We start from the raw sequence: 72,089 nt of genomic DNA, 5'->3' as shown, positions 1-72,089 counted from the left end.
CCCCAACTTCTCAGATTTTTCTCCTGAGATAAAGACCTTGTAATCTCATTAGTGTCTCATTCTGAAGATATAGATTTTACCACTGGAGTCTTATGGATTACTTTTATGCTGCCTGACTTTGTGCTTTTAAGAGTTTCAAAATTTTGGTCACAATTCACTTGCATTGTGAGGATCTACAGAGCTGAAATATTCTTCTAAAATCTGAAGAAAGTAATAACAGACATTACAGCTGATTTTCTGTAAAGCTGCTTTAATTAAAAGGCATAAACAAAGAACTATACATATAAAAAATATTCGACTTCAATTTCACTTTTATGTTACTATGTTTTTTCTACTTCAGCAATAAAATCTCAATGTTTTCTCTTTGCACTCTCAAACAAAGATATTATGAAGCATATAAACAATTAGAAATTAACATAAATAATTCTGATTAAAAGTAATGGCCAGCATCATCCAAACACTGCCAACCATGTTAAAATTTAGCATAATACATTCTGAATCTATGTACTGGTTACCATTGTCCCATGTCTGCCAAACATGCTGAGTGGTACAAACAGCATCTGCAGCTAGAAACTGAACTTTTGATCGGATGTTAGGAGTGAATGCACTTGGCTGCATAGGAAAGCTATAGAATGTTCCCTTGCTCCCTAATTAGTGAAAGACTTAACCTCCAGTGTGCTGTCTGTCTGCACTGGTCTCAGAACAGTTTGAAATGGACCTTATTTTCATCCTAACTCTTTATACAGCCTCTAAAAAGCACAAATTTTCAGATTTTGGATGTAAATAAACAACCTGGATAATTTCCACTGCATCTGACTGCACTTTTATTCATTAGTGTAAATGTGTATGTTTTTGTACGTGAATGTGTTTGTCAATGGGGTCTTGCTGACTTCATACTGCGAGTGGGGCTTTGTGAATTTGTGAGTCATAATTCTGATGATGAGAGTCTTTCCACTGGAACAAATGATGGAGGAACAAAAAGAATAACGCAGCCGCCCTTTCTTCTATTCCTGCTGTTCATACTAACACACACACACACGCACACATGCACACACTTAAGAGCAGGCTCATCTTTTTACAATTAGGCTACAGTATGTAATTGACTATGAAAACCAACTCAGTGAATGTCGCTGCATAGACCTCAGTTTTTTGTACCGTTGTAACATTTTATAATATTTCTTTAAAAAAAAATCAGTTGTAAAAGCATCTTTGTATGGTGACAAGTGGCCAGAAATGTTTTGGTCAAAGTGTGTAGTTCTTTTAGCATACTGTAAATAAGAGCTCTAAATAATCCAGACACTAACACAACTGAGACTGTCAGGACCTGTGGGTCTGTTATTCTGAATCTCTTAGGTAGCACAGTACTGTATGTCTACAAGCGTGCTTGCATGCGAAAGTCATAGTACTGTTCTAGGATATTCTTTTTGACAAATGTATTAAACATTTATTGCATCATCATCATCGTTCATGCACATATATGCCAGGCCAAATAGTGGGACTTGCCATTAACATATACTAACAGCACATCTAGGTCAGGTTAACACCATAGCACGAGAATATTTTAACTGTAACCACTGACATATGTGTGTTTGTATATACGTGTATGTTTGTGGTTGTGTGTTGGGGTGGTGAAGGTTGCCCTAAATAATTTAATTTCATCTCATTTATATGGGGAAGTAAAACACATGCATGGTGGTTCGATCTTCAGGTTTCCTAATAATCCTAAAGTCTGTGAAGTCTACACTGGAAAATTTGGTAATCGGCAATTGTTACCTCAAAGGTCCATTTCTACTTGATCTAAACGACTTTCTTTGTTATTTGTCATGTTGATTTAGTCATAATACATTACATTTTTGAACCAGCAAAAGGGATAGTTCAATGAAAAAAATTCTGTCATCATTTACACACCTTCATGTTGTTCAAACCCATTTGACTTTCTTTCTTGCATTGAACACAAAAAGGGACGTTTAGCAGAATGTTATCCTCAGTCACTGTTCACTTTCATTGGATCTTTTATCTTCACAATAAAGGTGAATGGTGACTGAGGCTCACATTCTGCCCAATCAATCAAACAATCAGTATATACATATATACATAAAGATTCCAGTATACAAAACAAATATTGACCAGTACACAATAACGATATGATGCACCGTATTGATGTAGGCCATGTCCACACTAATACATCTTTGAGTTAGCGCATTGAGTTTGCTACGTTTATACCTTTTACCCACACTGGACTTACATTTTCCTTCACTGAAAATGGAGACTATCGAAAACACTCTCCATAACCACATAATTGGGAAAACTATGACGTTAGAAATTTTTAAAAAACTTTTCAAACAAAAGAAGATAGAAAGCCTTTTAGAACAACATGAGTGTGAGAAAATTATGACAGAATTTTCATTTTGGTTAACTATCCCGTTAATATAAATGTTACCACATGAAGCAAATTTTTTAGGTTATCTGAAAAAATATTTTCTACAGTGTAGCCTGGACCAATTATCTTTGTGTTTTCATTCTGTAAACCTGCACAGTCAAGTGTGTGAGGGGAGAAAGTGAAATATTTTTTGGGTAGATGCAGATCTCTCTGTGGTTTTCTCACAGACAAGTAGTGGAACACATATCCCTTTACTGATACACTCACAAACGCACGTCACTAGGAACACGGTGCCTTGTTACACAAGCCCCCACTGGAAACAGGATGCTGCCTTATCACACACATAGACTCAGTGAGTGAACGTATTCAACAACACAACACATTTTGAAGTCAGGATCCAAACCCTGTCAGTGCGAGCATGTTTCAGAGTGTGTGTTATCAAATGTGTTAACAGTTAACACAGAGAAGTCTTATTCACAGAATGAATCAGCAGAGGAAAAAGAGAAGGAAACAGTTGCGGTTGAGCACACACATACACGTTTAATGCACTCACATATATAGATATACGCGAACGCACACTCACACTCGCAAACAAAAATAGCTCAGTCAGCGTAAACAACACATTTCATTCATAAAAAGCAGCTCAGTCTCCGCCCATACATGGTCTGTCATCATCAAGTCATGTGACCATGAACCACACAGAGCAGAGAGAGACAGAAAGAGAGAAAGATACACCCTGAAACAGAAAGGTGTAAGCAAAACTGAGAATTAAAGAAGGAAAGAGAAACAGAGAGAGAAAATGAGAGAAAAATAGATGAGGATGTTAACAGCTCTTTCGTCATCACTGGTTCCAGTTCCTTGGTTGGTGAAAGTAGGAAACACCACAAACGTCACGTGGACCAGAGTTCACTTTCCATTGTGCGCAACCCGCCCCCTCACACAGACTCATACACACACACATATACACATTTGGCAACTGTACAGTAGAGTCACCAGCTGCCATTCTCTCCACCCACGAATTTCACCATTGCAACAAACAACTTTCCATGTTTCACACAAATACACACAGACAATTACAGCATGACAGCTGCATCCATGATGGGCTGCACATCACAAAAGATAAGGAGCCTGCGTTCGTGTATTTGCGTGTGAGCAGTTTGCATTTTGTGTCAGAGAGTATTGTTTCTTTGGGATACTGACAGTATATTGAGTTCTAAGTTTATTTCTGATAAGGGAACTGAAGACATTTGTACTTGCACATCAGTTTCTCTATATATAATTTTACCTGATGTCTGAAAAAGTGACAAGCCACGAGAGGCCGTGTTACAGTGATTTTACCAGGTGTATGGGGTGTTTGAGTATCTAAAACACTGTAGTGCACAGCCTAGAATGGCTAGTACCTTTTATAAATCTTTGGTAACAGCAATATGATAAAAAGACACCAGTGATTAACAGTCCAAATTCGAATGAATAATAATCAGAATAACAAATCTTTCTGGCAAGTAATATAGCTCATTATCCTAACTGTAGGATGTTCTGCTTGGACCAATAAATGTAGCAACCTGGAACATTAATATAATATAGATATTAATATAGAATGCACGGTCATAGGTGTGCTTTTATTGGCATTTTACAATGGCTTAGAAAATGGCTCATCTAACCAGAATTTAGAATTTAGAGTGGAAGAACTGTCTGTTTTTTTGTTTTTGTTTGTAGAGTTGGAACTATTTCTTTTTGTTGTTTGTGATGCAAAACAGCAGATTATTGGATTATTCCATTAAGTGAATAATTGTATTAAGGGTATTTCTGTAGAGTAGAAACTGTCCTACACAACTCCCCAGACTGTGTCTGTCTAGGTTTGAGTGAGACTGAGCTATTTCAGTTCCATTCTAACTTGTGACAGAGACTGAAAATGCGTAGGTAAACTGCAGGTGCGTGGGTGTGTCACCAGAGACTCATGACCGGCCACTTCCCTTTTTCAGCAGGTATAAAGCGACTGGTCACATGGGGGTTGGGGGAGGTGGGTCAGGCGGTCAACCAGACTTATGTATGTGACATCCATAAAAGGACACATGAATGGCAGTAAAATAAGAACACATTCAATAGCACACACATGAAAATAATTTATTTATTTGTCAGTCAACATCTAGTCTTGGCCTCAGACAGCATACTAACAGACTGCCCACAGGTCCATTAACTAAGCCTGTTTTCATGCATGATCTTTCACTGATTACAATGTGTGAGGTCTAGGAAACGCCTTTAACAGCTTTCCTTTATCATGGTAAGGTCATAAACAGTTTAAGCTAAACTTGATCGGCATATGACGATTTTTGACCATTACTCCGATTTAACGTTGCATGTCAACACATTTACTGGCATTCTTACCAGCTTGTCCAATGTGCTCAAGTGTCGTGCACATGCCTGTTTTTTATGTTTAGACTTCAAAAGCAGACAATAATCAGATGATTTCAAATCTCATGTAAATGTGGTTTTCTTGCGTTGTCGAATATTTTGAGGAAGCAAATTTTGGATAATTATCAGCGTATTAGTGTACATGTAAAAACACTCACTGACTGTCTGATGCATATTGCCCACAAAAAAGCTCAGAGCTGGCTGAAATCAGTAGATCTAATATGACTGGCTAGCTTTTTGCAGTGTCCAGGAGTAAGGGCAAATTTATTTATTTTTTTTCAGTCCGCCTGGAAACAAAGTCTGGTTAACAGGGTACCGAGATGATTCTCTGAGAACTTTTGAGGAAAAACATTACAGTTTTGGTCACTTTACATGCAAAATCAGACAGTCTCTTCCTGTCTAAGTGGGTGGCTCTTGTTAAAGAATAAGCTGCAATGAAGAACAGACTTTATGCAGCAAGTCAGATGTATAATATCAGTTCTGACAACATCTAATTAAGCAATATCACACAAGTAAGAGTGCTGTTTTTCTGTATATATCAGCATGGCCGTGATATGGCCGCAGGTAATCGAACAAATTTGAACACATTTTTTAACTAATCTTTTAAGTGAATGAATCATACTTGTACACTTGCTTTTACTTTGTTTCGGTGGTGAACGACTCAAGTCAATGATTGAATATCTCACTCATAGCATAAAGTACGTTAATTTGGCGTCATCTACTGGAGTAAATATGCAATTTCCAGAAATGTTTACTAAATGAATCAGTGAATGAAATCAAAATTAATGATCAATCAAAAACCCCACCACTATTTGGAGGCAACGAACATGGAAAAGCAGAGTGATACAAATAGTGAAGCATTCCAGTGCTGTTGGATGGTATATTTTAGGACTCTTGCAACGCCGCCTGTCCAATTACATTCAAGGACCGCAACTAAATGTTAAAAAATTATAATTATGAAACTGAACGGTTTTGGACTCAATATTATAGCCAGTCAGGGAGCAAGACATAAAGCAAGGTAGTTGTGTGGTGTAGTGGTCAAAGAATTGGTTTGGCAAACAAAAGGTTGTAGGTTCAAACCCTATAATGGGAGATCCATGAGTTATCACCATGGTACAAGGCACTCAGCCCAGATTACTCCAGTGAGATTCTGCCTATATAATCTATGATAAGTGTACTGTAAAATTCTTTGGATTAAAGTGTCTGCTAAATGAATACTTAATGGTCAGTCTGTGCCCCTTACAAAAGTGCAAAAATAACCCTTGGATGATGCCTCTACCACAACATAAAACTCAAAACAGCTGAATTAGGAAATAAAGTAATTATGGAGTATGCAAAAAGGTATAAAAATAGTATCATGACAAATTTAAACAAATATGCAACACTTTGTAAACAAGGCCATGCTATTGCATAAATCACACTTCTGTAATTAGCTGTTTCTCTAGCAGCCCTTGTGTTTTACCAACACACACACACATATGCACACACGCAAACATTAACACAAACAGAGCAGTGTTTTGGCCAGCTGTGCGTAGGAGACCATTGCGTGTTTGGTGTGGAACCAGGCTGTTGAAGGCTTGAGTTGTCATGACGATGATAGTTTGATTCACCATGGCGACTAATGAGTAAAAGAGAAAGGAAGAGACAGACATGAGCATGTGAGATTACATCCTAGGGAGAAAGAGAGAGAGAAAGAGATTGGGAAAGATCCAACTTAAGCATTAGCATCCAACAGATTCGTGAAACCTGCCAATACAGTGAAAAACTGTAAATATCAAGATGACTCAATTGGGGTGAAAGCAGGGAGAAAATCTAAACTGGAAGAAAGTGCTTGATTGCTCATATTCTTTTATTCACAATAGAATTCAGCAGTGCACAGACGAGCAAATTAAATCTGAAGTTCAACATTTTTAAAATAATTTCTCCTGTCCCATTTTAATATGAAGAGTCAACTTGACGACATTGGTAGACTAATTTCCCTAAAAAGTGTAAACACTGTGGCTCTGTGCCACTACCAATGTATGTTTGTTTGAGCATCTCGACCAGCCAACACAGCAACTTTGGCTCGACCAATGGCATGATTTGGGAGAGGGACTGTCTGTTTTATGACCAATGGAAAACAGAGGGACTGTTCGGGAAACCTGTTAGAAAACAGTGATTTTTATTTTATTTTTATTTTGCTATTCCATTTGGTTATGTTAATAGCACAGAAATTACATAGCTTTAATCAAATGTTCCTGAGTATTCAAGTGAAAAAACTACAGTAAGTTCTGCCATTATCTCCTCTTTCGGACCCATACTTATCAAGTAGTAAATCAAAATCTGACACCACCCACATTTGGCCATTCAAAACACATCAATTTAATCCATATATCACCAACAGTGACATGATAAACAGGTCTTCCAGACATAACAATTACACCTACTGCAGATTTCCTTGTGTGAGTCATTTACAGTTAAAACTCATGTATCCTTTGATATTTGTCTATATGTACTTTAAAATCATAAAAGACAGTGGGTGGATTCAGTTCATATCCTTCTTAACTGACTGTAACTAGACCTCACAAGGGTCTAATGTGTACCGTTGTTATAATACCATCTACTTGTTGTGTGCTTATGGACACTCATTGTTATCCAACTAAATATTGAACATCCTTAGTGATCCTATATGGTTAAAGCTGAAGTGTGTCATTTTTTTGATGTGATTTCCCTGTAAAGTGTAAACAATGTGTCTCTGTGGCTCTATGAATTCTTGCTCTGTTTCTTTGAGCATCCCCACCAGCCCGACACAGCAACATTTACTCAATCAATGGCATGAGTTTGGAGCGGGACTGTTTAGTTGTCTAACCAATTGGAGACGGGGGGCCGTGTTTAGGAAAGCAGTTTGAAAACACTCATCATTTTTTCAATTCCATTTGGAGATGTTAGTGGCAGAGAAACTTCAGCTTTAAGTCAATAATGAGTGTGCAACAGAGTGTGTAATAATTTATTCTAGAAGCACAGGGTCGGTTCAAGACAGGCAGAACCCTGAATACATTCCACACATTTTCAATTGATGAAACAGCACTTAAATACCATTCTCTCCAATGCCCCCTTTCTCCAAGCCACACAACACCTCTCTTTCTCTCTCTCTCTCTCTCTCTCTCTCTCTCTCTTTCTAAATTTACCATTCGCTCTCTAGCAAATATAAACATGCTTGCTCCATTTATTCAACTTGTAACAAACATTAATCCCTAATATGTGTCCAGTGGGGAAGGAACAGAGCATGGCTAAATTGGTCAGAATATAAACAGTGAGTAGCCAATATTTAGAGAGAGCCTGATCCATCACAGTTGGTGATAGTTAGTTAGTGTTGTGTGTCAGAGAAACAGAGGTGACCTCATCCCTCAGTGGCAGTCCAAGTAGAATGCTTTCGAAATCAGAAATTTGAATAAAATACCATTCAAGTGGTTATTAATGATGGTGCAGTTGCTATAACCTAAGGGCTGCTGGACATTCCTATTGCTGGGTGATTTGAATACTGTTTCTGTTAATAGTCCAAATAGGGCTCTGTTACGTAGGCTGTGGTGTAATTACAGTAAAGTAATGTTGATCGCCTTTGGGCATTTTACCTGGTTATTGAACAATAAACAGCCAGCCGAATTTAGTTTTTGACAAATACAGACTCAGTGGTTAACAGGCAGCTTTGCTTAATGAAGGACATTTAAATAGGAATAATGCAGAAGATGAACTGATAAATGCTTGTGTGGCATTTGGCGGTTGGGCAACTCGTTTGAATTTTCCAGAACAGGTTACTGGAATGTACCTGTTCACTAGCTCCTGTCAAATGGATTAAAGGGATAGTTCATCCGAAATAAAAATTATGTCGTTATTTACTCGTCCCCATGTTGCTTCTAACTCGTATGACAACTGTGGAACAGAAAAGGAGATGTTAGGCAGAAAGTTAACCTCAATCACCATTCACTTTCATTGCATCTTTTTCTATAGAATAAAAGTGAATGGTGATATAAGCTGTCATTCTGCCTAACATTCTCTTTTGTGTTCTTTTTCTCCCTGTTATCATTACATATTATAAGTGCTAGGTACTGCATTGACCTAGAATGTCAACACTCTGTGTCTCCTTTCCTTTCCTTTCCTTTCCTTTCCTTTCCTTTCCTTTCCCCTCATCTGAACTCTCAACGGCATATGTTAGAAAGAGAGAGAGTGAGAGTAACTAAATATCCTTTTGGCTGCTTAGACTCTTCTTAATTTAGGAACTTCCATGACCATCAAAGCACTCCACTTGGAAAAAAAGGACAATTTATCCTTCCTTTTCCATTCACACACACACTCAAAACGCACCTTTCAACTATTTATTTATATCCACCCATCATGGGCATGTCTAGGACTTTTTTGCCAGGGGTGGCAAAGGGGTGGCAAGAGTCAAGTACTGGGTTTGTTATGGACAGTGCGTGACACAGACGTGTTAAGCCGATGCGCATCAATGTTAAATATTAATTAACATCACTAAATCAACCTGAATACATTAGATTATACAAACAAAACTAATGTTAAGGGCTATATCAGATAAAAATAGTTCCTTCAGATAACAATTGCTGGTAACCAAAATATCTAAAATCTCCAATTCTTCATCTTTCTTTAACCAGTCACGCTGTGTGTGTGCTTGTGTTTGACCCTGGTTAACCTTGTATCTTTGTGTGCACTTGTTAAAAGGGAACATTTTTGAATGGCATGTTTCATTCTAGCCTCACCAGTAAAGTTTAGGAAGTATTGAGGTTGCGCTGTGAAAGTGTGACTTTGTCCTCCTTCCACAGACATTTCTGTTACCATTTAACCCAGCCGGCACTCAATGAGACGCTACTACCTGTAACTTAAAACTGCCCATGGGCTGCACACTCGACTGGCCCACTCTGCCATGAATTCATTCATCAGCCGCCAATCAAACCTAAGCCTGACCACAGCTACCAGCCAACACTGACTACAGTAACAAAGCAGTCTGCCAGTATATCTCTCTTCTCCTTTACTTTGTTCTTTTAAATATATTGATGAAACTGCATTGTGTCCAAAAAATCAGTTTAAAGGAGTAGTCATCAATTTAGTAACCCTCATGTCCTTCCAAACTCGTATTACATTTTTCATCCATGCAACACAAAAGGACACTTTCTGAAGAATGCTCACTCTTTCCGTGCATTTACAATAAATGGGGACAGAAACTTTCAAATGTCTAAAAGGACACCAAAGCATCAGTTTCACAGCATCATAACCAGTGCTGGGTAGTAACAGATTACATGTAATCTGGATTACATAATCAGATTACAAAAATCAAGTACTTATAATTGGATTAAATTACATATTTAAATACTCACAATCTGACTACAGTTACTTTTTTTAATAGATTACATGATTACATATTAACAAGACAAGTGCAGTAAATTGTTTAAGAGGCCTTTTTATGCTTTTGGGGATTTTACCTTTCCTTTAGTGTGTAATATAGCTTTTTGCGCATGTAAAAGGTTTGCAAAATTACAAAGCACAAAGTCCACGCAAAAGGGAGTTCCCTATCTGTCACTCACTCGACGTTGGTGTCGATGTAGTGACACTAGGGGTCACTCTTGGGAGCCCGAGACACCTCTGGTCTTTGATAAAAGGCCAATGAAAATTGGCAAGTGGTATTTGCATGCCACTCCCCCGAACATACGGGTATAAAAGGAGCTGGTATGCAACCACTCATTCAGATTTTCTCTTCGGAGCCGATCGGTCATGCTCATTGAGCTGAATACTACTGTTCATTCACCTCTGCTGGATCTGATGGCGCATTTCAGCGGCTTCTCCCCCCCTCTGCACTGGTGCACTGCAGAGAACGACCCTGGGCGCTTCGGCAGAAAAACTAGAGAGTATATTTTCTAAAAGAGCATTTTTCCCCTCTAAAAGAGTATATATTTCTCTAAAAGAGCGCACACACGTTAAAGACACGTCTTTTTAAAGATGCTTTTCCGATTGTGTGTTATTCCTGGTTATGCTCGTTATCTCTCGCCTTCTAACGGTCACGATCACTGTCGTTCGTCTCTGGCCACCCCAGAGGCTCCCGCCTCGGTCCTTTTACCCACGGGTTTGAGGCCAGCGTGGCTAGCACTGGGGGCGATTTGGGGACCCCAATGGGACCGCCTCTGCCGGGTATCCCCCCGCGGACCTCCCATTCCCCAGCACGCTCGTCTGCCCCGATCGGGCTTCCGGGTGAGTCCGCCAGCTCATCTCACGGCGAGTTTGACCTCTTATTCGGAGCCCGCGAAAGTGATGAGCTCTCGAGCGCAGCATCGGAGAGCGGGCTCGTCCAGTCGGAAGCCTCAGCTGGGCTCCTCTCTTCGGGGTCGATCGCCCAGTCACAGGCTGACTCAGAGATGACGACATGCTTTCCCGGGCAGCTGTGAGCATCAGTTTGAGTGGATTCACCGCTCTTCCCTGAACCCTCACGGCTCGGTGATTGGTTCCTGGGCTCGCGGCGCTGCTCAAAGCCACGCCCCGCCCCCGTTCCTTTCTTCCCGGAAGTGCATGAAGAGCTGACAAGGTCGCGGGAGGCACTTTTTACTGCCCGGTCCCAATCTTTTCAGCTTCCCCGCCATCACTACCCTCGATGGTGGGGCGGCCAAAGGTTATTCGGCAATCCCCCGGTGGATAAAGGCGCTCGCGGTGCACCTATGCCCGCAGAGCGCTGCCACCTGGCACGGGTGCCCAAAGCCCCCGTCCAAGGCCTGTAGGTTTACGTCGTCTCTGACGGCCAAGGCCTATGGTGCCGCTGGACAAGCTGCCTCCGCCCTGCACGCCATGGCTCCCCTGCAAGTCCGCCAAGGCGCTAAAGGAACTGCACGAGGGTAGTTCCGCCCCGGGATTGATGCAGGAACTGCGCTCGGTGACCGACCTCGCTCTCCGAGCGACGGAGGTCACGGCGCGGTCTCTCGGGCGGACGATGGCCACACTAGTGGTCCAGGAGCGCCAACTTTGGCTCAACCTGGTCGAGATGGGTGAGGCCGACAAGACACGATTCCTTGCTGCCCCCATTTCCCAGGTGGGCCTATTCGGCGACACCATCGAGGACTTTGCCCAGCAGTTCTCGATGGTAGAGCAGTAGATGGAAGCTAGCCGGCATATCAAGATCCCGCACCCTGTCTACTCACCGCCAAGGGCGTCCCCCTGCGGTGACTGCACCGGCTCCGCCGCAGCCCGCCCCTTCGGCCCGGCCCCGGCGTGGAGCCCACTGCAGGAAGCAGACGCCACCCGTCTCACGACCGCCCAGAACCCGTGAAAGGCTTCAAAGCACCCTTGAGACGGGCGACCCAGGGACAACGAAACCCGCTGCTCTGGAGCTGGTGAGCAGATCTTCATCTTTTTGTTACCTTTTGCATGTCCAAGTGGCTGCAGTACTCAAGAGCTCAGCAAGAGTGGTTTCCTTGTTCCCTGGGTCACGTATCCGGTGTGTATGGCTGGCATCACGACCACCGTCCACCACTCTATTTGGCAGGTTGGCGCTCCAGCGGCGGTCTCCCGCCCCTGAGCGCCCAGCTGTGGCACAAATCCGCCCCCGATGTGACAGTCTCCACGGGTCACGAGGACAGGCCTCTTCCTCCCCCGTCCCAGGCTGTTCCGGAGGTGGTCACAAGGACCCAGGTAAGTGCTTCGATGTCCTTGGACTCAGCACGGCCACGACATGGTGTGGCACCTCGAGCTCTGCCCCACCACGAGGCCCCACCTGCCGGTACATCCGATGACGTTGTCCCTTTGGTCCCCCTTGCGCGGAACTTGGACGCATGGGTTGCACCTTCCAATCCGTCACGAGGGCTGGTCCGGACCGTCCGACTCGGCTGTGCGATTCACTTCGCCAGGCATCCGCCCAGGTTCAGCGGTGTCCACTTCACCTTGGTGAAAGACGAAAACGCTGCTACCTTGCGCGGAGATCGCTACCCTCCTACAGAAGGACGTGACAGAACCTGTCCCTCCAGCCGAGATGAAGAAAGGGTTTTACAGCCCCTACTTCATCGTACCGAAAAAAGGCGGTGGGTTGCGGCCAATCTTGGACCTGCGAGTACTGAACCGGGCTTTACACAGACTCCTGTTCAAGATGCTGACGCAAAGAAGCATTCTAGCGAGCGTCCGGCATCAAGATTGATTTGCGGCGGTAGACCTGAAGGATGCGTACTTTTCACGTCTCGATCCTTTTCGACACAGACCCTTCCTGCAGTTCGCGTTCGTGGGTCAGGCGTATCAGTACAAAGTCCTCCCTTTCGGCCTGTCCCTGTCTCCTCACGTCTTTACGAAGATCGCAGAGGCTCCCCTTGCCCCGTTAAGGGAGGTGGGCATTCGCATTCTCAACTATCTCGACGACTGGCAAATCTTAGCTCACTCTCGAGATATGTTATGCGCACACAGGGACCTGGTGCTCTCACACCTCAGCCGACTAGGGCTTCGGGTCAACTGGGAAAAGAGCAAGCTCCTCCCGGTTCAGAGCATCTCTTTTCTCGGTTTGGAGTTGGACTCAGTCTCCTTGACAGCACGCCTTACGAACGAGCGTGCCCAGTCGGTGCTGGCCTGTTTGAAGGCGTTCAAACAGAAAACAGCGGTTCCACTGAAACTTTTTCAGAGGCTCCTGGGGCATATGGCATCCTCGGCGGTGGCCACCCCGCTCGGGTTGATGCATATGAGGCCGCTTCAGCACTGGCTCCAGACTCGAGTCCCGAGACGGGCATGGCGCCATGGGACACACCGTGTGGCCATTACGTCGGTCTGTCACCGTCTTTTCAGCCCTTGGACCGACCTCTCGTTTCTACGAGCAGGTGTTACCCTAGAACTGGTCCCCAGGTGCGTCGTGGTCATGACAGATGCCTCAAACGGGCTGGGGCACTGTTTGCAATGGGCACGCAGCCGCCGGCCTCTGGACGGGTTCCGCGACTGCATTGGCACATCAACTGCCTCAAGTTACTGGCAATTCTGCTCACCCTGCGGAGGTTTCGGCCATTGATCCAGGGCAAGCACATGTTAGTTCAGACAGACAGCACGACAACGGTAGCATATGGTCAACCGCCAAGGTGGGTTGCGCTCTCGTTGTATGTCACAACTCACCCGCCGTCTCCTCCTCTGGAGTCAGCAGCACCTCAAGTCGCTGCAAGCCACTCACATCCCGGGCAACCTCAACACTACGGCGGACACGCCGTCACAACAGGTTACCCTCAAGGGAGAGTGGAGACTCCACCTTCAGGTGGTCCAGCTGATTTGGAGTCGATTCGACAGGCACAGGTGCACCTGTTTGCCTCCCAAGAATCCTCCCCACTGCCCGCTCTTGTACGCCCTGACCGAGGCCTTCCTCGGCATAGACACGCTGGCACACAGCTGGTCCCCTGGCATTCGCAAATATGTGTTTTCCCCTTGTGAGCCTGCTTGCACAGACCCTGTGCAAGGTCAGGGAGGACGAGGAGAAGGTCATCCTGGTAAGCACCCTACTGGCCCGCCCAGATGTGGTGCTCGGACCTTACGCTCCTCGCGACAGCTCCCCCCGGGCAAATTCCCCTGAGGAAGGACCTTCTTTCTCAGGGAAGGGGCACCATCCGGCACCCGCGCCCAGACCTCTGGAATCTCCATGTCTGGCCCCTGGATGGGACACAGAAGACCTAAGCTGTCTCCCACCTGCGATGGTAGACACGTTCACTCAGGCTAGGGCTCCCTCTACGAGGCACCTGTATGCCTTTTAAGTGGCGTCTGTTCGCTAAGTGGTGTTCTTCCCGTCGGGAAGACCCCCAGAGATGCGCAGTCAGACCAGTGCTTTCCTTCCTGCAAGAGAGGTTGGAAGGGAGGCTGTCCCCTTCCACCTTGAAGGTGTACATTGCTGCCATAGCAGCACACCACGACGCAGTCGACGGTAAGTCCTTAGGGAAGCATGATCTGATCATCAGGTTACTAAGAGGCGCCAGGAGGCTGAATCCCTCCAGGCCGTGGCTTGTTCCCTCATCGGACCTCTGTAGTTCTTCAGGGTCTACAGAGAGCCCCCTTTGAGCTTTGCAGTCAGCCGAGCTTAAGGCACTCTCCTTGAAGACTGCCCTCCTGACTGCGCTCACTTCCATCAAGAGGGTAGGTGACCTGCAAGTGTTCTCTGTCAGAGAAATGTGCCTGGAGTTCGGTCCAGGTTACTCTCACGTGATCCTGAGACCCTGACCGGGCTATGTGCCCAAGGTTCCCACCACCCCTTTGGGGACTAGGTGGTGAACCGGCAAGTGCTGCCCCAGGAGGAGGCAGACCCAGCCCTGTCATTGCTGTGTCCAGTGTGTGCTTTACGCATCTATTTGGATCGCACGCAGAGCTTTAGAATCTCTGAGCAGCTCTTTGTCTGCTTTTGGTGCACAGCAGAAAGGAAGCGCTGTCTCCAAGCAGAAGATCGCCCACTGGCTCGTTGACGCCATAACTATGGCATATCTCATCCAAAACATGCCGCCCCCGGTAGGGCTACGAGCCCATTCTACCCGTGGTGTAGCGGCTTCTTGGGCCTTGGCCAGAGGTGCCTCTCTAACAGACATTTGCAGAGCAGTGGGCTGGGCAACATCCAACACCTTTGCAAGGTTCTACAACCTCCGGGTGGAACTGGTTTCGTCCCATGTAGTGGCATGCAACAAGCGGATAAGCCCGGGATAGCTGGCCGGGTGTAGTGCTTGCACATAGCGCCTTCCACCTCCTTTTGAGCTGAAGACGTGCGCTGTTAATTCCCAGTAGTGTTCACAAAATTTGTTCCCTGGTTGACTTCCTCCGAGCCCTGTGGCAGTCGAGTTTTTGGAGAGACTTGCTGCCGGCCCAGTACATGCACTAACTAAGAGCCCGGTTCTGGGGTAGGTGCTCCACATGTGGCGGTTCCCTGTAAGGCTAACCCCATACGATCTATATCTTCCGCTAATTCGTTTCCCTGCTGGCAAACTGCATCTTCCTTGGGCAGAGCCCCTCTGCCCCAGTCTCCATGTTGTAGTAACTCCTCCCCCATTGGGCAGGATTTACCTTGAAGGCTCTCCACATGGTTGGAAAGACCATGTGACGTATTCTTCCACTTAAATATCCCCCCCTCTCTTGGGGCGAGGTGTGGTCTCCGCGGTGTCCTCCCCTTGGGAGGGACACCCCCCGACTAGACCTGGTGGCCCAGTCGGATAATCCCCCTTCTTTTTTAGGGAGTGGAAAAAGAGAAGGGGAAAAGAGGCCACGACTGGGTTAAGCCTGTCTCTATCTTTGGGTAGTCGACTTGTCCCCAGAAAGGGCTGTTCGACACTCATAACTGTGTTGGGCGAGGTTACATGTCGACCTGGTGTGCTGGCTATGAGGCACACAGCAAGTCTGCCCACCACACCGCCAGTTCACGTAACACAGTTCAGTTTTGTATAGGGACCCCTAGTGTCACTACATCGACACCAACGTCTAGTGAGTGACAGATAGGGAACGTCATGGTTACTGGTGTAACCTCCGTTCCCTGATGGAGGGAACGAGACGTTGGTCCCTCCTGCCACAACGCTGAACTACCCGCTGAAATGGCCAGACCTTATATCGGCTCCTCAGCGTAAAACCTGAATGAGTGGTTGCATACCAGCTCCTTTTATACCCGTATGTTCGGGGGAGTGGCATGCAAATACCACTCGCCAATTTTCATTGGCCTTTTATCAAAGACCAGAGGTGTCTCGGGCTCCCAAGAGTGACCCCTAGTGTCACTACATCGACACCAATGTCTCGTTCCCTCCATCAGGGAACGGAGGTTACACCAGTAACCATGACGTTATTCTATCCCACAGACAACACTGCTCAAGAACTACAAGAAACGGCTGGATTGTAGTCCAGCCATTTCTTCCGTAAAGTATCTACGTCACTATGTAACACTTTTGCATAATGCCCACATAAGGGCTACTTTGGCCCTCCCTCAAACAAACGTAGTTACAGCAGAGGCCAGGATGAGTTGGGTTAGTGTTGTCACTATGTCGAAAAGATGCTGTTTTCTTCACTGCGAAAGCAAAACCTCTTTGTTTGGACTTCCAAAGGCAGACAAATTGAAGAATCAGTGGTTAAAATGTATTTTGACCACTGTTCCTCAGCAGTACAACCACAACCAATGGTGGACTTTCAAGAGGGTTACTCCTGAACGATGGTGCAGTTCCCACTTTGTTGGGACAATCTGGTGCTTCAGAATCACAACCTGTATGTATGCTTGATTATTTGTGGATTTATCTGCTACCGAGAGTTCAAAAGCGGAGTTTTGTGTTGTAGCTACGGTGTGCACCCTGTGCACTGCTGTAGGCACCTGCTAACCTGCTAGATAATGTTATTGTGTTGAAATAGTTTTGCTAATCAGCTGCTGGCCCACTTTTACCTACAATTGTGTAGAATTATGCAGATTGTTTGTCCTTCTTACTATCATGAATAGTGATCAAGTTTGGAGATAGATTTATTTTTACAAACGGTAATTTTATGTCTGCAATCCACGGTAGTGCTCGGCTAACTTGCTATGTAATGTTATAGTTTTGTGAAGGGTTTACTATTCAGCTGTGGGCCGGCTTTTACCTAAAACTGTGTAACAAAATGGTCGATCTCAAGAGTCTTATATAATTCTATAATTACAAGCTGTAATGTTACGGCCGCTCTCCACGGTTGTCCATGGCTAACTTGCTTACTAACCGGGAGTAAGCCTCTGTTCTCCGTTCATATCTTGGGCAAAAAAAGTTCGGCTACACCCATTCCAGCAAAAGATGACTAATTTAGATGCACTACGTGTCTTTTACTTGAAGATTTGTTAGGTTCATAATAATCAACAAAGTAAGAAAGCTATAAAATTAAAACTTGCTTGAAAAAAGTTGTGCTTGCGAAGGTGGTTTGGGTCGATCAGCTTGTTTTCCAAACTTTCATTATCAGACTCAAACTGGTATGGCAAAAACCAACTCCATTGTTACCATAGTTACAATAATGTTTACAGCTGTTAAGGAAGCCTGAAACTCAGTTATGGTTAGGGGCGTTACATTTCCGACACGCTCTACGCGGTTGACCAGTCACAACAGACTAGGCCAGCTGACCAATCAGAGCAGACTGGGCTTTTCGGAAAGTGGGGCTTTAAAGAGATAGGACCTAAATCAGAGCATCTGAGCCAGAAGATGAAAATAGGTTTAGCAGAAATGTACAGTATGAGAAAAATAATGTGGTTTTTTAACATTAAAGCATGTAAACCTATTCTAGTAGACCCCCAAAATAAAATCATGCACCTGTAAATTAGCATAATATGGCTCTTTAATAATTATTGATCATCCTAATCATTAACTTTTTTCAATCTTCGATCTTGAGTGTTTTCGTAAGAGAGGGGGAGGATTGTGTGTATTGCACTTAGAACTGATACTCGCTACTAGCCAGCCAGGTGAAGATGGTGATTTAACTCAACATTTAACCACTGGATCTATAGAAATAATTTCTTTTTTAAGGAGACATAGGGCAAAAACATCACTATGCAATGTAAACTCTGCCTTCCAAAAGTTAATATCCTGTCAAAAGCAAAGGATTCTGTCAAATCTAAAGAAGCATTCGGAGGTATGTTTGCGGTTTTATTTATTTACATCACAAATCTAACCAACTCAAACACATTTTTTCAATTATTATTTGAATTATCACTCTGTATGTAATACAACCATGTCACAATGTCTTTGAAAGGGTTTTGTCCAAAATGCACAAATACGTGTCATTTCACATTCAATTGGATTAGCACCGTAAAGTTACTTTTAGTTTCTTAAATTGCTTTTGTAGTTGGCTTCAAAAAAGTATCTGAATGCACTTTTGGTGTAGTGATAACATTTTGTGATGCTGATTCACAAATATAACTGGTCTGATATCTTACTACACGTGGATGGGGTTTGTAAAATGGCAAAACTGCATGATCACATTTGTGCTAACGTGCCCCGGGAACCTGTCCAACATTTTAGAAACTACAATAATAAATGCCTGTTAATCTCAAACATATTTGAGTCTGTCATTGATGGAGGGCCTAGACCTCTATCAGCATCATGGGGGGAAACATGAAAATATTAAATCTTCCTTCATATTTTTACATTTGCAATCATTTATCTGAATTTGTGGACATAAGGACCACTCAAATGATTAAACCATACAGAATTTGCTTAAAATTTATTTTTAAAAAAATCCCAAAAAGTAATCAGATTAGATTACCACAAAAATGTAATCTACGAGATTACATTACTGATTGCATTTTTTTGTCATGTAATTTGTAATCAGTACCTGATTACAATTCACAAGTAATCCACCCAGAATTTATCATAACAGTAGTAGTCTATACGAATTGTGCACTATAATCCTGGTCTTTCAGTTCTCATTTTCAGTTTTCATTTTTGGGTGAACTATTGTTTTAAAATGATAAAAATGATAAGCAAGAGTGAGAAATAAAAACAATGTTTATGAGTTAAAAGTAAGCAATAGTGTGTTGGTTAACTGTAGTAAGATTGTAGGCGGTTCATTAGAAGGCTGTCTGTTTTCAAAGAAAATCAGATAAAGTCAGTCTAGGAATACAAGAAAATCAAGGAGTAAAAATGGAGTGAAAGTGAAGGAGTGTTGATAAAGGTGCTCATGCGAGATAGAGCAGCTCTTAGCTCTCTTCTACCATGTTCTAAACCACTGGAGCCAAATCATAGACAAAAGCCCCACTGTGTCAAGCTTCCTGTGTGTACGTGTATCAGAGTGCACAGGTTTGTGTATCCATGAGTGTGTTATTGAGTTACTCCAAATTAAAAGACTGCAAGAACATGGACAAAGTACAGCTGATGTAAGTATCCAAACCCAGCCACTATGTCTAATATAGAAATGTGGCCATTAGTATTACATAAAATGATAGCACCATAGTCACCATCTAAAATGAGAGAAACTGGGTTATACACAAAGTTATAGTATAATTATTCATAAAATACTACCACTGACACACGAACCACAGGACAGATAATATGACTTGTCCTTTCTGTCAATCAGGCCTGAGGGTTGTGTGAAGAGGGTCCTATCAGGCAGAAGGCTGCTGAATCTGAAGGCAATAAGAGATGAGATTGACCCTGCGTCTGCCCTCAAACACCTCCAAGGACTAAATAGCCATTCAGATCTAAGGGTATGACCCGATGTAAAAAAGAGTTTGTGGTGATGTGGGCATGGCCAAGAGACATCTGTGGAGAGCAAGGCCAGGAGAGGAAGAGCGGTAAGGATTGACACCTGTGGGAAATCACGTCTAACAGCTGTTTTGTGTTGCAGTGAGAGCTGGAGGGGGTTAAAAGGGCAGTCCAGGCTGCCGGAGGAGGGAGAAAGAAAGAGAGGCACGCAGCCGAGTTCATGTGTGTGCGCATTCATTTACATTGTGCTGAAGTTTGTTATGCTGAAAAGTGTGTAATAAAAAGACTTATGTTGGACATTTACCTGCCCCTCACTTCCTCCTTGAGAAGAGAACTTGAGATTTATCAGTGGTGCCGAAACCCAGGAATTTGGAGGAAGTTACGCCGTCATGGAGTCCTTGCCCTTGCCGATCTGATCAAGAGCCTCACCGGCGTCCACCAAACGCAACATCAAGCTCTGCTTCTGCTGCGCCAAGCACAGCTGTAGCGATTCCAGGTCATCCTTCAAGCTCAAGCAGAGGACTGGCAGGTGCTATGGAGCTTGATACCCCAGGGGGCTTCCTCTGGCACGACCTCGGCCACCACCCCACCATGACCCATTTCACGCTCGCCAAGTTGGGGCTAAAGGACGACCCGGAGGCAGTAGTGGAGCTGTTTGAGCATGCGGCGGAAGCAGCGGAATGGCCAGAGTCCCAGTGGACAGTCTGCCTGCTGCCGCTGCTGTTGAGAGAAGCACAACTGGCAGCCCAACAACTACCCGTCACCAACCTCCTGGGGTATCAGGACTTGAAACTTGCCATCTTGAAATGGGTCGGCCGCAGCGCAGAGCAGCACCACCTGCGCTTCTGCTCGCTGATGCTTGGTGAGATCGGCCGCCCGTTTTCCTTTGCCCAACAGCTCTGTGACTCCTGCCGGTGATGGCTGCTGGCAGCAGAAAGCGATGCCACGGCCGTAGTCGACTTGGTGGTGCTGGAGCAGCTGATCAATTGACTACCAAAAGGGACGCCAGAACAGATCCAGTGCCACTGCCCAGCATCGCTGGATGAGGCAATCCAGCTGACAGAGGACCATATGGCAGCGCATTCGGTGGGCGGCGAACCCTCTTCTTCTCTCTCTCTCTACCTCTCCTCCCTCCCCCTTTCCTTTCCCTCATCCTGTTCCTATTCCCCAGAAACGGGGAATTCCTACCTCAAAACCAGTTCCCCTAACCCTATCCGCTGTCCCCCACAGACTGGTGAATCCGTTGCCGCAGATGTGGGCGTTAAGTCTGGGCTGGTCTGCTGAAACTGCGGGGAACCTGGGCATTTCTAGGATCGATGACCCACAATGGAGGTGGAGACATTGGTAGGCCATCCCCGATCGAGCAGGAGCATACCGGATACCTGTGAGTATTAAAGGAGGTACATATCAAGCCTTGGTGGATTCAGGTTGTGATCAAACCTCCATTCACCAAAGCTTGGTTCAATCCGAGGCTTTGGATACAAGCCGGCGGGTGAAGGTAAAGTGTGTCCATGGGGATATTCAAAATTACCCTGTAATGACGGTCATTATTCAATTTTGGGGACAAAAGCATAGTGTTGAGGCTGCGGTTAGTCCCCGCCTCTCCCATCCACTAATCTTGGGTATGAATTGGCCGGCATTTACAACTTTATTTAGGGGAATGTGTGTGGATGGGACCTACAACGTGATTTGCTGGCTGGAGAGGTGGTGCCAGGGCCGTCTACGTCAGCTCCATATCAGGAGGATGTAAGGCAGCCTTTAGAGGATTCCCGGCAGAGGATTTCCCTCTGGAGCAGACGCGAGACGAGACCCTTCGGCATGCCTTTGATCAAGTGAAAGTGATTGATGGTCAACACCTCCGGACAGACATTGCACTCGCATATCCGTATTTTTCAATGATCAAGGATCGGTTGTATCGAGTGACGCAGGACACTCAGACAAAGGAGGATACAACCCAATTGTTAACCGCCGAGCCATCGGGAAGCATTTACCACCCCCAAATGGACGGCTTGGTCGAACGATTAATCAGACCCTAAAGAACATGATTCATAAGTTTGTGCACAAAGACGCTTGAAATTGGGACAAGTGGCTCGAGTCCCTATTATTTGCAGTACGAGATGTCCCACAAGGCTCTATGGGGTTCTCCCCATTTGAATTATTGTATGGGCATCGACCACGTGGTGTGCTCGACGTCCTATGGGAAAAATGGGAGGAGGGACCTTCAAACAGCAAAAACGAAATTCAATACGTTCTTGACCTGAGAGCAAAACTCCACACACTGGGGCAATTAACACAGGAGAATTTGCTCCAGGCTCAAGAATGTCAAAGCCGGCTGTATAATAGGGGTACTCGGCTACAGGAATTTACACCGGGAGATAAAGTCCCTGTATTGCTCTCCATATCAAGCTCTAAATTACTCGCCAAGTGGCAACGACTCTTTAAGGTCACACAGCGAGTTGGAGAAATTGATTATGAGGTGAAACGAACGGATAGAAGAAGAGCACGTCAGATTTACCACCTCAACCTTCTAAACCCGTGGAGAAAGGCAGTCCCCGTGACTTTGGCGATGGTGGTTCCGGAAAGGGAGGAGCTCAGACCGGAGGTGAACTTAAAAGTCACCGAAACGAGTCACCCCAGTCACTTGTGGAGACCACCTCTCACCATCCCAAATCACGGAGGTTGCCAGGTTGCAAGGAGAATTCTCTGACGTGTTCTCGCTTCTTCCCGGTTGTACGAATCTCATTGAGCACCATATCGAGATGACCCCAGGGGTAGTGGTACGTAGTCGTCCCTACTGATTACCCAAGTACAAAAAAAAGTGGTTCGGGAATAATTAAAAGCCATGCTGGATATGGGGGTAATAGAAGAATCCCACAGTGACTGAGCCAGCCCAGTGGTTTTGGTTCGGTTCTGTTTGGATTATAGAAAAGTCAATGCGGTGTCTAAATTTAATGTGTACCCGATGCCTCGGATTGATGAGCTGCTCGATCGGTTAAGTGCAGCTTGCTTTTATTCGACACTGGATTTAATGAAGGGATATTGGCAGATCCCCTTATCTCCAATGTTCTGTGAAAAGACAGCATTTTCCACTCCGTCTGGATTACATCAATTCGTGACGCTTCCGTTTGGTTTGTTCGGGGCCCCGGCTATGTTTCAGCGGCTCATGGACAGAATCCTGAGACCGCACGCTGCTTATGCCGCTGCCTATCTCGACAACATCATTATTTACAGTAATGATTGGCAGCGGCACTTGCAGCATCTTAGGGCTGTCCTGAGGTCGTTGAGATGGACGGGACTCACGGCAAACCCAAAGAAGTGCGCAATTGGGTGGGTGGAAGTATGGTATCTGGGCTTCCACTTGGGTCATGGGCAGGTGCGGCCCCACATTGATAAGACCGCAGCGATTGCAGGCTGCTCAAGACCTAAGACCAAAAAAGAGATGACAGGGCTGGCTGGCTGGCTATTATCGTAGGTTTGTTCCTAACTATTCATCCGTCACCAGCTCACTGACTGATGTTACTAAAAAGGGGGCACCAGATCTGGTCCAGTGGATGGAGCCATGTCAACAGGCGTTCATGCAGGTGAAAGCTGCACTCTCCTGACTTCTCTCTCCTTTTTATATTGCAGACAGACTCATCAGACAGGGGTTGAGAGCGGTACTGTCCCAGATGGTGGAGCGCCCCGTGCTGTATATTAGTCGCAAACTCTCACTGAGGGAGACTAAGTACAGCACGATAGAGAAGGAGTGTTGGCCATCAAGTGAGCGGTCCTCACTATCTGGTACTATCTGTTGGGGCGTGCTTGCACCCTCTGTTTGGAACACACTCTGCTCCAGTGGCTCCATCGTATGAAGGATGCCAACGTGCGGATCACCCATTGGTATCTGGTTCTCCAGCCTTTAAGTTCAAGGTGGTCCACAGGCCGGGAGCGCAGATGGCTGTTGCGGATTTCCTCTCCAGAAATTGGGGAGTAAGTGGCAGGCCGGATGGCTCCCCGGCCTGAGTCGGGCGATGGGGGTATATGGACCTCCGTGAAGTTGGCACCATATATAATTCAATCATTACCAAATCTATACCAAACCAGTGCTGTTCGTTTGTTCTCGGTTTGTGCTGATTTGTGCTGTTAAAAGAAACACTGTAACTATTTATCTTCCTTAGAAATAGCATGAAACTTTTCGGGAGCAGTGACGTCATTCCAAATCGCTCTGAACCGGTGTCGTTCGTTTGTGCTCGATTTGTGCTGTTAAAAGAAACATCATAACATATTCCTTTCTTTGCATTTAACATTCACCTGTCAGCATCGTTTGTGCCGTGTTTGGTATCGTTGAAGCATACATTTTTGGCAAAGATTTAATCTTTCACCACATCAAACTCAAACACATCTCTCTTTCTCTGTCAAGAAATATCAGATTTGGTCTGATATTTAAACCAGAGATGCATACTCACCTTTCAGCTAAAGTCACTTTTCTGAAGCTAATTTGACCGAATTGTTTGGTCAATTTTCAAAATTGTCCTTATTAAAATCACTTTAAATGGTTACTTTAAGTTTAAAAATGTAAACTAAAAACTTGAACGTCTCGGTTACGTACGTAACCTCAGTTCCCTGAGACGAAGGGAACAAGACATTGTGTTTGCTAATGCATATGGGGAGTGACCTTCCACATAACATAGTTGAAACCTCTCTACAATAACGGCAATATTCTAATATTGGCTATGGTGTTTGAGTCCCGCCCTTTTAGGCGCAAAGCTGTTCGCTATAAAAGCAGGTGCACAAAAACCATTCCTCAGAATTTTCTGACTGAGGGACAAGGAGCGCATTGCTCGCACCTCAAAAGAACTCTGAGTCTTGTAGAGCGGCCAGTGTTCACAATGTCTCGCTCCCTTTGTCTCAGGGAACCAAGGTTACATACGTAATCGAGATGTTCCCTTACGACTCAGTACACTTGACCTTGCATTTGCTAACGCATATGGGGAACAGAATCACACCGCACTAAAAGACATAACCTTCCAGAGAGAAAACATGACGCTGCAGTTCTGCTGGATGGCGACTGACATGAGTATGCCACAAGTGAGTGACCCTCATGTTGGGCCAGGAGGGGAGCACTCAGAATGAATATATGAACTATAGTCAAATAGTATGAATTAACCCCTTCACGAACCCAGTCGGGAAAGGAGTTTATTTATAATGAAAGTGCTTGTGACTTTATGGTAAATTACAACGGCCTGAATGTAGGCAGTTGTGTAAAATGAAGGGGAGCCCATACTTAAAGGGAGGGGCATAAGTATATGTTTGGCAAATGAAATAGCAAGCGCTCTAAACAGAGAGGACTTGTGAAGAGAGAGACGTTACGTCTAGGTTGTAAAACCTTGCGAATGTGTTTTGAGAATACCATCCTGCTGCAAAACATATGTCTTGTAAAGACACACCGTTCGTCCATGCCAATGAGGAGGCCATGCCTCTAGTTGAGCAAGCTTTGACACCAATTGGGAAAATCTTACCCTGTGACTCATAAGACAGGGCAATCGCATCAACGATCCAGTGATAAAGTCTTTACTTGGAGATGGACATTCCTTTCATGCATCCTCAATAGCACAGAAAGAGCTGATCAGACAGTCTGAACTGGCAGGTGCAAGGATTGTTCCTCATCCAAATTAAATGGAGGAGAGAAGAAGGTTTGAAAGTGAACCACCTGCACTCTGAAGGGCATGGTTTGAACCTTAGGCACATAGCCTTTTCTGGGTTTGACAGTGGCTTTGAAAGACCGGCGCCAAACTCCAGACATGAGTTGTCAATTGATAGTGCATGTAAGTCACTGACCTGTTTTACTGAGGCCAGAGCCAGCAGTAGTGCGGTCTTAATGGAGAGTATGCACAAATCAACAGAGTCCAAAGGCTCGAAGTGGGGCCCTGCGAGCACTTTTAGGACCAAAGTTAATCGTCTTGCTCCTCTAAGGAACTTAATGATTAAATCACGTTTGCCTATAGTGGCGCCGGCTTTAGGTGCGTGATATGCAGATATAGTCACCACATAAACTTTGAGCATTGACGGAGTGATTCCTGTGTCTAATCATTCTTGAAGAAATATGAGAATTTCATGTATGAGGCAGTTTACTGGGTCTTTGCCATGTGAAAGACACCAATCAGTGAACACATTCCATTTTAACTGATTGGGCCATTTTGGCGCAATTAACAGAACTGTTTCCATGTCCAATTCGACTTTGCTGATGACAGAATGAAGGAGGCGCACAGGGGGAAGCGCATACTTGCGTTTCGCCGGCCATACATGGGCCGGTGTAACATAGCGACATGTATACACCACTAATGTTGTGTTGTCCGAACCAATCAGAATGTGTTGATTCACAATATCGGAATGAAAAGCTCTCAAAGCTAGAAAGACAGCCAGTAGCTCTAGGCAGTTGACATATCACGGCCGTTTTCGCACCTGTTTCCAGGTGTCTAAAGTCGGGCGTCCATTACACACCGTGCCCCAACCTGTGTTGGATGCATCTGTGGTCAGCACTTTCTTTCTGAAACTTGACCCGGCATAACACCCTGTTGGTAGAAAGGGTGCTAGAGCAGCCAGGCAGTGGCGAGTTACCACAATGCACATAAAAATGAAATGAATTCAGTGGTAATGCTTATTTAGTTTGAACTGAAACAGACACCGAAGAATGGTCTGTACATGCTCGTTCATGAGGTTCATGCATTAACTCCTAAAAAGGAGATTTACTGGCTGGGGAAAAGAGTGCTTTTCGCCCAGTTGACATTAGACCATTAGACATTAGACAAGTCTCTGTGTTCACTCAGTAGTGCCTCTGATTGGCTAGTAATAACCATTCTCTGAGGTAATTTAAAAAAAAACACACACCGTTCATTTTCAATGGGGCGAGCGCCACTTTGATACATTTTGTGAACATGCAGGGAGCCAGAGACAGACTGAAATTAAGGACTTTAAATTGATACACAGTTCCCTCGAACACGGGTGTCAGTGCAGGGCTTGCGCTGAGGCAGCTGCCTTTGTTTGGGCCACGGCTTGCTTGGCTATACCAGCGTGGACCAAGACAGAGTGGGAGTGAGCTGGTTGTGATGAAGTACTGCTCCATTTTGGCATAAAATGCTGAGTTGTGATGTAGCGCTCAGCAATTCTATTCACAGAGCCTCCAAAAAGGCTGGCTGGAGACACCGGAGCATCAAATAGAGTGGCTTTTCCCACATCACACATTTCCGTGAGGGTCAGCCAGATGTGACGATCCAAAAACACCAGGTTGCTCATTGACATGCCAATGGCCTGTGCAGTGACTTTCGTGGCTTGCAGCACTAAGTCCGTAGCGGTGTGGAGCTCTTTGAAAGTCTCTGGATCATAGCCTTGCTCATCCATTTGTTTGAGGAGCTTAGCTTGGAAAACTTGGAGCACTGTCATCGCGTGGAGTGCTGAACCAGTCTAGCCCGCCGCTGAGTGAGTTCCATGCCCTGCTACTTGCCGGGCAGAGATGTGCCGCTACCGCCTCTTTTGGGGGGGGGGGGAGTAGTTGGGCATACCCTTCTTCTCCATGATCCACATTAGAGAGGATGTAATCGCTGCGCTGGCGAGCTGAATAGGACGTGCACCAGGATTTTGACAGTTCGTTATGAACTTCAGGGAAGAACGGGGCAGATTTACAGGACGCGGTCGCTTAACAGCGTCCGGACTGCAGGAACCATTCATCAAGGTGAGATTGTGTAGGTTCCACTTGAGGAGTCCACTCGATATATCGAGCTGACTGCCTTCGAAAGGATGCGAAGCATCTCCTTGTCAGTGGTGCGTACATGCTCCTCGCCCTCGCTGGGGGAAGGGGCGGTAGCGTCATCCACTGACCACTTGCCTGATGCAGCGAGAAACATTACACGTCATCATCCCCAGTGTCAGAACTACCGAACGAGATAAAGCCATGCTCGAATTCATCCAGAATTCATCCTGCTCGACCTCGCAGCCCCGCCATGCCTCCTTGTGTGATCCCTCCCTGTGTGATCCCTCGGGTGTCACAGAAGAGGTGGGTGGGAGGGCGCGGGAGGCTGAATCGCGAGCAAAGCATCTTGAGACTCATGCCCTCACAGTGAGGGCAGTCTGTCTCCATGAGAACTGACTCTGCACAGGCACGGCCAGTGAATGCAGCTGTCATGCTGATCTGACGGCGGGATGTACCTCTCGCACAAGGAACACATACGATGACATCTTTAAAAAGACGCGAACACGTAAGCGACTCTCAAGCAGCGAGGCGGAGTGATGTTCGCAGGAACAATGCAAGGGAGCGGAGAGTCTTCTCGCTGCCATGAAGATCCTGCCCACTGGCTTGTGTAGTCGACAGCGAAGCAGTAGAGGGCTTCTAGATGAGAGATGAATCGCTGTCTTGAAGGAAGAAAATTCTGAGGAATGGTGTTTGCACACCTTTTTTTTATAGCGAAAAGCTTCATGCCTAAAAGGGAGGGACTCAAACACCACAGCCAATATTACAATATTGGTGTTATTGTAGAGAGGTTTCAACTAGGTCATGTGGAAGGACACTCCCCATTTGCATTAGCAAACGCAATGTCAAGTGTACCGAGTTGTAAGGGAAACTCAGTTATCCTAAATTTATCTACAGCAATAGCAGAACATAGCAAGATACAATACAAATAAAATAAAAAATATTAAAAGTTAGTAAATAAAATTTATATCAAGAACTTATAAATATAAAATAATTATAGCCTACACAACCAGTCCAAAGGACACTGACTAAGTTTGTTTCTCATAATCTTAAAACCTTTTGATTAAAGGTTTATGGTCAAATGTTTGGGATTATTTCTGTACTCAAAAATAAATTGTGCCTAATTTTATATGTCTATACAAACCTTTTTTGTTTTATTTATTTATTTAATATTATTTTTTAAATAAATGGAGCCAACAAGTGTCCAGCATATGAAATCATTCAATACTGTTTAAAGGCATCCCATGATGCACCTGAAGTTGATTGAGAAAATGAACAAGAGTGCGCAGAGCTGGAATAGACAAAACGCTACACTGAAGAAGTTCAAATATAAGATGTTTCTGATTTAATTTGTTTTGGTCACTGCATCATTTCCATACTTTTGTGTTACTTCTTAGTTTTGATGACTTTATACTCTAAAATCTAAAATGTACAGTAACAAATAATAAAGAATAGGCAAGTGTGATCAAACTTTTCTAAAGAGTTGTAGTCTTACACTGCGGGGCCTTTCACATTGAGCGAGTTTTTGTGTCCTTCTACGCTGTTTTACAATTAATTTCAATGTAAACGTGCGCTAAATGAATGTCTTTGATGGTTTATTTGCATTCTCAGATGCCATATCAAGTTAAAAAGAACCTAAATTGTTAAACATACATCTCGAGTTGAGACACCTATGTTTTGCTCTTTTGTGGCGCTCTGTGTAATTTTTGTGCAACAGCCACGCATTCCAGCATGTGAACGGCACCTAACATGTTTTCAAACATTGCGCTGAAATTTCAAACAAATATTTTGAATATTAGCTAACATATAGGACTGTGCAATTACACAAACACTGTCAACACAAATCACGCCAGCTTCTAGCAAAATTAAAAGGAATAAAAGCAAATTCAGAGCTGAATGTGGCTGTTTACTTGCGGAAAAACTCAGAATAATTAGCCTATATAAACATTATGTACAGCTTTGTTCAGCAATGTCATATATAGTCTATAAACAAATCATAATTTGCAGCAAAAACACAGATTTTCTTTTTTTCTTTTTTTACATTTGGAGTTTGATGTGGTGAAAGATTCAATCTTTGCCAAAAATTAATGCTTCAACGATACCAAGCATGGCACAAACCAGAAGCGAGCACAAACAATGAAGACAGGTGAGAGTGAAATACAAAGAAAGGAATATGTTATGATGTTTTAACGGCACAAATTGAGCACAAACAAACGACACCGGTTCGGAGTGATTTGGAGTGACATCACTGCTCCCGAAAAGTTTCATGCTATTTCTAAGGAAGATAAATAGTTACAGTGTTTCTTTTAATGGCACAAACCAGCAGAAAGTTTTCACTCGATGATCATGTGCTACACAGACGGGTTTAGCCATTGTGCACACTCTCTGTGTTTACATCAGCACCCTCCCAAGAATATCAATGGGAAAATACCGCAACTGGACCCCCCGTGACTGGATCGAGCACAAACGAATGACACCGGTTTGGAGCTATTTAGACCACATGGGGTGGAAAGTGATGTCACTGCTCCCGAATACAAGCTTTTATTTCTAAGGAAGGGCAATAGATACAAGATTAATTTTAACGGCACAAATCAGCACAAATCAAGCACAAATGAACAACACCAGTTTGGTGCGATTTGAATGACATGGGGTGGAGAGTGACATCACTGCTACCAAATTCAAATTCTTATTTCTAAGGAATTCAGGGAAATAGATACAGTGTTTCTTTTAATGGCACAAACCAAGCACAAACGAACAACACCGGTTAGGAGTGATTTGGACCACATGGGATGGAGAGTGAAGTCACTGTTCCCAAAAAGTTTCATGTTATTTCTAAGGAAGGGAAATAGATACAAGATAAATTTTAACGGCACAAATCAGCACAAATCGAGCACAAACGAACGGCACTGGTTCGGAGCGATTTAGACCATACGGGGTGGAGAGTGAAGTCACTGCTCCCGAAAAGTTTCTTGCTATATCTAAGGAAGGGAAATAGTTACAGTGTTTCTTTTAATGGCACAAATCAGCACAGATCGAGCACAAACGAACGACACCGGTTTGGAGTGATTTGGACCACATGGGTTGGAAAGTGACATCACACAGGCAAAAAAATTACACAAACACAGCACAAATGAATGGTATAGATTTGGTAATGATTTAATTATATGGGGTGCCAACTTCACGGAGGTGGTATGTGGTGATGTGGCCGTGGCCGAGCAACATCTCTGGAGAGCGAGGCCGGGAGAGGAAAAGCGATAAGGATTGACACTTGTGGGAAATCACCTCTAACAGATGTTTTGTGTTGCAGTGAGAGATGGAGGGAGTCTAAAGGGCAGTCCAGACAGCCAGAGGGGAGAGAGAGAGAGAGAAGTACGCAGCCGAGGTTATGTGTGTCTGCAAATTCATATACGTTGTGCTGAAGTTTGTTACACTGAAAAGTGTATAATAAAAAGACTTACGTTGGACATTTACCTGGCCCTCGATTCCTTCTTGGGAAGAGAACTTGTGATTTATCACAGAGGTGTTCGTAGAGAAGTCACGTTTTCGAGACTTAAAATCTGCCATCACTATATAAAAAGATTTTCTCCCTTTTTCTCCCCAATTTGGAATGCCCAATTTCTAATGCGCTCTAGGTCCTCATGGTGGCGTAGTGACTCACCTCAATCCGGATGGTGGAGGAAGAATCTCAGTTGCCTCCACGTCTGAGACCGTTAACCCACGCATCTTAACACATGGCTCATTGAGCGTGTTACCACAGAGACATAGCGCATGTGGAGGTCCACATTATTCTCTGCGGCATCCACGCACAACTCACCACACGCCCCACCGAAAGCGAACCAAATTTTAGCGACTACAAGGAGGTTACCCCATGTGACTCTACCCTCCCTAGCAACCGGGCCAATTTGTTTGCTTAGGAGACCAGGCTGTAGTCACTCAGCACACCCTGGATTCGAACTCGTGACTCCAGGGGTGGTAGTCAGCATCAATACTCGCTGTGCTACCCAGGCCCCATCAATATAACATTTAACATTTATATTATGTTATTTTGTATATATAAAAAAAAGTTATATGCAGGTAGATGTCTAAACCTGCTGGGTATTACTGCCTGCCACACCACCGCCGGTGCCTTCAGTTGTCCAGCTACGGGGTCATCAGCCGGGAGGAACCTATCATGGATGTTTTGCCCCATTTATCACAGAACATCACTTGGTCGTGGGAACATCTCTCTGCCACCCCCCAGAGCTGGAGACCGGATCCTTTTGATTGCCTCTCGTTCTTGCTTTCCCATAAAGACATACCATACAACCAGGGTAGACCTACCCTATGTCCAAGGCCTCTTCTCTGTTAGAAAAAACACAAACTATCAATCTCTGCCTACCACCTGTCCAGTGCCTATCCTTAAATCAATCCTCCAACAGATTAAGTTGGAGAGCGACGTGAGAGGCGAGCCGTGAGACTGCGTCAGCCGCCCCTCCAATGCCTAGCTTGGCCTGGTCTCGCTCCCACACTCAATCCCCCTCCAGAAACCCCCAGATAAGAACCGAGTGGGTCAGTGTAAATAATTCCTCCCCACCCCTTTCCTCTTCTACATGCTACCTCACCACATTTCGCAATTGTTCCCTATTCCTACTTTCTCACTTCTGCACACCCCACTTTTCATCCTTCATTCTTGACCATAGCCAGAAGCTCCCTTTTTCTGCTTCCTCTGCCGTTTTTTTCAGAGACATCTTCAATGCTGATCCAAAGATACCAATGTTTTTCAACAGGTGCTACACTGATGTTCCAATAAACCCTCGACACCCAACGTCCACAGGGTAAGTGGCAGCCCTCCCATTCATTTACCCTGCACTCAGCAGCCAGAGTCTTAAACTAAGACTCTTTTTTTTTTTTTTTTTTACAGTGCAACAATAGGTACACTGAAAAAATGTTAACCTAAAATGTGCTTCATGAGGTAACATCTACATCAGCTGGCTTTATTCAAGTCCAAAATATTATTTACAATCACTGAATCCAGCTGAATCTAAACAAACAGACAGACAAATAAACTAATTTTAAGGGTTAGACCCAGTAGAAATAGCTCTTTAAGTTAACAGGTGCATGTTACCACTTTTTACATTGTTAGTTTGTTTTCTTCTTTAAAATATGCCTCAGTTAAAATAGAGTGAAACACTGTATAGCACATGAACTGTCATTAAATTATAGTCAGCTACACCTCCTGTCTACTAGTGAAACTTTAGAATAGCAGATGTTGTTTTTCTTCAAACAATCTGATGAAGTTTAGCCTCAGTTCATGTTTATTGCTTATCTGAGTGCTTTGTATTAGAATTCAATGTTGTAATGGAGTCAAATGGGGAAGTCCCTTTCTTTCTTGAGAGTGGAGATCAGTTTGATTCACACTATAAACACTTTACTGCACACTTGGCACTCATCAAACCCATCAATTCACCAAACACAGGGAACATCAGATAACTTATTATGGGTTATAAAAGAGTTTTGTGTTGGTAAGAGTTTTCTAATACATAGTATTCTCTGTTTTAGAGATAAAGTGGTAGATAAGCTAATGGCCTTGCTTCTTGACAGAGAGAGATTCAATAAAGAGCCTATTGGTTCCCAAAACCTCCAGCAATCACAAGACAGAAGAAGTGTAGTGTGTTTGCGTGTGTGCATCTTCCCACATCTCCCCTTCTCTGACGTCAAGTTGTCAGTCTCTGTGATGTTCTGTGAAAAGGGAAATCTTATACATGCCTTTAGGAAATGGTAGTTCTGTAATGTCCTGGTTCTGGCCTACTTTTATTGGCATTCTGTAATCAGTGTATTGATATGGGTTTGTATGCCAGAACCTGATAACACCAGAAACCTATGCCTACTTTATGCAAGAATGCGTGCACAGATATGAGCTCTTGGTCACTGCATTGTCAACACGTTTCGGCTGAACATAACATTCTTGTGTTATTGTGACGGTAACAAGTCTCAGTACTCAAGGAGGCAATAGAGTTACCTTTAAAAGTTTGTGCCATTAAACTGGATATGTTATTATTTGGGTAAATTGCTATAAATATATTGACTTTAGCTCACTTGCTCAGCCATATTCTCTTGCAACTGTTGCTCCACCATGTGAAAATGGAAAAGTCACCGCAGAAGCAGACAGTTCACACTAATGTCCGCACTATAGCCCTTTTGCAGCAATGTTGAGAATGCAACACATACTTGTGTTGAGTTATAAATTGAGACCTGACACATTTCGTAACACAACAAGGCACAAAATTGAGCTTGCGTAGCTAGAAGCATCTGCAATATTTATATATATACACTCTTTAGATAATAATCTTTATATTTAAATAGTTTCATAGACGAGCGCAAAGCAACAAAAAAATTGCCAGTGGTGTAAAACAACAACTTACAGCCTAAGCTGAAGCGAAATACAAATGGGATGTGGCAGTCCTATGGCCAGTGCCTATTTACCAACCTTTTTGCAAATAGGCAGGGGATTTATGAATGAATGTCACATCATGTAATTAATATTCATGAGTCACACACCCCGCCCCCGCACTTCCATAAACACACTTTTCAGATTGCTCCTACACCCCTAGTGATGTGGTTTATTGGCGACGACAAGCCTGGTTAGAAGAAACTTACATGATGTAAAGTGGAAGGCCGATGGCGGACCAACACTTAATAAGATTATTTATTACACAAAAACTCTGTCCAAACATGTAGATAAGAGATCCTCTTTCTGCTCTCAACCCAGCACATCTGAATCATATCCTGTTGATAAGCATACAAACACATACACCCCCATACACTCACTCAACAGGCCTAATGCAACTATATGATATATTAAATGAAACAACTCACTAACATGAACTGTAATAATGTAGATTTAACCAACCACTATAAGTGAATATACTAGGCCTAAACCATGGATAATCTGGTTACCTTGGTCTGATATCATTAGACATGAATTCTCTCTCCTGTACACAGACCAACATCCAAGATTACACTAAAATGCATATCACTACCTTAAAAGCTTATCATTACATTTCCAATGACCTTATACCAGGAATTAAATTATTAAACCCCAGTGTTTGATTATATACGTACAATATCTGAGTCATAAACTTTAGACATCTCTAAAATCAGGTTTTCTTGTGTTATTTTTACAAGATCTCAAAATGTTTTGGGGTTTGACTGAACTTTTATAACTTGAAAGATAAAATGGTATTAAATTAGGTTAACAAATTGACTGGCAACTGGTTGACATCTTGAAAGAAGCAATTTGTCTTTTCCGATACCTCTTCCAACTCAAATTTCCCTCACAATTCCAATTCAAAAACTTAACCTACTGTTTGAAATCTTAAAATAATCAAAAGTGGTAACATTAGCACACTATTAGTTAATGAGCTTACATTCAGAGAGCTAGAGATATTCCACAGGATATATATTACAGGTACTACAGAATGCATTTGAGAACAACTCAGTGGGATGTTCCTGAGGTAAATACAAGATCATGTAAATGAAGCTGAAAGTTGCTTAAGTTAAAAAAATTGACCAAATACACTCAGACCTTCAAAGTCTGGGGTTTCTTGTGTCAATTTATCACTCCCACTCTTATGCACTCTTATGTCATATGCACACTATGTACAAATATACACCTGCTGCATATTCACTTAAAAGCTCACGTGATAAATCAAGTGTCAGGATGTTTCAAAAGTGTTTCAAAGGTCATCTCACTGTCCACTTCCACTACTAAGGTCAAAGGCCAGAAATAATTTTTACTGATCTGAACACTTAGTAATAAAGACAACTTGTGTAACCATGTTTATACTACATTGTGGGGACCAGCCAGCGGTCCCCATGAGGGAAATGGCTTATTAAACATACTAAATGATGTTTTTTTGAAAATATAAAAATGCAAAAAGGTTTCTGTGAGGTTTAGGTTTAGGGGTAGGGTTATGGGATAGAAATTATCATTAGATCTGTATAAAATCCAAAAAATGCATGGAAGTCTATGGAGAGTCCCCACAATGATATAAAAACATGGTAAGTGTATTAAAAAGAGTGTATCAGATCCACAATCCAAAAAAAATGTAATTGTGAATTGAGAAATATCATTAAATCAGTCCAAAACTGTTTTTAAATCATGTCTTATACAACCAGTTAATTTCTGTGAGGCTGTGAGGTGGGGAATCCCTGTCTGAACATGAGCTTGTCCCTCTGAGTCATTTAGTAAACTAAGAAAGGTGAAAGTATTTGCTGTTTACCTAAATGTTATCACGTCACAACCTCTGTGTGTGTCCAGGTATTCCCTATGTTGTGGGGACCAAATGTTCCCACAAGGATAGTAAAAACTTAAATCTTTGATGTTGTGGGGACAATCTGTCAGTCCCCATGAGGAAAACAGCTTATAAATCATGCTAAATTATGTTTTTTGAAAATGTAAAAATGCAGAAATTTTTCTGTGAGGATTAGGTTTAGGGATAGGGTTAGGGGATAGAATATAAAGTTTTTACAGTATAAAAACCATTATGTCTATGGAGAGTCCTCATAAAACATGAAAACCCAATGTGTGTACGCGCGTGTGTGTGTGTGTGTGTGTGTGTGTGTGTGTGTGGCAGATATAGTCTCTTAATTATAGCTTCTACTCTTTATAAAAGCCTCAAGGCAAACATAGACGTTTGTTCAGAAAGCAGGTTTAAGTATTACAATAACGGTGGGTGATTTCATAGTTGTTCAGCCAGTGCTTGCCCTCAATCTCAGTCCTTTGAATGAAGTTGCATCTGTTATGCAAGTTATGTCAGAATCAGTGACAACTTCCCACACTTACACATTACTCAGAGTTGTATGTGTCAATAAGCAGGTGTGGCACGGGTTTAGTATGGAACCCGACGAGAGTTCAAAGCAATGAACCGGAGTGATTCTGGGATGTGACAAAAACTGGCAGACCTTATAGGGTCATTTCCATTTAAACTAATGTGGGATACAGTACAATCCAATCCACAATGGCAGGGACAGATAGAACTCCAAAACCCACACAATATATGCATGTGTGAGAATGCGTGTTATCATCATCAAAGCTGTTCTCACAATTTTCTCTATGAATATACCAAAACGATGAGCAATATGCCCTTTGTGAGTGCATAAATATCATTGAGAGTGACCCCAGGTTTTAAATGTCAAGATGCTGATATGCTGATTCACAAGTGTAGCCGAGTTACAGCCGAAGATGAATGTGGGAGTTCACCACTTTTGACCTAGCTAGCACTAGCTGGCTATTAGTTATCTTAGCAAAACAACAAGCAAAATAGGATGAAAATGAAAGAATTAACTGATGCACAATGAACTTCCTTTCCCTTGTAGTTAAAAACATAATGTTTGTTTTTACCTTTAGACAAAATCAAGCCTCCATCTTGGAAATAGTGTCAAACAATGCTTCTCCTTGAACTCAGGGTTGATCGATCTTAGATGTCCGACCTCGAGCACCATTCCAGTAGTTTTTTTTTTTTTAAGTAGGAGGTGGGAGAATTCTGAGATGTCTGGAAAAAAGCATATTATGAGAAGGTCAGAAAAGATGTGAAACTAATTTTCTGCTTGATTTAATGGATCTCAAACACTGCACAGGCTCTAACTTTCACATGTACAAAAGCGAAAATGTGGGTAGTCCAAACTGGACAGCATACTAACTCTAAATTATTAAATACAGTAAATGGTTCAAACCATTTTGCATTCTTACAATGGGTTGCATCTTTAGAACAGGAAAACATGAAAAACCATTTGACATTATAGATCTGAAGACCAAACAAACTATGGTAACACTTTACAAAAAGGTTCCATTTATTAACATTAGTTTATGCATTAGGTTTCATGAACAAACAATAAACAATAAATTTTTAACAGCATTTATTAATCTTTGTTAATGTTTTATAAAAATACATTTGCTTGATGTAAGTTTACAGTATGTTAGTTCATACTGCCTTAATGTTAACAAATACAAATTTTGATTTAAAAAATATTAGTAGCCTGTATGTTGAAACTCATATGAACCAAGATATAATAATATAATAAATGCTGTAAAAGAATAGTTCATTATTAGTTCGTTAAATGGATAGTTCACCCAAAAATTGTAATTCTCTCATGATTTACTCACCCTCCTGGCATCCCAGATATGTATGACTTTCTTTATTCTGCAGAACACAAATGAAGATTTTTAGAAGAATATCTCAGTTTTGTTTGTCCTCACAATGCAAGTGAACTGAAGCTCCAAAATCCACATAAAGGGAGCATAAAAGTAATCCATATGACTCCAGTAGTTAAATCAATGATGAGACAATTTTCACTCATCATTGATTTAACTAACACTATAACTAATGTTGTTAACTAATTCTAACAAATGGAACCTTATGGTAAAGTGTTACCAAATAATTGTTAAAACCATTGGTATACCAAATGCTAAAAAAAATAATAATAAAAAAAAGGGCACAAAAATGTAACAAGGTATTTTTTTTTATTTTTTTTTTCACTGATATGAGGGATGTGAAATTAGCACAGCTATGAAAGAAATGATTTCTTGAAAGTCACAAAAAGGTTTAAACCAATACAGTGGTGTTTTTTTAGAATAAAATTTGAGGGGAAATAGGACTTGAATTGTACACAAGCTAACAAGTGATTTTAGCTAAACTTTTTCTTCTTAAAAGGGACAACTTTAGCTTTTTATTCACTTTAAGACATTAAAGACATTACAGACACCACAATATGATTTTCTGTAAAGCTGCATTGAAATGATGTACTGTGAAAAGACTAAATTTTTAAGGAAATATTTTCACTTCAAAAGGTCAAATGGTAGATGTGTTATTGTGATTAATCATAGTATTTAAATGAATGTCAACCCCAATCATTTAAGACCAGAGAGCACACCAACGCTCTGACATTTTAAACATATCACACACCGTGGCTACACACCTCAAGCAGTAATCTGCGTTTTCTGTGTGTGGGTGTTTGTGAGTCTCTGTGTGTCCTAACTGATGACAATAACATTTTTAGGGCTATTGGGTGAAAGGAAGTTTCTCTTTCTGTGCACTCTCTCTGCTTCCTTAAACTATGGCATGGAGCTGTGCATTGTCTTTCAGGAACTCATTTACCTGGCCAACGGACAACCTACAAGTCATGGTCTGCTCCCCTGAAAAGCCCAGCACAAACACACATACAAAGAAAACTACTATGCACACATTCCAAGGAAGTTTGTACATGGGTATCCCTTCTTATGCTTACATGCAATCTTCAAACTGCACTCAGCGACTTCAACATAACACCTCTGCATAGCTTACTGGGAAATCCTCATTCTTAAGCTTGGTGTGTCAATCAATGCATTTAATTTTTTCCCATTTTTTTTTTTTATCAGTATTACATAATTACCATACATTATTATGAATATAAATTTTATTATTATTATTTCAAGTACTTTTACCTTTTCAATACTTTCAACATAAACAAGTGTCACATCTGTTATAGCAGACATTTTGAAATACGTTTTCAGCTCATCAGGCCTGCTCACATTTGAGTTTATTCAATGCTGAGTATACATGTAAATACAAAAAAAAAACAAAAACAAATCTTCCCTTCATCTCACCAGGATTAATTATGGAGACTTTTAATTCGAGCAAAGGTGCAAAAAACTACAACTAGTGCACAAATTTGCGGCATTTTATTTACTTCTTCCAAATATAATATATAATACTATATTGTGTCTGTAGTCAGCAGATTTTGTCTTATACTCAATATATAATTCATCTAAATATGCTGACGTTATACTACTTTACACTACATGATACCGCCAATCAATAATCAACTCCACATGTATGAATCATGGGTCTCAGCTCTCCACAAGCAGCATTTCTCTTACTCACAATGGCATGCTGACAACAAAAGCAGCCTGCATACTTCACCTATGAACACCTGCTCGACTATCAGTCAGAATTCTTTGCAATTGTTCTGACAACGCCACGCAGCGGGGGCTACTCAAAAAGGAGTGATAAGAGGGTGAGATGCACGCATACACCCACATGGTTCACAGACCAGAATCCACTTTGTTTCTCTTTTGTGATTTCTGCCCTTTTAGTGACCCATTTAGCAGAACCTAAGGGGAGTGGTCTACAGTGGTAGCTTTTCATAGACAACTGAGGTGACATTATTTAGCAATTAGGAGGTTGATAGTGTTTGCACCTATAATAATGCAAATTACATTCTCCATATAAACAATGCCATGGGTTTAAATTGATAATTCTGGCACATGATCCCATTTACCCCAAACACATATATACCATTTATTTTAATCTTTTCAACAAACACCTTTAAATCACACATTATCAGCAGCAAGGATTCATAAAACACTACGAATTCTATCTGGATAAAGTCTAAAAGAAATATAAGATTTCATTATTGATGAAAAGTCTTAAAGTCAAGACAGTGCAATCCATGAAACAGGTATGAAAACAGGCCTTCTCTCCTGTCTGCTCACTCCCGAATATACCTGCAAATGCATGTCTGTACTTGTAAAATTAGATTTATATCCACTCCTAGAAACTGTCCTTTTCTGCTACTATTATTTTAGTTCATTTTGAAGAGTGTCACATATCACAAACAAATAAACAAAAACTAAATCATGCAAAGAAGCCTCTATACAATCTCACTTTGTGACACATACAAACACGCAAAATCAAACACACTTCACTTAAAAAGAAATCAGGTATACCCTGAGAATTACTCCCACATCCAGGTCAATGCTTGAGAGTCATCAGCATACATAAACACAAACACCTACTCATGATAACAAGATTCTTTAAAAAAAAATGGATGTTTTACCACACATGACCTTTTAGCTTGTCAACCGGTGATAAGCTTGATATCAATCCAATACAATAAAACACACACTCAGTTACTCACCAGTTGTATAAGCAGTGTGAAAATGTGAATAACTGCCCACCTTATGAATTACCTGTCACACTCTAACCAATTTTCAGTAACATGTCTTTAAGTGAGATATAATTACGCTGTCTCATCACTACCGGAGTGTGCTAATTAAATCAGCTTATACATTTTAGTGACCATCTGACTTTTAGGCCTATCATTTTCACCTCAGTTTAGGGACACTGCTCCTTTGTTCCTTATGATGAGTCAGTGCTGTAAAAGCCATTTAGATATCTGTCAGTCATAGATCTATTATAAAGTCACTGATGGGAAACGTGGGAGTTTAAGGAGAAATTCACACTTTCCAAGGTAAACAGAAAAGTTCAAGAATTTTTTTTTTTTCAGAACATTCACCATTTGTCTGTATATTCATTCATGAGAAATAAGAGATAAAATAAAAATAAAAATACTATTTATAGTACTATTTATTTCAGGCCTATGAAATGTAGGCCAAACCTGTCTACGACTACGACTATAGCTGCAGGCATAGCTCCAAAAAGGGGCAGTCGCTCCAAACCACCATTAAAGACATAGGGAGCCTCTTACCTAACCCTTTCCCTAACCTTAACCGTCAGTGGAAGTGACGTCCACTTTTGGAGTTGGCGTAACCCCCTTTTGGAATAACCACGCCACTTTTTGGAGCAGCCCGCCCATTTTGGAGATACTGCCCTCATTTGGAGGTCTCCGGCCTGCAGATATACCTTCTTAAACATTAGCAGGGCAATGACTTATGATGAAAGGGTTCTGTCAAGAGAGGGCATTTCGTTAGGGTCATACCCATGGATCCGGCCCTGATAAGGCTGATTTGTAGTTCACTGCCCAAACCATATCAAGTGGTCTCTTTATTAATTAAAAAGCCTTGTCTAAAATCAGCTGCGAGTACTTGCGTGCAGCCTTCCTTACTAACATCTGAGTAACACAGGAAGATGTTTAGGTGCAGGTAATTAGTGGACCTTCTTAGCAGGTTGATCAAATGGATAAGGCCAAAGCATTATCAAGATAGGCTCATTTGTCCCCGTGCGGAGCCATATTTTAGGTTTTCTGAATCCCAGGTGTCAAAAATGCAACTAATACAGACATAAGCAGCTTAGAAGTATGTCTTTATCTAAATCAATACAAGTCGAGATGTTTCCCCAGATGTTTCAGAGACTTTTGACACTCATATCCCCATCCACGTTGCTTTCTACCAGTTCTTGCATTCAGTTTAAGCTCTTCAAGATATATTATACATGTTTAATTTATATCTGGTTCCTAAAAAAAGTGACCGACTATAAACTGACTATTTGCCTCTTAACCACCCCAAGCAAGATCTGTCTTGTCCCGGTTTACCCGACCTCCTTAATCGTCTAAAAAGGCAGGGGTGGTCACGGAGAGGGATTCCCCAGCAAAGTAACAGCGCTCAGACAAGTGAGTTTTCCTCCGCGCACGCCGTTTCCATATCCAGCCCCAGTTCTTACGACGCGGAACATGTTCCCCACATCTACAGACCACCTCATGTGCTACTGGACTTCTTGTTGTTGGGAAATAGTCCAAATATACGAACGTTTTACCAAAACTATCACAAGCAAACATATGCCAACTGTACGCATTAATTCATTGTATTGTATCCAGAGAAGACTAAATGGGGATTACATTGATGTATAATGATGTTCTGTGCTTCGCAAGTGCAGTTTACCAAGTGCTTTATTTTCTCTTCAGTTGTGAATGAAACATTACCAGGGATCTTTTACCCATATGTTTTAACTGTTACCCTAATTCACCCACAGACACGGTGCACTTGTATTGTATCGAGACTACTCATAGCGATATTTTGTAGCGCCCAAAAAGAACGGTCGCCTTTAAAACCATACGCTAACTAAAACGTTTAGTGCCCGCAACTATAAAACCCTGCTTTTCCCGGAGACCCAAGCGAGCCAGGTTACACAATTAATCAACATAGTATACGAATGGAGTGGAAAAACAATCTGCAAAAAAGCTTCATTCTGAGCCAACGAGCGAAATAACCAGAGGCTATCGGTTCAGATATCATAAGGTTGTTCCCTGGTAATAGGTAACGGGGACACGCTTCCGCTAAAAATACCTGTCTACGACCACATTTGGATTGGCTGGAACACAATCAAATGTCTCAAATAAACGGACCCGCCCCAGCGCAATGAATGTAGGATCTGCTATCTCACACAGCCGGACCGCCCGCTGCTAAATTTAGTAACATTGCTTGCGTCAATCACGCGCCTCAGTGCGTCAAGGTCTCACCCCGCCTCCAGGAGCTGATCATTGGCCAGATTTAGAACGTGGCTAAGAAATTACGCGTCTTGTGATTGGCCATTGTTGGATTTTTTTTATTATTATTTTTTTGTACCATGGGGTACGCTAAGTATATTTAGTAGTTTGTTTGGGGGGCACGCCGCGGATATCCTGGGTTTTTAAAATCCACCATACTTTTCCGACTTGTTGCCTAATGTAACATTTTTATTTTAAAATATAATTGCACAATCATTTTTTGCATTTATGAATGTCTATATATTAATAGATTCATGTTTATAAATTCTATTGTAGTGAATTATAAAACGCCTTCCAGTATTTCAAAGGTAAAAGTTAACATGCGCACACATTCATAATGTGTAGTACTTAACTAAACGGTAATGAACATTAACTTTAGCGTTTGAGTGAGCATTTCATTGTGAAAAAAGCACTGACTGCGGCCACATTTATGTGTGTATAAACAATATAGTTTTATACTTTTGCACTTGTTGACAGAATATTAAAATATAAGACTCTGAAATATAGTACATATGTGGTGGACATTTCTTCTAGCAAGTAGACAGTGTAACACATGCCCTACCGCGGCATTTCAGACAACTCCTGACAAAGACTCAGACGATTTTGCCTCCTCCTCCTCCTCCTCTCTCTCTCTCTCTCTCTCTCTCTCTCTCTCTCTCTCTCTCTCTCTCTCTCTCTCTCTCTCTCTCTCTCTCTCTCTCTCTCTCTCTCTCTCCCTCCCTCCCTCCCCCTGGCAATGGACTATACAGCTTATGTGAATACTGTACCAGCGAGGCCGGGGGAGCGCTACAGTGCAGGCTCGACGTCACCTCTCCCATGGCGTCACATTGACGTAGCGCATACCAGGCTAGCTATGTAGAAGGCAGACACACATAAATGTGCTATTAGACTTTCTCTCGCTCAGCGCGCCACATAAACAAAGGCACATTGCAACTTCAGCTCAGCGCTGAACCGTTCCGTTCCTACCGCCGACACTTTAACAGTGGAGCTGACAGAACCACGGAGAACTTTTTTCTTTTTAGCTAAGGGGAAAATCAATCAAACAATATTTTTAAATGAAAAATCATAAATTTTTGCGACTATAAATTCAACTTTCATTCAACCATTATTTTCGGGTTTTGCCTAATTCTGTTGGATATGCACAAGGAATTATTAAGGCTTTAAAACCATATGTAAAGACGGAACCTCAACAGAAAGCAAGTAAGTGGAAATTTAATTTTAACAAGTTTTATTGAGAAAAAAAAATCACACTAATTTACGCAGGCAATGTGAAAATATAAAGAACATGATTGGTCTGATTTGTGTAGTTTGTATGTTCATATGTTTTGCAATGACATTAATGTTATTGAGAACTTTCTGGTTCGCGTTTGTCTTTAGTAACCTGTTGAATGTTCAGTGCTCAACGCGAAAATCCAAACGAGCCGTGTTGTGTGCGATGTCTCTGTAGCAGATGGATGGACTGAATCAGAATTTAATTTGCGAAAGCAATAATACGCTCCCTGGTTGTCATGGAAATGGGATCCCTCTTCCTCACCCCGGAGAAACCGCTGATAGTTCGCGCCGGGCCGGTAGGGAGTCTCGTGAGATGCGTCCTATAATAGACGGAGTGAGTGGCACGCGCTCCGTTACAAAGATCCGTGTTTCTCGCAAGCTTGAACTGATCTTGTGCAAATGTTTATTAATTCGTCTGCAGTAGTATCTGCGTTAAGAAGACTTTCAGTGACTTGATCTATTGCCTCATCAATATTGCTTTTGAATGAGACACTAGCTCCATTCATTCTGTCTTGTATCCGCACGCATACACAATACACATATGCACAGTAATTGTGTAAATCTGCAAAAACTGAAAAGCTATTAACAATGAGCTCAAGTTTATTTTTTCAATTTAGCACTCTGTCACTCTTTTGCTCGACAGTGTTTTCTTGAGGAGATAAATATTTATAAATGAATATTAGGGGCATGCCTAGTGACATGAAGTGTTTCAGAACACTTCATTTTCTAAACAACTTTATACAGTGTGACTGAGTGTGTTACGAGTATGTGTGTTTACATTCTTATGTTTGATAATGAAATGAAATGTGACCCTGGTACACTCACGTGACACGCGCTTTTGTCGTGCTTTAAAAAAAGCAGAAGTGTTTGCCGTATATAGCCTACTTCAGTTCAGCTACAATTAAACCAGACGGTGATGTGCAATGACAGGTATCGATGAATGGTGACGGTCCACCTCCAATAGGTAGCTTATATGACACATTAATTTACTGATCAGCGCTCAGACTCTAGTCTCCACAGAGAAGTAAGTGAGTTATGTTACAAAAGTTCTATTCTCGAGCATGTGAGATTGGGTCAAGGAGGACAGACCGCCTGTTAAAGCGGTTTTGGAGAAAGACAGTCTCTCAGCCTCTCTCCCTCAGGTCTCTGTCCCGATGGGTGTCAAATCCCGTTCTCCCAGCTAATTTACTGTACTTGTATTTTTCCATTCCTTTATCTCCACTTTCTTCCTTTCTTTTGTGTGTTTGTTGAAAAGCCTCTATCTTGAACGGAGCGACTCTTACAAAGCGCGTGCTTCAGTGCTCTCTCGCGGTTCTCTAGGTTACCGGGGCACAAGCCGACCGGCGGCTCCGGACGTACACACTGAAACTCGCTCTGTCAAAATCACACATACCTCAAAAGACAAATGATTGTACAAATAATAATAATAATAATAATAACGTAATAAATTAATAGAACGCTATCCGCTTCAGTGTAGGCTATGTATGAACGGAGCAACTTAACTTGAGCCATTGAGGTCAATCAAAATAAAAACAATTAGGGCTATATTTCGGACTTTATGCAATTCCTAAATGACTTCCTGCAGTCTTATTTTTCCCAAATCAAGAGTGTTTCTGGGGTCTCTCTAACGGAGGTTGACAGATAAGCTGTAGCCTAGGCTAGTGCTCAATATTGCACACAGTGTTTAGGGCTGGCTTTGCGTGAGCGCGCCTCTGTCAGGGAGGGGGCGCTAGTTACATTTAAAAACTCCTCGGTTGCTCTCTCGGGTTTGTTTGGCCGAGGACGGGGATTGTCAGACTTCGGTGAGTGCCCAGGTGAATAACGTCACTTTTGAGAGGAGACTGGCATTATTTTGAGCTAGAAGAACAAAAACAGTAAGGCAAATCTTTTATCAGACGCAAAGAAAGCGTCTCCAAGCTCGCGTGCAGTACAAGAAGAAAAAAAGAAATATCAAATTTGTAGATATTTTGTGTGATCATGTTCCTAAATGATTTTTGTGCCTAAAATCCATAATATCTTTTGACTTGCATACATTTTCGCGTGCTTTTTTTTTTTTTTTTTTGTTTTTTTCTCATCGAGTCTGAAACAAGTATGATTTTTTACAAATTGTACATTTTTGTTGGTGTGGTTTCCCTGTTTTTATTATAGTTGGTGTCCAAAGGCTTCGATCAGGATTGTTGTCAACGTTCCATTTTAATTTTTTCTGTAGACAAAGTAGCCTATCTAAATGGTCATATCAGATTCGTATATATATATATATATATATATATATATATATATATATATATATATATATATATATATATATATATATAAACATTCTATAGGCTACAAGTGTGTCTTTGAAATAGCTATTTTCATATTTACATATTTCGAACATTTTATTATATTTAGCTTATTGTTTTTTGTTTGTTTGTTTTTTCAGTTTGTTTTTATGAATATGTAGCAAAATGGCAATGGACGAATTTGGGTGACTTCATGCATCTCTTTTACATGCACTCGTGTCGGAGATTTGAAGGGGCTTTAATCCTTAATATCTAGAACAAAGTAGTAGACTTATAAACAGTGGTGGAGCCTGAACGTAGTCTGCTTTTTAAAAAAATATTTCAAGACTTCTTTAGGTTGGCTTGCTCTCTGACGTGAAAATAAATTTAATCCACCTGTAGTGTCAGAAAGGCCAGCGTGATTCTCTTTATCATTTTGACAGTAGGCTACAGTGTTTGTGCATGTGACTTTATTCATGTGAACTTTATCATCCTGTGCTCAGACTCCGGTTCGGAAGAGCGCCTGCAGCCCAGGTCTGAATCCCGGCTTCCGGATTCCTCAACCGCCGCGTGTGCTGAAGCAGCCCCGAGCCCCAGACGCGTGCAGCCTCCACTGGAGAAACCGACCACGATTCAGCGAGCAAAAGGCCAACCAGGTACCACAAGCCACTTTGCATAGAATCTCACCCCACTCAGGAGAGCTTTTAGCCTATAAGTGCACCATTTTTAAACTAATTCTTACAAATGAGTGCAAATTTAAACTAATTATTTTCACATCAGGCTTGTTATTTACTCAATGCGAATAAGTTAGTATAAATAATGGGATTGTATCTTTTCTTTATAAACCTGTATGCCGGTAAAAAAAAAAAAAAAAAGTAGCTATGTTGGCCTATAATATTTTGGCTTGTCAGACTTTCGATGCTTGGATGTTTCCGGACCATAAATTGCTATTTTGCTCGTCTAAAAAGGTTAAAAATAAATAAATAAAACAGATTTTTTTTTTTTCGGTCTGTATAATTCGTGCAATAATTTTCTCATATGACTTAATATGTTGGCCTATATGTAAACTAAATGATCTGGTGGAACTTGAGATATTTGATTGAGTTTGTAATTGTAGCCTATACTGGAATAGGCCAGGATTTCTTTCAGAACTGACTAAAAACAGTTTTAAAGATATTGTCGTTGTTCTGCACAAAATTCTTCTGCAAAATTGCATTGAATTCGGTCTAAAAGCATGATTGTGGTTGGACGTATATACATTGTTTTGTTGGCAGATAAGAGTGAGTTTCTGTTCCAGTTCATTATAGCAGTTTAATTTTATACATGCACTCTACCAGTAGTGTCTTCTCTATGGTCCGATAGCAACCTCGTGTGCTTCTGTTGCAATACATTTTATGTGTTGTCTTGTTGTATGGAAAGTGAAAGTGTGGTTTGCGCAAACGTGCTTGTACTGCCTGTTCAACTGATTAATGTTCACTTCAAGACCAAATTAATGCTTAAAGCGTGTTATTTGTGCATTTATTTCTTTATGTATTTTATGTCGTTGATTTTTTTGTTTTGTTTGTTAGATCTATGGCACTCTGACAATGAACAAGCGATCACAGTTATTGGAACAGCTGCATTTTGTCCATCTAAAATGCACACCTCGAGGTTAGAAATTGTTTCATCCATCTAAAGCGCTTTCTCAAAGCCTGCGTGTGTATTTGTGTGAGGCTCTCTGTTTGGTGCACGCACACACACTAGAGCTGTAAAGCTTCGTTTCAGTATGACTTTGTGGTCTAGAATTTTTAATCTTTTTTTTTTTAATTTTTTTTTTATGTCATGTCCGCGTTTTCCTTTTAATTATCCGTGTCATTATGAAAGGTGGACCTGTGGTTGCTAATCTACATGCTGTGGGGTTTGCACATGCACGTGCTCAAATAAATCGAATACAGATGCACATGAGATATAGACATATAAGTCCTTTTTGTGTTGGGATTTGCCTTAGCCGTACATAATTTGAGCTGTCTTTAAGTGTGTCCAAAAAAAATAATTAAATTGGCTAAATGCCACATTTGCGTTTAACAATGTCACATCGAATTCCAAAACTATTCAAAAGCAGATTTATCATATCTGTGCCTATCGCTGGGTGACAGAAAGTTATGTTTGGTGAAATTAGTGACACTTTTTGGGATATACAAAACAAATAGCCTACTTAAAAACGTATGTAAAAGGTAGGGGTTTTTATTTTTCAAGTTTCAATTGAGAATGAGACATGAGCTGGATTAGTAAAAGTATTTGGGAGGAAGTGCTTATCTTAAGTGCACACATAAGAGGGTATTTTCTGTGATGTCGGTGGTGTAACAAAATTGGACTCAATCTTGCAATGCTCAATCCAGCGCGAGATAGACTCAAACTATTTCTCCGTCAGTATCCATGACGATGAAAGGGGTCTGACCTTGTCCCACTCGCCTGCGCTTTGAAATCTCACACTTATGTGAAGCCCTTCCTCTGACCTATATACTGTAAATATGAATAGACTAACATATGAACACCCCTCTGTTTTTTTTTTTTTTTTTTTAATCTTGCATTTTTACAAAAGACTAACAGCTTCTAAAATACTCAATTTGGAATTAAACAAACAGGTTCATTAAATGTTCAAACTGAAAATACAAAAATAGCATGTGAAATCAAATAGCCTATCTACAAATATGAGGTCGATATTTATTATTTTATATAAAAAAAATTAATAAAGTTTCAAAATTAAATTTAAAAACCTGCGTTGCATTTTTTGTTAAAAAAGGCCATCAATTTGAGAAGAAAAGGTCAATAATTTCTGAGAGAGGAATAGCCCATCTCTTCACGTGCGTAAAAAACGCTCGTTATCCTTTGATTCCAGTGGTGTGACAGAAACGTCTACTGACATTAAACTCGTTGTTATCCATGATGCTTTATGCCAATATGCGTTTGTGTGCATAGCCTGCGATGTGCGTAAGAAACGGAAGACGCGCGCACACCAGTCCGAGTCATCGCAGGTAAAGAGGCGTTCATAATTGATAAGCCTTCTGATTTTACTAAACACACATGACGTGTTGGAGGCACAAGGATTACGGAGTCACTACGCGACAGCGTCAATCCGAAATTGGGTCTGTGTACACTTCCCCACCTAGGGAAATTAAGCAAACAAATGACAAAAACACGGACTCAGGTAGCTATGCACAGATGCACTTAACAGCTGTGTCAAGGCACACAATTAGGTTATATAACTCTGAGAGAGCGCGTTGGTAATATGGTTTTCCTGGAGCACAGTGCTGGATCAGGAAATGCTACAAATGAACAGAAACAAGGGAGTTCCTCTTTGCTTTTAATTAGCTAATCTCATTTCAACAGGTGCTTGGTATTTGTGCACATTTAATAAAAGAAGTAAAAAAAATTATTATTTTTTCTCATTTGTGATAGAATATCATTGTTTTTTTGATAAAACGGAGAATAAATTACTAATTGTTAAAAACGTAGCCCATGTAAACGGTAGGGTTTTTTATTTGTATTTTTCAAGTTTCAATTGAGAATGAGACATGAGCTGGATTAGTAAAAGTATTTGGAAGGAAGTGATTATCTTAAGTGCACACATAAGATGGTATTTTGTGTGATGTCGGTGGTGTAACAAAGTTTGACTCACTCTTGCAATGCTCCATCCAGCATGAGATGGTGAACATGGTGTGTGTATATTTTGTGCAGTTTTTCATGTTTACAGCTATACTTATTAGATATAATGGCTGTAATGGATAACTAAAAAATGATTTGCCAAGTCAAGTATAGGTATGTGTGTACCATTGGTTGGACTGTGTTTGCTCACAAAAGTAGTGGGAAATTCAAATCCAGCAAGACCGCCTTACTGTGTACATTAAAGGGTTAGTTCACCCAAAAATGAAAATTTTCTCATCATTTACTGACCTTTGTGCCAGCTGGGTTAGGGTTAGGGTGTGCATGATTTTCTTTCTTCTGTAGAACACAAACATATATAAGATTTTCTGAAGAACATCTCAGCTCTGTAGGTCACTTCAATGCAAATGAATGGTGGCCAGACTTTTAAAGCTCCAAAAAGCAGATAAAGGCAGCATTAAAGTAATCCATAAGACTCCAGTGGTTTAATCAATGTCATCTGAAGGGATACAATAGGTTTTGGGTGAGAACAGACCAAAATGAAACTCTTTTTGGGTGAACTAGTTTGAAGGAGATATTGCAATAATTTAGATGTTCATTAAGAGTAAATAAGATATTTTTTCCATTGTTCTTTGTAACATTGAGAGAGGACAGGCCAGGAATGAGGCGTGTATCTTTTTTGCATGTGTGCCCACCAGCTCATGGCCTAACCCATGTTTCCAGGTGAATGGTTTATCTACTAACTTGGTACTAACAGAATAGGGCTGAAATGCAGTTTTTGACATCACATCCTCTGTACACCTGAAGAAATTCAGCCAAGATGCATAACAATTTAATAGTCATTAAGTCTCTTTCCTCTTCCCTCATCTCTGTAGACATGCCCTGTGTTCAGGCCCAGTATGGCCCTGCACCTCATGGGTCCAGCTACTCCGCCCAGTCCTTTGGTTACCATGGTGACTACACCGCTGACCTCATGGCGACAGACTACACGAAGTGTGAGCTTGGTGGGGGGGAGATCTCTGCGGCGGCCGCCACCACTTCCCTGCCCAGTTTTAATGTGTTTGTTGAGGGAGGCTTTGAGCCTAAACCCTCCTGTCTTTATCAACTTCCTCATCAACGCTCTATCATCAAGAAGGAGGAGGAGTCTTACCCACCCATGGCACCATCTGATGAGGCCATAGCTGGAGGCTCTATGTACTTTAAGCAGTCACCCCCATCAACGCCCCCCACGCCGCTTCACCCTGGCCAACCCAGCAGCTCTTTCTTGTGGGATGAACACAGTCTTCCCCCTGTGCCCCAGTCCTGCCTGATTGAAGGCCCACTGAAGACTCTGCGCTTCCCTCATTTATACGAGCAGACAGCCCCACCCTCCACTAGTGGCTACGACACTGCCCTAGGCCTTCCACTGCGCCCCGAACGCTCTCCTTCATCCTCGTCTTCATCTTCACATGTGCCACATAGCCTGGACACACACACACATACACACTCACATGCACACTCCCATACACACTCACATATGTACCCACTGAACATGGGTAAGCCCGGTGGCCTGGCGTTCCGCTCTCTGGGCATGGGCCCGTGCCCGCCACTGCTGGGAGAGAGTTTGCCATCGCCACCCAGTCGCACCAGCTCTGGAGAGGGAACCTGTGCCGTGTGTGGAGACAACGCGGCCTGCCAGCATTACGGTGTACGCACATGTGAGGGCTGCAAAGGCTTCTTTAAGGTAAGAATACAGCATTCAATAGTGTGGTTAATATACAGTACATATTTACTCAATTTTTTTTATAGTTCTCAGCTCAACAGTAGCCTCTAAAATCCCATCCACTCTCAATAAATATAAGGCTACATCATTGTCATTAGTATTGACAATGAACAAACAAACCAATGCAAACGTATACCAAACCTTTTTATGTAAATATATGGATTGGAAGCAAAGAGCATTAAGTTACTATCTTACACTCTAAGATTACACTGCAGAGTGTACAATATAACTCCCTCCCCACTATTTGGACCTGTAAAGCACAGGGCTGTTGACCGAAATAGTGAGCTGGAACACAGTGAGCTGAGGTCAGTTGAAACATTCGGGAAACACTTGTCAGAATGGAAACCTCTCATTTGGATTCCTCATTGATCCATTGAAATTTTCAAAGTATTGTGATCCAAAATATGGCTTTTCCATTATGAAAAGCTGATATGTGGGTGTTTGCAGTTAATTCTGAAAGCAGCAGCATGCTTCTCAGTGTGTGCTTAAATTGTAGTGCATGTCCTATTGTGTATGCTTGTTTATGAGTTTGTATTTGTGCATGTCTGTCATTAAAAGGAGTGTAAGGGGTTGCAGTTGCACTTTTCTATACAACTTTGAGTGTGTGTTGGTCAGTAGGTTTTTGTTTTGTTTGTTTTTTTTTGTCTCTGTGACAGTGTGACCAGGGTAGTGTTTGTTAATTGTGTATTCATTAGTGGTCATTAGATTTGTTCTCGCTTTGAAAAGAGCTCATGGCTGAAGAGCCTCACACGACTCTAAAACGATCACACTACATTCTCTGAGTGTGAGGCTCAGGGTTAACCAACCATTGTTACACACTCTGCAGGCGTTTGAACCAAGGTTAAAGCCCACCATGTGAATAGTTATTTTTCAATGAGCTGTGTGTGTTTGTGCATTTATTTTTTAATTGGAGTGGGTGAGTGGGGGGTAGGTGGGTGGTAGTGTTACAATCCATATGACTTTAAACAAGAAGCATTTGAGGTTGTTTAGAAAATAATTTGCGTTCCTGGACAAAACCTGAAAGAATGTTTAGTTTCAGTTTCAGAGATTTAGTACTGTGACATAGGTTTGCTCAGCCTTTTCATGAAAGTACTGGCTTGTGTGTACTTAGTGTGAATGTTTGTGTGTGTCTTTGAGTGCTCTCACAAATCCTCTGAGCAGCGGTTGCCACGGCGCCTGTGAGGGTCGTTTCCCTCGGTGACCAGTGAGAGGTGGCGCACACTTAAAATACAGCAGCTTGGAGCTATAGCCAGGAACACACACACACACACACACACACACACTAAAGAATGCAGAATAGAAAGATTTGACATGGATATAATTGGGGGGGGAAAGTGTTTGGGGGTAAATTTTGTGATACTTCTTTTTTTTTTTTTTTGCTCAGGTTTAATAAAGAAAATTCGACAAACACTGAGAAGACTATAATATGAGGGGGAACAAAATGTGAATGAGAAAGAAATTGCTGAAAGACTGACAGTGAAAGTAAAAGAGAGTGAGTGTGGCAGAGCTAAAATAATTGAAAATGGCCTGTGGTCTGGTGCAGAAATAAATTATGCCTCTTTTCAATTAGTTTCACAATTAGTTTTTATTTAGTAATTATTAAAAGCACGGGTTGGTAAGCCCAAGGCTTTGTAGCCATAGCTGCAACACTAGCACACACACAAATGGCATCCACAAACAATGAAAAATGCACACTGGCAAATCTTAGACAATCAGCATACTTATTTTTATGCATACACACACTCCAACTCACCAATAACTCACATAGCACATTAACCATTGAATTATCTTAGGCAACTCATTAACTCACAATATAAATATTAGCAGGTGAATCTTAATGCAAGGCAGTGTATTGTGTGGCACTGTATTGCTTTGCCATAAAGCTAACACTCGGCAAAATTTCAGATAAATGTGTTTTTATACAATAGGTTTTTTTTCTGAAATGTCAAATATGCATATTTATTCCTAGTACATTAGTTTATAAAATGCATTTTAATGGGGTATGCATGCAATTATCTGCTCATATTATTAAGATTTTTCCCCGGCTTAAGTTTTTAAAAATGTTTGTTCATTAATAGGCACTAAATCATTTTACAATATCTGAATACAACTGCTTCTGCTGTTTCAGAAAATAATAAAATATCAGCACACCGAATCTTTTCTCTCTGTTTTGCTCACCAACTCCTCTCCACTTATTTTCACACCATTTCTTTGGTTTGCAACTTGCTTAGTGACTCATAACGCACTCTGAGTGAGAGAATTTTATTCTGAATATTTACCTAATGGAGGGTAAGGACAGGCTTGCTCATTCACAAAACCTCCACAACCTACTCCACTGGAATAAAAGTTCTTAAAACGGTGCAACTGAATAACTTATCTCAAGCACTTTACAGTGATTATATCAACAAAGATAAATGTATTTCTGTTAGCATTTTGGAGTGTTGAATAATAAACCACTTAATATCCAAAATAATAAAGCAAAATGTACTTTATTTGCGAACACTGCTTGCCTTAGAGTGAACGAGTGGGTAGAAGACATTGTCTCAAGATACAGTCTGTGTGCAACACACATACTACACACACTTAACCAATTAATAATGACCCAGTTCCACCTCTCCTATTGAACAGCCACACACACGTCTAATTACCCAGAGGAGAGGGAGAGAGAAGGGTGAGAGAAGAAAGTCTGATCATCTCTGATTAGGGGAGGAGAGGACGAGGAGAGGGGGATATAGGTTCCCGAAGGGTTTTAATGTGCGACAGGGCCATTAGCACGTTACATGTCATGAATCCATAACCGTATGTCTTTACCAACCCTCCGGACCCTGCTGCGCACTGGACCACGACTGTGAATGTGTGAGATAATGATGGTAGTCAGACAGTGATGGTAGATTTTTGGTTTTTCTTTTTATCTTACATCAAGGAGTGTAACAAGTCTTTCTGGTTTGTATAGAGTGGATTTATTTTTCCATTTCTGACTGCATTAGAAAGTGATAGATATGTTAATTTAAGCGGTAGTTCACCCAAAGATGTAAATTCTGTCATTTACTCACCCTATGTAGTTTCTGACTTATGAAACTTTCTTCCACGGAACCCAAAAAGATAAAATGTTAGCCTCTATCACCATTTACTTTCACTGCATCTTTTTCAATACAATGTAAGTGAATGAACATCTAATTTTGAAAAAGTCATACTGGTTTTGAACAATATGAGGGTGAGTAAATATCAACAGAACTAAACATTTTTGGTGAACTAACCCTTTAAAGTTAAAATCTAGCCTTTTGTGTCCTTTACCATTCAAATAATAAAATAAAAAAATAAAGGGGGAAAAAAAATATCTTAACCATTACAATTGCTGCACTCACACGGCAGACATCTCAGTCACCTATTGACCGTCACACATAAAGCCATTTATCTAATTTCATAAAAATCATGAGATGTCTATTCATCTGGCATACTCCTGCAGCAATAAAACCTGTTTGCGAACTGTACACTTAATGTGAACGACGGACAGAATCTGTCACAGTCTGAACTAACTATAAAGTCTAGAACAGTTGCACTCAAATAACTCCGTACATATGGTGTGATTGAAAGGATGAGGAGGCTCATTTTCGACTAACCCCAGGGTGCTTTTCAGATGGTGTGCTCCACAGGTTGTATCTTAAATCAAGTCAGAATGAATCAGTGTAAATTCAGCATTTGCTGTAACTGTATCTCATTGAATAGACTCCTCTAAGTGTTGGTGCATTGGTGTGTCTACTGAGATATCAGTCCACTCTGGCCACTCTGGTAGTTTTACCTTTTCTGCAATCAATTAAATTGAAATATAAGAGAACACGCAAAGCATGGATGACTTTTGTGTGGGAGGGTGTTTTCACCTGATGTTAAAATTCCAGCTTCCCTGGAAGCACAGGTGCATACAGCAATTCATTTAATTTACATCTGTTGGAAACAGCTATGTATATCATGGTTAGTATAAATTATATTTATTGAAAGCATTACAAACTGAAAATTAATGTAAGAACAAAGACCATTTAAAATTTAAAAACACATTTCTAGCTTCAGTAGTTAAAGGGATAGTTCACCCCAAAATGAAAATTCTCTCATTCTTTACTCACCCTCCTGGCATCCCAGATGTGTATGGCTTTCTTTCATCTTCAGAACACAAATATAGATTTTTAGAAGAATATCTCAGCTCTGCTGGTCCAGACAATGCAAGTGAATGGGTGCCAAAATTTGAAGCTCCAAATTCCACATAAAGTCATCATAAAAGTAATCCATATGACTCCAGTGGTTAAATCCATGTGTTCAGACACTATATTACAGGTATGGGTGAGAAACAAATACAAACAAACTTAACTTCATGATGGTAATCTGTTCTTTATTTTGTAACTTTCAACTGCTAGCAGTCTAGCTAATTGAATAACTGCAAAATGAAACTGGCATTGTTGATGCAAGTTAAGTTTTAGGGCTATTAAATTGACCGCAGTTGTAGCTTTCTAGCTATTGTTGTAATCACCATATAACTTTCTGCTCTCACGCAAGCACTTCATCTGTTGGCTCAGCAGTAGCACGTGCGCTTGATCTCTATACCTTAGCATTGTCGTGCATAGAGCTTGTGTTAAGTTGTTTCCTCTTCTAGACGGCAGAAGCGCTTGCTGATCGTTTTGATTTCATTTTAATAAGGTCAGCAATAATCACACATTTCCAGCTGAGGAGAAAACAACTCCCAGGGGGCTTTTGCAGAGGCATGATCCACCAAAACCCTGTGGTGCCGTGAGCTGACCCGCGAGTTTCACAAACAATTTTATCACACGGTGCGGTATGTCTCACGGGAGCGGCCACAGCACGCTTTACACTGATCTTCATTGTCAGTGGCTCGCGCTAATAAAATTGTCCCTCCTGCAGGCCAGGCATGTCAGGAAATTAATTTTATCTTATTATCCTGATAGAGCTGGAGCTTTTTCACATTGTAATTAAAATTTGACCTGCAAGCCTTCTTTTTATTTTTTAGCCAAAAAGGGATAAATAGATAAATAGAATGTTTAGACCTGTTAGCTTATTGTTTATCTTCTCTCTTCTCTTTCCCTTTTTTATTGTTTGTGGCACAGAGGACAGTGCAGAAGAATGCAAAGTACGTGTGTTTGGCCAGTAAAAACTGCCCTGTGGACAAAAGGAGACGAAACCGCTGCCAGTACTGCCGCTTCCAGAAGTGTCTCAGTGTAGGCATGGTGAAAGAAGGTAACACACACGTATGCACACATACACCTATAGAAAAAGTGCAGACAGATGCAGGGACCAAACCACTTCTACAGGAGAATCTAATAAGCATTGTATTATCTAGCCAAGCCAATTATCACACAATAGGCCTTAGTGCATATGACCTCAGCTGGACCTCTGGTTAGAGACAGGCGGAATAGGAGATAGACACTCTTTATGTTAATCACTTAAAACCCACAGACCCACACACTATGATCAAGAAGAGGTGTGCATTAATAGAGATTTGGTATGAATGTATGAATGAAACTATAATAGAGGTGTTTACCACAATACTTCGCCTCTGCAATCACAGCCCATCAACAGCTTCAGAGCCGGTAAGAACACAGCTCACAGAACAGTCACAGGTCTATGTGTTTATAGGGTAATTTAATTCTTATAGAATTTGAGAATGAAATTAGAGTGACTCAAAAAGATAACACATTAGTTAATCGTATCCAACCCGGCTGGTCATTAGCACAGACATACACTGTTCTTATTATATCTCACATTAGCTCACCTCCCCTGGTCCCAGTTCTCTCCAAGACCTGTATCATGCAGATCATGCAGCTTTCAACTGCCCCCTACTGGTCAATCCAGCACAGAAATAGTTTGAAGTTATAAATGGTTTAAGGAAAGAACAAAAATATAAGCATAAAGTAAAAGATTTTGTTAATGTGCACCTACATGCATTACAATATTTAGTTCTTAGATGTTTTAAATGCATGGACCAAGTGTAAGAATTGTGCATTGTTTAAATGCATTGTTAAAAAAGTGTGTTGTTGTGTTTTTGACACAGTGGTGCGCACAGACAACCTAAAGGGGAGGAGAGGTCGCCTTCCATCTAAACCAAAGAGTCCACTGCAGCCAGAGCCCTCACCTCCATCACCCCCTCTTACCCTGCTCAGCGCATTAGTGCGGGCCTACTCCCAGTCTACACCACGAGAACTAGACTACAGTCAGGTATCTGAGTTTGAGTGTTTGGGAAATCATTTTGCCATTACATCAGTCTAGGTTCATGTTAAAAAGATCATTATTATTTTTCCCTTTAATTACAAAGGACAAATACCTTCATGTTTCTGTTTACTTTAAAACATGAAATATAATCATTGCCAGTCAGTCACACATTTATCCATGGCAATAGTAGATTTTTAAAAGGTAAAAAATATGAGTTTGCACTCAAAGTTGGAAGAAATATCACATAAATATATTTATAAAATAGTATATAGTTGTAAATGTTCCAGAAGCACTCGTGCATTACCACTGTTGTCAACCGACTTGAATTTTATTGTCATAAATAGAAAATACAATGACATATAAAGAGAACAGTCTTGTATAGTTATAGGAAAGTATCGATGGTTATCACCTATTGTGATCAGTCTGTTGTAACATCACATCCTGAATGGTTAAAATTGGCTTTTAAAGATGTGTCCCCTCTAGTGAACGTCATCCATCAAACGTTATTGGCATCACATTGAAATGAGTGATTGTGATTTGTGTGGCATACCCATCTCTCTCTCCCTCTTCATGTAGTTCAGTTCGGTGGAGCCAGTGGGTCTCTCTGAATCTCAGCAGATCCAGATGTTCTACAGAGTGCTAACCGGCTCCATGGAGGTGACGCGTTGTTGGGCCGAACGGCTGCCTGGATTCTCTGAGCTTCACCATGATGACCAGATCCTGCTCATTGACTCTGCCTTCCTAGAGCTGTTCGTGCTTCGCCTTGCAAACAGGTACATGCAAACATGTACAAATCTCACAGTGCAATACACAACATGTACAGAGATTCACACAAGCTAATATAGTGCAGGTCATCTATGTTTGGCAAGGGGGATGGACAGCAGGGTCAGAAATTAACCCAGACCCAGGGCAAAAATGCCAAAGAAAGTGACAAAAATCCCTGTCCACCAAAAATGTCCCTGTCCTGTTTTTATTGTTTTTTTTTTTGTTTGTTTGTTTATTTTATTATTATTGTAACATGACTTATTTCTTAAAAATCTATTCTAGGCCAAGTTAATTATTCTATTAATTCTGATTTTCTTTTAGTTAACTGACTAAATTGAAACATTTGACATAAAATGATAACATACTATGTGTTTTTGTATTAGACACTGATGTACAGGTAGTTACCAAGATTGCTTCTAAAAAGACTGATTAGGCTTTAAAAGACAAGAAAGACTTTGATTTTGAACAAGTTCAAAAATACACAATTGACAGTTTACACAAAAACATACATTTCAAATGATTTAAAAAAAAATAATAATAATTAATGCAAATACAGAGAATATTTTCTGTGATATAGTCCATATCCTTAAAAGTCACTTTCAGGTCACTTCAGAACAGCAAGTTGTAGGTGGTAACAATAGTCATAGATTACACTCTGAATCTACACGTAGTATTTTGTAGTAACTGTCAAAATTCTCATTCACTTGCTTTTAGTGATGTCTAACAAGTGTCGATTGTCCTTCTTTCTAACTGTGAAGTTAGCATGAAGTGTAAAGTATCATTATGACTGTGAAAAAAGCCATTCACTGACAGCGTGATTTAAATTGTACAATATACTGCAATCACTGTTGGTTACACTGTGACATAACGTGTAATTTTCTATCAGTTTGTGTGTATACCTGTGTAAGCATGTGTTCCTTCTCTCTGTTTAGCACTGTAAGATTACTATGGACACTGTGTGGAAGATCCTGTGGAATTCACTTATTTAAGATTCTGGTTAGAAGCCCAGCCTGACCACCTCCCTCCAGATATTATGTGTGGCAGAAAGAGCTCTGTTTTAGATAGATCATACTACATAATTGATATTACATTCCCAGAATGGAATGTCACATTTCTATGTTACTGGCATTGCTAAAAATGCCATTCATTAAACAGATAGTTCACACAAAAATGAAAAAAGGAGATATCTTGCAGAATGTCCAAGTTACTCTTTTCCTTACAATGAAAGTGGATGGGGAGTTGGGAGAGCAATGGTCACCATTCACATTCATTGTGTTGAAAAGAACAGCTTGGACATTCTGCGAGATATCACAAAAGAGAGAAAGTCATGTGGGCTTGGAACGACCTGAGGGTGAATAAAAAATGACAGCGCTTTCATTTTTAGGTGAATGATCCCTTTTAAATCAAATCACAGTTTGAATCCAGTCTAGAAGTAACCTGTTGTTTCAAGACTTTAAGTATAAGTGTGTGTGTGGATGTGTTTGTGTTGTGACTCAGTGACATTCTGATGTTGCTTTAACAGGAAGTGGATTTTTGTCTCAGCTTAGCTGCTCCCTGTTTAACTAGCACTGGTGCTCAAACCTCCCTACCTCCCCTTGTCTGTTTCTCCCTCCCTCTCTGATGGTGTAGGAGCAGGTGCTGGGAGGGAGGGTAGTGGGTGGTGGCATCACAGACTCAGTAGGGAGCTGCAGACTTGGGTTCTGACTCATTTACTGTAAGTGCGGGGATTCATTCAGGCTTACGTCACGTACACTCGAAAACGTTCATGATGCAGACCAATGTAAATTTTTTTTACTCAAACCATGCACAGTTCTCAAACATGTCGAAAAGACGGCACACTAAAACCAGAAAATGGCATCTGATATGGACAACCTCACAAATACACTCACATACAGAGACGCAGACATTCTTATGCCACATTGAGACTAATGAATGAATGAACGGTAAAGAGTATGATTTGCTCTGGCGCAAATTTAAAAGGAATGTGTGCATTTCCCTCCATGAAGGTCCTGTTGTTAATTTAACTCTAGAATAGGGGGCTTTCTTTCTCTTTTTTTCTCTCTCTTTTTATCTTCAGTCTCTTTTCCCCTTCTCTTTACTACTGGTAGATAATATATCAACATTATTGGCCCTGTGTTTGTGGTCTCGATGTATGCATTTATGTCTAGGGGGTTAAGACCATTAGGCTGCATTAATGAAGCACATATTTTGATTATTTACCCCTTGAAGCTTCAAAAGTAGCCTAGAAGATGACTCTTGAATATTCCTCCTCCTTTCCATTCCTCCTCTCTTCTTCTTGTCTATACGAGTGTGTGCTTTCGTGTTTGCAAGTGTGGACTAATGAAGAACAGTTCATGCAGCAGAAGCCAGCACTCCACGGGAAAAAGAGAGGGAATGTTTTTCTTACTAAATTGCAGGGTTGAGAGTGAAGAGGTGAGACAGGCATAGAGAGTGAATGAAGATGAAGAGAGAGAGATGGATGAGTGGAGGTTGAATGTGTTTGGGTGTTTTAGTGCAATTATGCACAAATGTTCTTCCTCAACTTTTTTTATTCCACCACTAAAACTGCAAATACATTTTCAACCTTGGAATACACTGTGACCACGAAGATAAATCTTTACTGCTTTAACCATCTAACCCTCAGTGAAGGACCGAGCAGAAACAGAGAGAGAGAGAGAGAGAGAGAGAGAGAGAGAGAGAGAGAGAGAGAGAGAGAGAGAAATAAAGAGTATAATCTCAAGAATGTTTTAAAAGCTTTAATTGGGAACGCTTGGCATAATTAGGTCCATTCCTACCTTTGATGTGCGCTTCCCAGTGCTGGCTTTCATTTGTCGCTATAGTAAGTGTTTCCGTGCAGTATGCATTAAACACAGATTTTCTGCTGCAAATTAGAGCTCAGATCGTCATCACATGAATCAGTGAGAGGTGATAATCAGAGTGTTTATGTGTGCTGAGTCTGTGTGTGCATTCTGATAGCGTGTCTACATACTGAAATTTAGAGGCTCACCGATGCTAAATTGAAACAGGTACCTTTTCTGAAGGGAATGAGAAAAAAGCTGATTAATTAAAAGATGGAAGTCAGTGACTTAACTTAAGCCTTCAAACAGCACCTTGTACCAGTTCTTCAACTAAACCACCTTCCCTCTCTCTCCCTCTCTCTTGCTCAGGTCGTTGCTGGTAGAAGAGAAGTTTGTGTTTTGTACAGGCCTGGTCCTGCACCGCCTGCAGTGTCTGCGTGGATTTGGAGAGTGGCTGGACTCCATCCGTGACTTCAGCGCACACCTGCAGGGTCTCAACCTAGACCTGCCTGCTTTCTCCTGCTTATGTGCCCTGGTACTGCTCACAGGTAACACACAATCCCCAATGCATACCTTAAGCATGTGCAAAACTACACATTTTAATATCATCTAGTCATGGGTTGTATGAACAACTTGTCGACTAATCACAGGGTTCAGTACAAGTTAAGCTTAATTGACAGCATTTGTGGCTGAATGTTGTGTACCACAAAAATTAATATCGACTCGTCCCTCCTTTTCTTTAAAAAGGAAAAATTTGGGTTACAGTGAGGCACTTGCAATGGAAGTGAATGGGGCCAAATTGGATCAAAGTTGTAAAATTGGATATAACTTTACATAGAAAAGTTTAGTATGCCATTTTATTACACTAAATTCATGTTACATTCATATTCTTTACATCTTGTGGCTATGCTGTTGTAACAGTAAGTATTTTAACATTTATGGATTGGCCCCATTCACTTTCATTGTAAGTGCCTCACTGGAACCTCGATTTTTGCTTTTTTTAAAGAAAAGGAGGAATTAATCTAAATTCACTTTTGTCGTTATCAACATAATGCCACAAATGCTGTCAATTGAGCTAAACTTGTATTTAATCTGGAATTTTCCTTTAAGGAAGCCCAGTATAATTAGGCTGCTTTCACGTTTCGGGCGTGTTCTTGCATTCAAAAACAGATATACTGAGCATAATGGAATGGAACAGGATATGGGGGTCATGAGGCGCATTTCTACTATTTCGACTATTTTTTACTTGCCATGCCATCTTTAAAATGCAACGCTTGTAGTGGGATGTTCCAAAAGTACCTCAAAATGTGACAATATGGCCAAAGATGTCTGTCTGAATGTGTATGATTCATCAAAGTGCATCAAAGGGGATAAATATGCAGATGTTGTTCTGATTAGATTTGACCTGTCCGCATGCTAATTGCTCGATTGTATGTTGGACAGTAGTCAGTTGTTGGATGCCTAGTTGACCATTGTGATCTATCCCCAGCACAACTGCATGCAAACGCACACACTTCCATGTGGAAGGATGTGTTGTGTGTCCAAGTAATCCCTATCCTGTCATGCTTTCCACACATTGCACTCCAACATGTTCACTTCCTCCCAGCTCCTTTTGGCTGTTGTCGTTCTCTTATTCCCATCTTTACACCCCTTTTGTCCAGTTGCTAGTGGTTGTCACAGTGATCACAGGTGTGAGGCAGGTGCTGACAGAGATTAGGTTTACCTGAACAGCAGAAATAATCCCCATTAATCACACACACACACACACTCAGCAGAGACCGAGAGATGGTGTGAGGATTGTACGTGTGTCCTCAGAGCACAGGTGGAGATAGTCGATTATTGGTTGACGAAGTAGGACAGTGTGTTTGTGTGTTTGGGTCAGCAGGTGCTTGAATCTTGCCATGCATTATTAACACAGAGGCTAAACAGTAGGTTGACCTATATACAGATTAACAAACACACTTGCTATCACACACACACAAATACACTCACAGTGCAGTCTGATAAGCAACTCAAAGAAACACAAAGTAACAAACATGTCACAATATTGGTAAAAACATGTGAAATAAAGCCACAAATTTAATAAAAAATATAATTTTTTATTAAAGGTGATGTATGTAATTTCTTTGCCATTAGTGTCACCAAATAGAATTGCAAAAATAATCACTCAATCACCTATTGGTCAGCCAAAAAGATAGTGCCACCTCATTAGATGATCTATGTTGCTGTATCAGATTGTTTTGGATGATCTTAAATCAGAGCAATGTTTTGACTCCACAATTAAATGCCAGTGTTTTCACCAATCAGGGGAATCTTCCTACAAATGGCTTACTTAAAGTTGTCTCTGCATTTTAAATTAAGGTTGGAGAAGGTGTGAAAAATTGGAAAAACATGTATAAATCAGTTGACTGATTTTCTTCATTTAAAAACATTAAGACTTTCACAGTTTGTACATTAGAATAAGAAATTGAAAGATTTCACTTTATAAAAATAGTAATTATATGATGGTTCGGGTTAATTTAGTTTGTAATGCAAAATTTTTCAAAAGATATAAGAAAATATATAACAGAGAAAGAGAGAGGCAAAAAAAAAAAAACAACCTGTCCATCAATTTAACCCCTCACCCATCCAGCTCCCAATGCCCTCTTTTCTCTGCCACGATCTACAGAGAAACGTGTGTATGTGTGTGACCCTATGGAGCAGCACTTAACTCCATAGAGGAATTGAGCGCTACTCAGCAGAGCTCTGCTCTCCTCCTCCATTCCCTACCTCTCTATCTCTCTCTGTCCCCCACTTTCTAGTTCTCCACTCAGTCTATCGACCCTTTAAAAGTGTCTGCGGTGAAAGAGCACCATCGATCATCCCCCAGGAGAGATAGAGAGAAAGCAAGGGAAAAAAAGAGTGAGGGTGAGAGTAAGAGAGGATGTAAGCTGAATGCAATGACAATGCAGCGACTGTGGGCACATTTGAAACACACACATACCATGCTGAAAAGACCAGCTTTACCAGAATGTGATTCTCACTGGTCTAGGTGAGATTGGTGCTGGGCTAGCTGGTGGATCATGACCATGTTGTTCACCTGCAAAACTTAAAGCTAGACAAAAAGCCTGGTTGGAACACCAGAACACCTGTGCACAATGTGAGGTCCATAAAGAAGTGGTTTACGGAGTCTTGTGTGGAAGAAGTTTACTGGCCAGTACAAAACCCAGCCCTGAATCCCGCTGAACACTTTTGGGATGAACTGGAATGGTGATTGAAAGCCAAGCAGCATCACCCAACATCACTGATGTTCTTGTGCCTGAATCTTCTCATCCATGTTCCAACATCTAGTGGAAAGCCTTCCCAGAATAGTGTAAGCTGTTATAGCAGCAAAAGGAGAACCAACTCCCTGTACATGCCCAAAGTTTTGAAATAAATTTTCAACAAGCACATACAGGGTGTCCACTAACTTTTGGCCATGTTGTGAATGAAGACATGCTTGTATGGGCTTGTAGAATGTGTGTATGGCGTCATAGATTAATCTCACATTTAATATGCCAGTGGTGTTCAGGGACTGCAGGGTTGCTATGGGTAACTGAATTAGTGTAGGGCTCTAATTTAATTTGGTTACTAATTGCTCCAAATAATCCTTCAAGATTTTCTACATTAGTTTAGGTAAATCCCAAAGTGGGGTTTTGTGTGTGTTTATTTATGCGAGCAGGTGTTACACCTAATTGAGATGGTGTACGTTCACAAAAGAGAGGTCAGTGTAGTTGTTGTAATTAAGTTGTTGTACTGAGATTTTAACAGATATTTAGTTCAAACAAAAAAACTCAGCATCTTTCTCACTCTCTCCTTCTCGCTTTAGAACAATGTGCTGGTCTGAAGGAACCCAAGAAAGTGGAGGAACTGCAATCCAAACTAGTTTGCTGCCTGCGAGACCATCTAAGCTCAGTTGGTGCTGGAGGTGTGGCTTCAGCTGGAAAGGCTCCACCCCCTGTCGGAGCTGTGCTCGGCTTGAGGGCTGAGCTTCGATCTCAGCGCACACAAGGCTTGCAGAGGATCTTCTACCTGAAGCTTGAGGACCTGGTCCCACCCCCACCGCTCATCGATAGGTTTTTGGACACCTTACCCTATTGATGACCACGCCCAATATTGCACACCACTAACATGCCCAAAAGCTCACTTAGACATGCCCACAGCGGCTATAAACTCACCTTTTGAGAGACAGAGCCAGTAGCTAACAGTGACAGTGAACTCAATTTCCCATGAGTCCCCCAAATCCTCACGAGAAACAACGTGTCTGAGGAGGAAGATAAGCGCTTATAATCTCTGCTCTGCGCCTGAAAGTGAAGATACGAGGCAGGATTTGAGCTGTTTGTATGACTGACGTTTAATGCACATTGGGAAAGAGAGCATAACTGCGACCAGTTCCTATAGCTCAGTGTGTCATGTCAGAAGTATTATCGGTGCGAGAATGTGTGCGTGCATATGTGTGTTTGTGTGTAAGCAGACTTGACGGCTCCTTTGCTGGCAGTCCAAATGTTCCACCGTAATTCACTTCAACCATTGTGTTTATCAATAACATACACTCACAGACACAAGTGCACACATACTGTCCTTTCTCTCACACACACACACACACACACGTATCCAAAAAGCCAGCTTCAGATGCCAGATTATGACATATCAACTGTCGTTGGCAGAAACAAAGTGGATGTTTGTGTGAAAGCATGTAGGAGTGTCTCTGAGGGAGGCTTTCGACACAGACAGAACGACAAGAGTGCATTAATGTCTAGAATCACAGTTGATCACGCCCCAGAAACCTGCAAACAAGTGCAATTTACTAAGTGCTATTGTAAACGAAGAGAGAAAGAGAGTGTGCGTGTGCGTTCCAGTCCTATTTCAAACTCTAAATTATTTTAATACTAAGACTCACCTTGTAAGGTAAAGGTTTCAAATTTAGAAGATTTTAGCCTGGTCTGCGCACTGCACTAACTTTTTAATGACGAAGTTCCACAGACTTTAAATTAATATCGTTTAAAAAATTTTTTTTTTATAATTATTAAAAAGTAAGTGGTATTAGGGGTAGGATAAAGGACTAAAATGATTAGAAGTACAATGTGGGCTTTAAGCACTTAAATGAAAAAAAAAAAAGAGGATAAGAGAAGGCTGAAGAGTGATACAGGTGCAGAGAGAGACGACAGGAAGGAATGAAACATTCCACTTTCATGCTCATTTTTGTATGTTTATATTGTCTACACCATTTATTAATGGTGGACATTGTTGCAAAAATGTCTTTTATATGTACAAAAAGTAAAAAGGATTATATGCATGGTTTTGTCCTCGCCTCTGCTTGTATTTATTTTGCAAAGACTGCCGGCTCCACAAGGGCTTGAACACACATACTGACTAGGCGTTCTCGCTTATTTTACCATACGGCAGCAGTATGAACAGATGAGAAAGTACAAATTATATAAATACATACATACATATACATATATACACACACAATACAAAACTAATATTTTGAAGTGTTTTTATGTGATAGCTTTTTCAAATCTTGTGGTGCAAGTTGTGCATTGCAGCAGTATGAACAGATGAGAAAGTACAAATTATATATATATATAAAAATATATACATATACACACACACACACACAATACAAAACAAAACTAATATTTTGAAGTGTTTTTATCTGATAGCTTTTTCAAATCTTGTGGTACAAGTTGTGCATTGTTTTTTGGAGAAGAAACATGAAAAAAAAAAATGTTTTTCAATGTCTCTCTTGGTTTTAGTTTTTTTTTTCTCTTTAGTTCACTGGAGGCTCTGTTCAGCACTTTGAAATCATAAAAAAAAACAAAAAAACTTCTGATTATTTGTGTGAAAGCGTGTTTATTCTGTCCACGTCTGTGTGGACTGTTTTTGTGTGAAAGTCTGAAAGCATCAGAACTCTTTTTCTGTTGAAGCCTGTTTTTTGTTGTGACTCAGGATGAAGCGGAGGGACTCCCCCTTTGCCAAGTTCAAAAACCATTGGCGTGCCACATGACTTCACAGCTTAATCCCATCAAGTACCCTAATCTGTGTTTTTACGTGTCGCATATCTTGGTCAGGGCTCTGAGAGACCCCGTTTCAATGTACTCTGCATGGATTAAGCTGGGGAACAGATTCTGATCATTTTTGGGGGAATTCTGACCACATCAGGCCTGCGGTCCTCGTTAAGCCCCATCGATCAACATTGTGACATTTGAGCATTAAGGCACACTCACACACATACACACTGACACAGCTGCTCTTTCTCTGTCTTTCTCCATCACTCTCCAAATCTGTCATGGATTGTCAACAGCAAAGCTTACTATAGATACACATGGGCGCACATGGACATACATACACACATATACAAACTAAGAGATTTGACCACACACTTATGTGCATACCAGGGTCACAAATTAACCAGGGGAAACAAAATATATATATTTTTCTGGATTTTATCTTAATTCGATTCCTCTGTTTTTTATTTGTCATCTAACATTTGCTATTTTTCATATATATTCTATACATTTGACATAAATGAAGAATTTACTGCGTGTTATTTGTTTTAATATAAAAATGTAATAGATAATAAAGTCTTGCCCTCTAAAATCAATTCCAGTGGTAAATATCACCAATTAATACAAAATTTAAAAAAATACAATAATATAAATCTTTTATTATAAATATATTACATGATGGAAATTAAATATCAAGGGCTCTCATTTTATTTTTGTCATCTTTCAGAGGATGTTATAAGCACACTCATACTGGCACACACACTTAGACAGGTGGACAGCAGGTTGGTGAAGCTGTCAGTCTGGGGGAGGGCAGATCGATTCAGAGTGACAGGTAGCTGACCCCCCTGGAGTCTTCATTAAAACCCTGTATTAGAGCTGCAGGGGAGGGGCAAACACACCTCATTTCCCCATAAGTATGGTGTGCTGTGTGTTTGTGTGGCTCATGATATATTGATTGGCTGTTGGCGAGTGTGTTGAGGGGATCAGCAGGGCTGGACTCACACTGTGTGGAGTGGAAACAAAGCTTTAGTGGAGAGAGTGAGACCGGTACACACATACACACACAAACATGCAAATGATCTGTAATGCCAAAGTGTACATCTGTACAAGATTCACACTAGAAAACTATTTTTAATAAAAAAATAAGTTTATAAAGCATATAGTTGTCATTTATTAACTGATACGGATTCCTAGATCCTTAATCACATATCAGAATAGTCGTCTTTAGAACAAAGATAATCAAACACATAAAGATGTGACTTTTTGGGGGCCTGGGTAGCTCAGCAAGTAAAGACGCGGACTTCCACCCCTGGAGTTACGAGTTTGTATCCAGGGCATGCTGAGTGACTCCAGCCAGGTCTCCTAAGCAACCAAATTGGCCCGGTTGCTAGGGAGGGTAGAGTCACATGTGGTAACCTCCTCGTGGTCGCTATAATATGTGGTTCTCGCTCTCGGTGGGGCGTGTGGTGAGTTGTGCGTGGATGCCGCGGAGAATAGCTTTAAGCCTCCACACACTACGTCTCCGTGGTAACGTGCTCAACAAGCCACGTGATAAGATGCGTGGATTGTCAGTCTCAGACGCGGAGGCAACAGAATGTTAGCCTCAGTCACCATTCACTTTCACTGCATCTTTTTTCTATATAATAAAAGTGAATGGTGACTCACTTGTGAATTTGTGTTCCACGAAAGAAAGTAAGTCATACACATTTGGAAAAACTTGAGGGTGAGTAAATGATCACAGAATTTTCATTTTTGGGTGAACTATTACTTTAACAGAAGGCCTACAAATACATCTGTAACTTGAACTCTTAATCTAACTTTCCAAACTGAAATTTCACCCCCTTGTAACCAGCTATGATTTTGTTTATTAGCTTGTGTATACATTTATGTCTTTACACATTATTTCAAACTATATAAAGTATTCCAACACCTTATCAAATCTAAAGCCATCTTTACACTGCCAAGGTGGCACAGAAGCTGCAATTAAACTGGCATTTAGATGTATTTACACAGACTGTTTAATGCTGCTCAGAGCAGGCATAAATGCATTTACACAGAAATTACAATTGCATACATAGTATGAGATGAATGTTTTAAATATACAATTTTGTATATAGAAATATGAAAATGAATGAAAATATGAAATAATACCTTAAATCTGAAATTAAATTATGAAATATAAACTCTATCATGACAAAAACAAAGTTTAAGGCTGCTCTGAGGTGGGTTAGAGCAGGCTTAATTTAGACTGACTTTTATGCTGCATTGTGTCTTTACGCAGAATTTTAAGCAGGCACAGAGCAGGATTAACTTGGCTGTGTAAAGATGCCTTAAAAGTAATTCACAAATTCACTTCAATACAATACACATTAATTATTTAGTAGTGCTTGCCATAATTTCGGCATATAACTCATTCTGCACCGTTTGTGCAAAGGACATGAATGATACCTTTAATTGTGGCTTATTGAGGAGATAGTGCTAGAACTGCTATTAGCTTACAATTTTACAAACTTACATTTTTCAACTGGTAGACAGTATAAACTGTGGAAAAAATCTCACTGATTTACATTCAAGAAGGGACCCAAGCCGTATCTAGCCGTATCTAGTAGATACTTGCTCATTTGTCCACTTAACAACCACCTAGAACACTCTAGCAACCAAATAACAACACCCTGGCAACCACCAACACCCCAACATTGTGGATGCAAGATTTCAGATTAACAATTTTTATTGATTCACATATATGAACACCATAAAACAAAACTTATATACATAGAAACAATCTTAACTCCCACTATTACCCCTCCCAATCCCACCCTGAGCCCAACAACATCACAGTGGTCTCAATATAAGTATAGACACACACACGCAAAAAATAAATAAATAAATAGATAAATAAACAAATAAAATAATAATAATCACATATCCATAAATGACAAATACCCGCCCCACTTATTCACAAACATGTTGTACATCCCCTTTCTTCTGACTGCCCCTTCCTCAAAGGCCGCCACCCTTCCCATCTCCGAGCACCACTCCTGAAAAGAGGGTGCTCCAGCCAACCTCCAGCCCCTTAAAATGACATGCCAATCATGACACTGATTAAAACCCAACTCTTTATGTGTCTGCTTTTAATGTCGATGACCGTCCCATCGCCCAAGATACAGAGTCTGGGGCAAAATGATACCCGAGTGCCTAACACATCGCACACCAGACTCTGAATCTTCAACCAAAACTTCTGTATATCAACACCCCCCCAAAAGACATGGGTTATATCTCTGTCCTCTGATTGGTATCGCCAGCAGGTGGGTGTGTCTTTAAGACCAAGCCTATACAATTTAGAAGGGGTCCAATAGAACCGATGTAAAATCTTGAATTGTATAAGGCGCACCCTTGCGTCTCTAGATGCAGTTTTTATGTTTTTTAAAATCCTAGCCCATTCTCCCTCCTCCAATTCCAAGTTTAAATCTTTCTCCCATAATCTCTTGAGAGCGGTTGAGACTCCGTCCCCCAGACTCTGAATTAACAAGGAGCAATACACTGATGCCTCATGACCTTTTCCAAAGGCAGTAATCACCTCTCCTAGAGTATCTGCTGCTTTAGGGGGGTGTATGCTATTCCCAAAAATATTACAGAGCAAGTGGCGCAGCTGTAGATACCTAAAAAACTGAGATCTGGGGATCCCAAAATATTGAACCAAATTTTCAAAATATCTCAACACACCACTCTCATATAGGTCACCGTGTGTATTAACCCTCCTCGCAATCCACTCTGACCAACAAAATGGGGACGTATTAATGCAGAGTTTGGGGTTTAGCCATAAGCTCGAGGCAACATTTAGATAAATATCTGAGTTAAACACTCTGGACACTTTTGTCCATACTGAGTGCAAATGTGAAATAACGGGGTGTGATTTAACTTCTCTGGTTAGATTGACAGAAAGGCTTTGCAATGTCAAAATAGGGGCAAGAACTTCTTGCTCAATACAGAACCAAGGAGGGGCTCTTTCAGGTGGAAGTGACCAATGAGCCAAATGTCTGAGACCGAATGCATAATAATAAAATAAAATCTTGGGTAGGCCTAGCCCACCTTTGTCAATCGGCCTATGCAGCTTACTAAAATGTAATCTGGGGCGCTTACCATTCCAGATGAAGGACTTTGCTATGCTATCAAATTGCTTGAAATAACAGAAGGGGACATCTACAGGGAGAGACTGTAGCAGGTAGTTAAATTTTGGAATACAGTTCATTTTAATAACATTAACCTTCCCAATCATAGATAAATGTAATGAAGCCCACCTGTCCACATCACTCGAAAACCTTTTTATTAAAGGGTCAATATTAACTCTAACTAAATCAGACAAATTTGTTGGGAATAAAATACCCAAATACTTAATGCCCTGTTTGGGCCACTGGAAGGCGCCTGGCTGGAAGGCTGTTA

The 72,089-nt window shown here is 41.4% G+C and overlaps 1 protein-coding gene across 7 annotated transcripts; it reads left to right on the top strand.

The window, feature by feature from the left end:
- The first annotated feature begins 43,789 nt into the window (after positions 1-43,789).
- LOC127452998 (probable nuclear hormone receptor HR38) lies at positions 43,790-68,237 on the top strand. 7 transcript variants are annotated; one of them, XM_051718960.1, is made up of 9 exons: positions 43,790-44,104; positions 46,944-47,096; positions 48,009-48,090; positions 50,958-51,805; positions 56,956-57,085; positions 57,900-58,063; positions 58,634-58,830; positions 61,990-62,168; positions 65,468-68,237. In XM_051718960.1, exons 3-9 carry the CDS (start codon positions 48,027-48,029, stop codon positions 65,737-65,739), a joined length of 1,854 nt encoding a protein of 617 aa, XP_051574920.1. In that variant the 5' UTR covers positions 43,790-44,104; positions 46,944-47,096; positions 48,009-48,026; the 3' UTR covers positions 65,740-68,237. The 7 variants fall into 7 exon arrangements, with proteins under 7 accessions (XP_051574920.1, XP_051574921.1, XP_051574923.1 ...); XM_051718963.1 differs by lacking the exon at positions 43,790-44,104 and adding an exon at positions 45,964-45,990; XM_051718964.1 differs by lacking the exon at positions 43,790-44,104 and adding an exon at positions 45,965-45,978.
- The last annotated feature ends 3,852 nt before the right edge of the window (positions 68,238-72,089 follow it).

Source organism: Myxocyprinus asiaticus, chromosome 15 (assembly GCF_019703515.2).
Source record: "Myxocyprinus asiaticus isolate MX2 ecotype Aquarium Trade chromosome 15, UBuf_Myxa_2, whole genome shotgun sequence".
NCBI lineage: Eukaryota > Metazoa > Chordata > Actinopteri > Cypriniformes > Catostomidae > Myxocyprinus > Myxocyprinus asiaticus.
The sequence above is the reverse complement of the archived record's forward strand: the minus strand, read 5'-3'. Positions and strand labels throughout refer to the sequence as shown.

Bases quoted from the DNA above. Each gene is read 5' to 3' on its own strand.
- LOC127452998 (XM_051718960.1), top strand. From the start codon at position 48,027: ATGAACAAGCGATCACAGTTATTGGAACAGCTGCATTTTGTCCATCTA. The intron at 51,806-56,955 runs GTAAGAATACAG...TTTGTGGCACAG, and splicing joins GCTGCAAAGGCTTCTTTAAG to AGGACAGTGCAGAAGAATGC. The intron at 62,169-65,467 runs GTAACACACAAT...TTCTCGCTTTAG, and splicing joins TGCCCTGGTACTGCTCACAG to AACAATGTGCTGGTCTGAAG.